This window comes from Melampsora larici-populina (genome assembly GCF_000204055.1).
Source record: "Melampsora larici-populina 98AG31 unplaced genomic scaffold MELLAscaffold_21, whole genome shotgun sequence".
NCBI classification, from domain to species: Eukaryota; Fungi; Basidiomycota; class Pucciniomycetes; order Pucciniales; family Melampsoraceae; genus Melampsora; species Melampsora laricis-populina.
The window spans coordinates 346512-418600 of NW_006768785.1; the positions used below are offsets into that span (position 1 = coordinate 346512).

Here is a 72089-nt window from a genome sequence, read left to right on the forward strand (position 1 = left end):
GAAGCGCCGTGAATCTTTAAAAAGTTAGTCTTTCAATTCCCTTCATTACTAATACTATGGTTGCTCGTGTCAAAACCGTGGTAATCGCGGGTATTTGCCCGGAATCTATGGCCGGCCACAATACTCAACTTTTTGAGATTCTAAATACAATTCCAAAAGACTTTCATACAGTCCCATTCTGAAAATGATTTCTCAGACCTATTGAAAATATTTTCTTTATTTCCACTATCCGATGTTCATTTAACAATGGAAAACTTTGATCAAGGAAGATTTAGACGTTCTGAAGCAATACAACATGATACATACAGAGCCATCATGGGCCCAGGCTTGATACAAGACTTGGGGAGTCAAAAAAAGGCCAAAAAACACTAAAAAGCAACTTAGCGCTAGATTTCATTCTCAGCGTGGCGAGCAACACATTGGTGTGAGGTGTAAGACTGAACAGTTGGATCTGGACCAATACAGCTCTTGAACGCCTCCCTAGTGAGAACCCAATAATTATCGATCAGATTTCAAATGGGTCGGGAGATGCTCAAAAATGTGTAACTTACATGTATTCTGACTGTTTCCAATCAATCTTCCTGAAGAAACGACAGATGGTCACCAGAGGACAGGTTTTTCGCAGCCTTTCAAAAAGGTCCTTTGCTTGTTGAAAGCTATTGCACGCAAAGCTTTCTTTTCCAAAGCCTAAATTGTACAAATTGTGAGATTTTGTGTTCAGAGGTGATTATGATGAAAGGTTTTGAGCCGAGATGAGGTGTTTTCAAGAGCAAGTGTATGATCAGTGAGTGAAGGATGAGGAAAGTGAGTGTATGAAGATAGAGATTAAAACAGCACACGGGTTTTGATGTAACACCAAAAGAGCTTGATTGGGTTGAGCTCGCAATGGAATTTGGGCAGAAACATGCAGCGATGTCCTGCTTCTTCAATTGTCATCTGGATGAGCGGTTTCTCCCCTGAAAAGTTGGATTGAATTGAGAGGATCTTGAAGGTGCAGCAGTCAGAGATCTTTTCTGCTGGAACTGGTTGCTTGATGGTGTTTAAATCTTGTTCAAGAGGCTTTTCAGCTTGCTTGATGAGACGCTCAGCTCGAGCAATAGCATCTTTTGCTAGACCACTTTTCTTGCAATCGGCACACTTGAAGACAAGTGGTTTCAGAACATTTGAGCGGCGGGATTGATCATGGAAATCCCATAAACCACGTTCCATGAGCACTTGCTTTGCTCCTTTCGCCTTCCCAGCTAGTTTTGAGTCGTTATAATCACTCGGATAACTCATGCTTTGAGTTTTTCCTCACAAGTGGACAGGTATGTTGGGATTTTCACTTGGGATTATTGTATCTCAAAGATGAGGTTGTATCCCTCCTGAATTCATATTAATGTTTTGTACTCGGAGCAAATGGGGACCAAAGGACTCGTGGGCTGACGAGCAGTCAAATACAAATAGGGCTTGTGCATCTGGATGGATGGCTTCGAAGATTGGAATTTCTCGAGTCTTGACTTGTTCAATCAACTGGCTACAGTCCCACCAAGCATCACCTCTAGCACCTGGGTAAATCACAGTAGCAGCATCTTTGAATGCTAAGTCTTTGTTGCTATCGAGTGATAGGACAAGGCGGCCAGTTGGTTCAGATATGAAGTCGGATATGTGGATAAGCCTGCCCAAGCTCTTTGACCGAAGAGCACAATCATCCTTGGTCAACCAGCCTGTCCGACTCTCTTCATTTGTGTGGACTGTTGACTCGTCATGATAGACTCTAATAATCTCTTTAGTTGAGTTTTCGAGGATTGGTTCGGTGATATCACAAAGTTCATCACCATGATAATGATTCGAAAACCTGCCTAAATCAAGCATCTTTTGAGATATTGATGTCTATATAATACAACGTCGGCTCGCTCGTGGCCATCATAATAAAGACACTTCTTGTATTCCTGAACTGTAAATCCCATCTTATGCATCCATTTGTTGGTTGTTGAGGCCGTGATTGAGTCTTGGTATTGATCAAAGTGAGGGAGTATCTCGGTATTAACATGGTAAGCAAGCTTTCCAGGAGTGACCTGAAGATTAAAACAAAGAAATTGATTTAGTTGAAGGTTTGAGATATGTATTGAAGATGTACAAAAAGAAGAACTCACCTTTCCGGTCTTCTGGGTTGAGATCCAATCAGTGATGGTTTTTAGCACCTCTGGATCATCCAGAATACACGGATGTTTGGTTGAATATCCACGTCCATTGATTGGTAATCTTCTGTAGGAGATGAGGTGGCTTGCTCGTTTTCTGATCCTTCGTGCATGGCCTTTTCCGCTAGTGAGCGCGGGATGAGGATGTCGTTGTCGAAGTACAGTGTTGCGCATGGTCTCATAGGAGGCTTGGATGCTTGATAGATTGGGATTTGCAATGTTGAGATTCAGTCTTCGACGATTGAATTCACGGAGCTCGCCAAGTTGATCAAAGTTATCATTTGAGAGTGAATTATGAGTATGATGAGTATCATAGAAAACTGCGGCTTCTTCAATTGCATCATCGAGCTCCTTCCACATGTTGTTGATAAATTCAAGTTGAGAGGGTAATTTAGAGTTGATTTGAGTTTGAAAGGCTGGTAAGTTGGAGTCAAGATTGTGTGGTTCATCTGTGTGTTCAGATGATTCAGACATATTTCCAAAGGAGGGATTTGAGACGGATGAATTGGTGAGAGGTAAGTCGGAGAGGGATGAATTGGTGAGAGGTGGAGTTCTCCTCTTGTTGCCGTCAAAAAATTCTCTCTGCTCCATATTCAGCTCTGCTCGTCTGAATGTTGAAGTTCCCCATCGAGCGTGTTGACCTTTTTGAGCTTTACTGAAAGGCATGGATTATTGAAGGTGGCAGATGGTTAATGAGCCACTGTTTGCAAATTGTGATCACAGAAATTTATCATTCCATATGAAATTTGGGTTTTTTTGTCGGGTTTTGTCAGATTTTTGGGGTCATAGGTGTGGAGCTGGTGATCCAATGTTACCACTGTCTTGACACAAGCAACCATACAAAGGTTTTTTGTTACAAATCAATCTTTCAATTCTATGTGTTTGGATTTTGGATTCCCCTTCCTTACCCTAATGAGCTAATTGACATGTTTGTTTCTCTTTTTGGACACCACTATTTCTAGCCCCCTATCCAATATCCGGCGCCCCCCTTGGGTAAACCCGGGGGGCGTCGAAGGATTTGTAGCCCCTATTTCCGAAAAAGGGCTACGACAAGGGCGCTATCTCAAACTTTTTCAACTTCTCACTCTCTGACTATCAGATCAATTTTTCCTTTTTTTTATTTTTTTGTGTGTGACAATTTTGAATGGGCATATTTATGCATTTATTTATTGGTGGCATAAGTGGATAGCATAGCATACACCATACACGAGAGGAGAGATAAAACGACATACTCGTTGAACAAGAAACAAAGCAAAAGACAAAAAACACTACAGCTCTCTGATCTTGTCCCGATTGACCCACATATCCATCTGATTCTGATGATGTGAAATCCATTTAGGTATTTGGCTGGTCACAAGAGTATCTGAGAGTAAATTGATACTATCCGTAAATCGTATTAGTGGGGGGGTGATTACAGGGAGGTTTCAAAGCGGAAGAAGACAAGGCGGAGTGGAGAAATTAAAGTAAGAAACAAAAGGGGATGAGAGCAAAGGGAACGGGAGGCAAAGAGAAAGGAGATAGGTCATGGTGGTTGGGCTAGCCCTTCTTCATGTTCTTTTTCTGCCCGTGCTTGTCCCAAAGGGGCGCTAAAACGATCAAATATGATCCAAAAGAGGGCATCATTGAGTGAGTGAGGGCATCATCGTGGGATGACGCCCATGACAGGAGCCCCCCGAGGTCCGGCTACTGCCATAAGTGCTCGGGTTCTGTCGGGCCCCTCGGGTAATGCCCCAAAAAGTGCGGGCTACGGGTATCTCTTGGGGGGGCGAGAAATAGTGGGATCCCTCTTTTTTAAGGAAGTCAAATCATTCAATCCCTCATCTTACACTTACTCTCTGAACATTTCTTTAAGCTTTTTGAACCATCACACTCGATAAATTTGATTCTCAATTATCTATTCTCTTTGATTCTTGACTCGGATTCTCTCGCATTACTTCAAATTCCACACCTAACATATATAATAAATAAGGATTGTGAATTGCGGATCACAGATTACACATTACAGATTACAAATTACTATATGAGCAGGTGATCTTGAACGATTGACCACACTGTAAAGTCGGTGCCGTATTGCTATGTGAGTTTGATTCTCTGCTGCTCAAAGAGAAGATCTTAAATATAAAACCAAAGTTATCAATTCATTATTACTTGATTTGTAGCTAAGATGTTGTGTGGTCATGTTGTACATTTCAAAGCACAATCAAGACATGTATATGACTCGATGTCAAGCATATGAACCTAAGACCCACTCAGAAGTCTGTTCTAGAGGTTGTAGGCTTGCTCAGGAGTCCGCTACAAGTCAATCGGCATTGAGTTTGGCCGAAGATAAGTTGAAAAAACTTCCTAACCAACTTGAGGTCACTGAGAAGACTTTTTGACGTCCTGAGGAGGAAGTGGATTGTAAACCAAGTCGTAAAATTTGTGAAGCAGATGCATCAAAAGTGGCATTGACCTGCTTGCACTCTCTCAAATGTGAGTAGTTTGGAGTTTGAAGTCGAGGTGTAATTTTTAAACGCTGACCTGTAGTTTCTGCCACTTAGGGTAGTGTACAAGGGTACTTTGGGCGTGATCCAGCGAGAAAAGACATTGTGGTACAGAGATTAGGTAAATGGGTGAGACAGGTATCATAGGATTCATTGACAATGCATTACACATTCAAATCTTACTTTCTGTCTTTAGGAATATGTGCAACAGAGGTGATGCAAGGAACTGATCGGCGCGGCTTGTAGACTCAATGGGAATCTGGACAGAAGTCCTACAATCAGTATGGACAAGAAAAATCAGTGGATTACGAAACAATCATGAGGACTGTGTACTAATGCTGTTCTGATTCTGCCGTGATGCTGTGATCAAGTTTTATGCAGGTCTGGGGATGAATCAACTGCGAGAGGCTCCATAGGCTCAAACTGGAAAAAGTCACATTAATTTGCAAGGTCACTAAATAGTAATTGATCCTGCAGGTAGTGAAGTTTTCACAACTTGGTTTGTATCAAAAACAAATAGTGGTTTATTTTTGACCAGCATAGGCTGACAGAATTAACAGACACAGGAGGATTGGAACGCCAAAGGAAGTGCTTCTGACTTACAGAGAATGGCTGATCTAACTACTCAGAGCCAAGCCACCTTTGTAGAATTGGGACTAATGATCAGCACCGTGATGAATGTTAGGGTCAACAAGCGTGAACCAGGCAGAACACCATAAGACTGATGTATGTTGTTCATCCTTGCTGGGAATGGTCTAAAAGTGCAGAAGTCACAGCTAATGTAACAATCTGCAGAGACTTTGCCTGGCCAACTGTGGCAGTCACAACTGGCCTGCCTGGATCCAGCTTGAAGTGAAATTGATTGCCAAGTTTTGTACATGCAATTGGGCTTGCGTGGTGAAAACAATGGGTATGTGTTACAAAGTGTGTTGCCCTGCCACAATTTTGGATGTTGCATAAGAAGGGCAACCCCTTGAAACCTGTGAGGATGTGGGTGTGCAAACAACGAGATAACAAATGAGTCTGCTCATTGATCTATGTGGATGTAGGGGTTGCCTATCTCAGTGATTAAATGTTTTCATTTGATGACTTGGCTGATAACAGGGTGAACACAGTTTCCAGGGCCTTGTGTCATAGGGTATCCATACCATGATGGATTTTCCTAATGTGTCTGACAAAAATTAGGACTTTGTTCAACTTTTTTCTAGAAAAACCTCAAATTTTAGTCCAATTAGGCCTTTTTTTGACCAAAGTCTCCTAAATTTTTACCAGGCTAAGCTGCTTTTCTTTGAAAGAAATTCAAAACAGGACTTTTTTGCTCAGATACCTTCAAGGCCCTGAGGACTGGTAAAAAGCCCTGAAACCCTATCAATAATCAAAAGCACTGAAACCCGGTCAGAAGCCTTGGGGGTTGGTGAAAAGCCCTGATATGACCAGCAGAAGCCTGAGAAAGAAGCATGATATCTCAAGGATACAGACATCTTTTGGAATAGTCACTCAATCAGGAATGTTTGTTGCCCATCAAGTCATTCCTCTGTTGATACTCACAACCTGCAACTACCTTTTCTCCATATGGAGTTTCTGCAACTTTTATCAATTCAGAAACAAAATTTGTAAACAAAAGAGGCAAATCATTGTTCAAGATTGCAATTCTATGCATTCAAAAGTCAATGAAGGAAGAAATGATAAATATACATATAGGGAATGATGAAAAATTTGCAATTTTTTGCTGTTCTTCAGTATGTGTATAGATATGTAATGAGACTCCTAAATTTTTGTGTTTTTTGTGTGTGAGTCTGCACAATATTGTAATGGTAGCCTAAACTTGCTGTTGGGGCTGGATCAATACCTGAAACTGGTGTCGGGTTATACTTTGACTTCAGACCATCCAGACTTTTTTTCTGGAAGCATCCTCTTGCTCAGGTCTTTTCAGGACTTTGTGGTCAGAAGCATTTTGGTCCAAAAACCAAATTCAGATCTGTTTTGTCAGATACATTTGTGGCTAAAAAGGCCAAAACAGGACTTTTTTCAGACGGCTCAGTAGGAGCTTTTGGAGGCCCATACTGATCCAAAGCTAAATGGAAAGTGTTGAATGTTTGTGTCTGTATAAGCAATAAAATCCGCCATCATAATTGTTGGTGTCACATGTGTGAAATCAATGACACTAGGTGGTTTAAATTGAGATAAAGTGGGAAACTTGATCAAAAATGAATGTGAATTGTCAAAAAACAAGAAGTATTCAAGTGTGAAAACAAGTGGAGATTATTGAGGCGGAACCCGCCACTGAATATGCTAGTCCAGCTTATATTACAACCATATTCAGATTTATCTTGTAATCTACATGAAAAATTTAGTATGGTAATATATGCTGTCTATCGATGGTGGCCTTCTGCAATATATCCTGCCCACATCTGCTCAGCTAAGAGCAACCAATCATGGTTTGTGTTCTCCCTGTCTGCTACAGTAGCTACCTCAAAATGTTCAAAATCACGATTGGCCAGGTTTTGAACACACAGATTTTGATCATGATCAAACTCTTCAAAAAAGTAATCCTCACCTCCTTGCAATATAATATTTTGTAGCACACACAGCGCTACAACAAGATCTGTGTGTCAATCAATTGGATATTTCCTCATGAAGCAAGTCAAGGAGAATCTCATTTTGGTTACCCCAAATGTCCTTCCAATACAGCCTTGAAGCACCAAATGGTGTTTGTTGAAAATTCTTGACAGTTTACAGGCCCTCTGTTGCCTTCTGCCCATTCTTTGATGTGGTATCCAACCCCTTGCAAAGGCACAAGAAATCCTGGCTCATTAGCGTAACCAGAATCAACTAGTAGCATCTTCCTACATCCAAAAGTCAGTATTTCTTTAAATACTTATCAGATTCTAACATTAGCTCACCAGCTGGAACTACAAAAGCGCCATCTTGCCTAGCTACTTCAAGAGCCTGAGCATCACTGCTTCCACCTTCAAATCCCGCCATTATAAAGTTAAATGACATGTTGAATTTGCATCCGGAGAGTAAATTTTGACTCAGGATACCCTTTTGATTTCAATAGGGAGCTTGATCTCTCGCTGGTACACTTTCTGGAATGTGAGTCCCGTCTATTGCACCAATACATCCATTGAACCAAGGACTGAATTGTGTGTTCAAAGTAATTTCAATAGGTATTGTTGTTTCTGGGCCAGGCTGTCTAATGTATCTATCTTTCAAATCTACTACAGATGTGACTATTTTATTATAATATCTAGAAACAGTTTCTCATGAGTGTTGGAAGCGCTCAGCAGCAAGTACAGTCAAACCAGCATTTCCAACAATATAAAGAAACATCATTATCTGTTCTACAAATGTTGTATGCCTCCTATTTTCCAGATAAGGCTGGAGTTCAGTGAGAAGTCAATGGAATGCACCACCAACATATTTACCTCGGATTGGAAAATCCGAGGTATTATCGGATTACCAACCTCCGACAGAAGCTGTCCGAGGTTTTGATCCGAGGCAACTCCCAGTGCAGAAGATTACCTCGGACAAAAACCTTGGACAGACCTTCTCCGAGGTTTTACCTCCGACTAGGGTTTTGCACTGTAGCGCTTTGTTGAGATATTCAATCGTCTTTTCCTTCATCTTTGCAAGCATCGGGTAAAGGGCATCCGTAGTGCTGAGCGGCTCAATCTTATTTTCGAGTGAATTTCGCAACTCCACATATTTCGGGATGACCATACAACACTACACAAAATGTAATCTTTACCAGGCGGTAAAGAAAACTACTGACGTAGAAAACTCCTGAGGCAACAGGAAGAGAGCTAAAAATCTGAAAAAATATGCACCTTGTTCCTAGATGTTGGGGCGTCATGATGAGTATTTTTTTGTATTTTACACACAGATATTGGTTAATGTACTAACAATAAAGGCTGAGAATCATCAAAAACCCACCTGTAACAATACCTGAAATTTGGCCCATGGTTTGAAGACAGGATTTTGAAATCTTCAAACATCAATAACTTTTGCAGTTCTGAATCAAATCACTCGATTTTAAGTTCATAAAAAAGGTGAGTCTTTCCTCTACATTTTTCCTTCAGACATTAAATCTGTAGCCAGTCTGCAAAAGATTCTACAGAGCGTTTTGTTCCAAACTGTTTGAACATATGTAGAGCGTTTAAATTACCAGATAACACCCTACTACCTTTATGACGCGTAAAGAAGAATTGTTAAGCTTTTGAATGAACCAATAATCAAGTTATTTGGAGCAAAATTGCAAAAGTTATTGAAGTTTTTAGACCACAAAATATTTGTCTTCATAATCATGACCCAAATTTCAGGTACTGTTACAGGTGGGTTGTTGATGATTTTCAGCCTTTATTGTTAGTACATTAACCAATATCTGTGTGTAAAATACAGGAAAATACTCATCATGACGCCCCAACACCTAGGAACAAGGTGCATATTCTTTCAGATTTTTAGCTCTCTTCCTGTTGCCTCAGGAGTTTTCTACGTCAGTAGTTTTCTTTACCGCCCGGTAAAGATTACAATTTTTGTAGTGCAACCTGTTGGTCCGTCACCTTCCATAGCAAGGGTCGTCTTCAAGAAAGGCTTGGATAGATAATGTGAGATAAGATGGACAGAAGGGGAAAATGAATGAATCAGGAGAAAGAATAGATAATGTAAATGAATAATAAGTTAAAACAAATGATGACACTTACCTCAAGCTCATCGTTGATCTTGCGAACTTGAGCCCATTTGGTTGTAGTCATCTCTAACTCATGGAAATAGCTGTGAGGCTTCTTGTTCTTACGAGCAGGTAGGTTCTTAGCATGAACTTTGTTCGAGTCATCTCAACATAATTGATCGATCACCTTCGAATCATGTTGATGGTCAGACATTCGTATCATTAAATTGTACAAGTGGATTGGAAAAACTTACATCTCTGGCAAGCCATGCTTTGTGACGGCTGATGTATTTAATGTTCCATCTGATTCCATAGCCTGCTATAAGCGAGCCACTGAACCCCTTCTGCTTACTCACTCTCTAGAATTCTTTGCGCCAGGCCGCAGACCGAGTAATTTGGCGTACGATGAAGTCCACCTTGTGGTAAACAAAAATAAATAAAAATAAATCAGTAACAGTTTAAAAGGAAGACAAGGTGGAGTTATGTTCAACTGACCTTGCGTAAAATAAAATCCACATGATTTGCTTCTCGACGGTGGGTGGGTTGCGCTTCTTTATCTCCAAGTGTAAGCTCTGGACAAGCCTCATCCTCAGCATCAGCCAAGTCCCACTCGCCCTCATCATCAAGTTCAGAAATTACTTCCGGTGGTGTATCCAGCTCTTGTAAGTCGTGTTCAGGAACTTGATCTTCTGTTTCAGTCAGGTTGGATCTCACACAAACTTTTGGATTTGCTTTTGAAGTTGCTTGTGGTTCTTCAGGAAGTTCTTCGTCTTCTTCAGCAATAGACTCGAAGAGAGGGAATTGTCCTTGATCGTTTTGCTTTGCTTTCATAGGTGGAGGTGCTTTCACACCTAAGGCTGCCAAGCCTGTGTTGACAATCAACGCAATCTTGTGACAAAAACAAAAAATGTGCATACTATTTGGATTCCACTGGTAAGAGGTGATATCGTCTTGGCCCAGGAATTGTTTGTGCATTTCCTGTGCCATTGTCTTGTTGTTTGACCCTGAGTCAGTGGTCTGACTAAACATGTAAAACAATAAACAAAAGACATTAGTATAAATTTGATTAGAAAAAAAAAACAATGTACTGATCTTTTGGAACAGCCCATGCTTAACCAAGATGTTGACCACCGGCTTGGCAAGCCAAGGTCCGTGGTGATGCCATACTATCAACTTGAGGGCAAGGTGACGGACTCAGTACTTCCAGTCGTTGTCTATAAAACTCACAGCCGCACCGATGAATGTGTGGCGGTTTGCCTTGGTGGTCTAACCGTCGTGAACTAAGTTGAACTTTGACTTAAGACCCCGGAAGGATTAAAAAACACGAAGTCAGTGATCAGTTGCTGGTTATCTGGTAATGAAGAAATTTTTCACCTTCAATTCCGAGAAGACGTTTTGTTTGAGTGATAAATTGATCTGCTTTGCCTTGTCAGCAGCCCAGCGTCGACCGTACAAGTGAGCTTCTTTTTGTAAGTACTGGACAATTCCTCGTAAGATAGGGTCTTTGATCCGATTCCATGGTTGAGCTTGGCGAATGAGCCAAGTACAAACCATTTGGTTGAGGGAGAGGTTAGAGAATGTGGTGGCTGGGGTGGAGACTACATATCCATCGATGGGGCCTTTGGCTTTTTGGGATTTACGAGTTTCTGCGACTGAGGGGGGAACGAGAGAAGGATCTTGCTGTCGAGCTTTGAGTCGGCCAGGGCATCCAACATCCGATCGACCGTCTTGAGTGGAACCATCTCGATGGACTCGAAGATTTCCAGTGAGGTTGCTTAAGCTCACCCTTACTGGATTGTGCTTGTCTCTTTCACAGAATTTACACGGGTACGAGAGAGGCGCCTTGGTTGGATCCTAGATGCAGACGGATAAGAGATGATGAGATTGGATAACAAAGGAGACATAAAACATAAAGAAAGGTGAGCTTACATCAGGCTGTCCTTTCTTGTCTTTTCCATGGAAGGGCGGGTCATAGTAAGACCTGAGTATAACAACCTCGCTGTAGGCATTGTCAACCTTGCGCCTCTTTGCCGCAATCTTTCGATTTTCTTTGTCAGAATCCGCTCGCATCATCTCCCTCGTGACGTTTCCAGGCGCATGCTTCTGGGTCCAAGATGATGAAGAAGTTAGTTTAGGATGGATTGTAATAGTATCGAGTTTAAGAGGGATGAACTAACCTCGGTTGGTTTTGATCGCTTCTTTGGCTTGCTGAGCACCGATTTCAAGCTGCCTTCTGATTCAACCACTCCAGCCTCAGACTCTTCATCAGAGGTGATGAGGTCGACAGAATCAGTTGATTGATTCTTTCGTTTGTTAGACTTGATCTTGGTTTGGATGATGGTTTCGATCAAAGCTCGACGGCGTAAATCGGGACTCTGTGGGATCATTCCAGGGTGGCTGGTCTGTGTGCGAGACCGCGCTGGCCGTTCGGAGGTGACAGAGGACATCGGAAAAGGATGCTATAGGATTGTGAGGTAAAAGAAAAGTGACAAAGAGTAAAAGCAATAAGTGAAAAAGTTGTAAACTGATACTATTACGAATCAAATAAAGAGTGGGATGTGTGAGAAAAGAGAAGGGTCAAACCTTACCTTGATGACCATTGAATATATCATCACCATCGACTCCCTGGCCTGTGGGTGACGCCGCATGCGTCAATGAGGTGTCCAGATCGAGTTATATAGCATCCTTGCGTGATCATTTAGTGCCGTATAGGTGCCAGATTAGGAAAAGGGAAGTTTCATACACATTGGGAATTTTGACCCCGGCACGGGAGCTAACGGTGCCGGATAACGGTGCTGCCCGTGCCGCAGCGTAGCTTTTTGAAAAAAAACACTTTTTGCCGGGGCCCGTAGCTCTGCGGTGTGGTCATAGAAGGAGCTACGCTCCGAAGGAACACAGCGGGGTATGAAAACCGCTGCGCTTCAGCTCCCGTGGGCTCAGCTTACCCAGTGTTGGCATGGTGGAAGGTCAGCTCTTTTATCTAATTTCTAGTCTTTCATTCACTTATCTGATTTCTTTGCTTGCTTGCAGGAGCATGAAAAGGACTTCCCTGACCTCACATCGATGGCCCGTGATTATCTAGGATTGTCGGGCACTTCTGCTGCGTGCAAGAGGACGTGTTCGTCCGCTGCAGATATTGCAGTACCCGGTCGTGCTTCTTTAACAGCAAAGATGATCCAAAAACTAGTTGGTGTACGTGAGTGGTTGAAGGCCAAGATAACATTATCTGGTAAATTTGCAGAGGCTGTAGCGTTTGTGCAAGCTTATGAAGCTTCTAACATCAAGAAGGCTAAAAAGTAGTTCTTATTTCAATCCCTTTTTACTTTATTTCTTACTCAATCTTCAATCAAAAAATACCTAAAAAATTCAAAAAAAAATGCGGTTCTCCTTTTTTTATCGATCTTTAATAACCTCATTTTGAGACTTGTGTGCGTTTTCTTTTTTTTTTCTATCGATCTTTGATCATCTCTTCACGAGACTTGTGCGCGTTTTTCTCTTTTTTCATCGATATTTGATAACCTCTTCATGAGACTTGTGCGCGTGTTTTATCTTCTTTTCTATCGATCCTTGTCTTTATGACACTTGTGCGCGTTTCTTCACCTTTTTTTCAATCCCCTAACACCCCATCCCCACTCTGCCAGTCAATGATAATGTAATTGAACCGGCGTAAAAACACTTGACCGCGCTCTCAAGCGCTATTTGTCCCAATTATTGAGCTTAGCGGAGCGCACTATCGCTCCGCTCTGGAAATTCATACCTTCGCGATATTCAGAGCGGAGCGATTAGCGTTTTATCATAGCGCTTAATCGCTCCGCTCGTAAAATTTTGAAATATAGCGCAGCGGAGCGAAGCGCGGTGGTTTTGTTGGAAGACAAAGACGGATGATAAAATATGTTTGTAAAGGGATAGGAAGGGGATTAGTTACTATATGTTGTAAGTTTAATTTTCTTTTTTCTCGGGTTTGATTTTCCATTTATCAAGGCTTTGATTTTCCATTTATCAAGGCTTTGATTTTCTTTGATCTCGGCTTTGATTCATCTCGGCTTTGAAGTCTTGTTTAGTTGTATTTAGAAATTCAAATTTCAACTTGAACTTGATTTTGATTTTTTCTCGATATCCTCAAAATCCTCTGTGATCCCAAAAGTTAGTCTAGAAAAATTATTTGATAAACATTTTGATCTTCAACTTTATCATCATCAAATACTCAAACGATTATATCCAGCTCATTATCTATTCAATTTGGACCTAACTCGATCTCTGAATTCACAACTTTTACAACTTCTGTGGCTATCAAACTTTTACATTCATGTCTGCTCCAGTACCAGCCTCTACAGGGGAATCGAAAGAAATCAAACTACTACCACCTTCTATCTCAGTACACTTCAAATGCTTACCGCTTCGGGCTGATGCAGATGATTTGAAGAAACTTTTGGCATCACTTGGTTTTCAAGTACAATCCACCAGAATTATATATGATCACATGACTGGCTTAAGCAAATGCTATGGTTTTGCTCTCTTCCATAGTCTAGAGCATGCTCAGAGTTTTATCGATCGGTTTTCCCCTAGTATTCCTTGGAAGTATCCTGATGGTTCAGCTCCTGAAGGATCCGATTTCATTATCAAAGTGAATTATAGCCTTAATAGAAATATCGTCAAAAAAAATGAGCGAAACTCAATGGAGACTCTCAATAATCAACTCACCAAAAACTTGCACACTGTCAAAACTGTCGATACAGCTAATGGAAATATTCTCAAAAACAATCAGCGAAAATCAATGGAGACTCCCAATAATCAACTCACCAAAAACTTGCACATTGTCAAAACTGTCGATACAGCTAATGGAAACATCCTCAAAAACAATGAGCCAAAATCAATGGAGACTCTCAATGATCAACTCACCAAAAACTTGCACACTGTCAAAACTGTCGATACAGCTAATGGAAATATCCTCAAAAACAATCAGCGAAAATCAATGGAGACTCCCAATAATCAACTCACCAAAAACTTGCACATTGTCAAAACTGTCGATACAGCTAATGGAAACATCCTCAAAAACAATGAGCCAAAATCAATGGAGACTCTCAATAATCAACTCACCAAAAACTTGCACACTGTCAAAAGTGTTGATACAGCTAATCCAAGTATTTTCTGTTTCTTCTTCTGTGGTTGTCATCCTGATATGAAGTGATCACTGACATGATTTATACGTCCAATTGTCATCAATCCAGGTAAAGTGACAACCTCATCCAGCAGCTCACCTACCTTAATTCGACTACAACTATCATCTGCAAAGATTCGAGAAGTGAATACTCAAGAAGTCAATACTGCTGAAATGACAACCTCCGTTTCTGGAAATGACGAATTTCTTGATTTAGAACCAACAAAATTCATATTTGGTTGTACTTGTTTCCTATGTCAATCAAAGATGAAGCTGCTTGAAACGCCAGAAGAACACATGCAAAGCGAGGCACACAAGGTAATGCTGTTCTGACCCTTTTCAACTGAAGACCTATGTTTCCCCCATGACTTGTTCACGCCTGGAACTGACCTGAACTTTGAATCGTTTTTCTGTGGATTTATAAATGCCACAGATGAAGTCACAATGTGAATTCTATCGATCGCAATTCCAGATTTTCAATGATCAACTCAAGTCCAACCCTGTTCCTATTCATGATATAATTGGTGAGGCAAGCAAAGCTCAATCAGGCCAGAAGTGTGGGCATGGTGGGCCGAGGACTACACAAGCCATACATGATGTAAATTCGTAGCCTTTCTTGATTTTTATTCTTTCTCTTGATCTGAATTGGTTTTTTTTGATTCATAAATGCAAAAGGTGCAAAAAGATGAAGACAGCAGCTCTCCACCACTCATGAAGCGCGGGCGAGGCCGGCCAAAGACAATAACCCAAGACGGGAACACTGTAAAGAAGCGCCGGCCAAAGGAATCAGCCAAAGGCGGGAACGCGGTAAAGAAGCCCCGGCCAAGTGAATCAGCCGGAACAATATCAAGAAGCGCCGGCGAGGTCGGCCAAGGAACGAGCTGAAGACGCAAGACAATATTACAAAGCGTAAGGCAAGCCGGCCAAGGAAATTACCTGAAGCCGACAACAATTGAAATGATAGCCTTCCTGTAACAAGCTAATTGCATAGGCAAATATTGTTCTTTTGAGTATCTTCATAAGTATCAATGATCTTTTCTATATCATAATGTTTCTCGCGTTTTGTGCTCAATTTCCCTGTTGAGATTGAATTTTCTCGTTATTTTCTCTGTCTCATGACCTCAAGTGAGATTGTTTCTGCAAACGTGAAAGATATCTGAGGATCCATTCTCGCGTAGGGTAGAGTCAAGGGGTGTGTCTGTGAGGCTTAGGTGAAACCTAAGGATCTTCTTTTGTAAAGCTCTCTCTTCTCGAGAGAGCTTTATGTTGTCATTACTCAACAGGTCTAATCTACCACAGTAGAACATAATTCTATAGGCAACTAACATCCTACTCTGTGTGGTGTGGGGGGGGGGCCTGGAGGTGATAAATGAGGGGAGCAATGGACATCGCAACCAGATTTATCACCCCTGGGGACGAGAGTAGGCCTGAGGAGGGCTGACTCCTCAACCCCATGACTCACGGGGGGGCGAGCCGTGAGCCGGAGGAGTCAAACCGCCCTAACCTCGACTCTCGTGAGTCCCAAAACCCTCTCCCAATCTAATGACCTTACTTCCTCCCACATAGGGGTCCACCACTCGTTGACAACTACCCGGGCTATCAGCCGTAGACTTACAGTCAAGCCTTGTCTCGAGGGCTCAACTCCTGATTGTATTAACCGGGGTGATTCAATCAAACTCTAATCTGGTTTCAAACTTAAATTCCATGCCGCTTCAAGGATTCCTTGTAGATCATAAACCTTGTAGACACTCGCGGTGGTCCCCAAATGGAGTTTACACTCGATCTCATGAGGAAACTACTTCATTTGCCCACCTAGACACTCAGCCAACTGTCTACTAGCCCTTGTAGTCTTCTGTTGCGTGAACCGTCAGCTCTTGGAGTGTCCCAAAACGGAACCACCTCCTCTTCCCTTTCGATCTGAGTTCAGTTTATGACGTTTTGGATCATCATCAGTGTTTCCCTTCGAAGAAACCTCAATAATCAAATACTCACAACCTAGTCCTCCACCCTCAATTCTTTCAACAATCTGACCGTCTCTTTCAGTTCCTTTGGGTCATATTTTCTCAAGTAGATCTTTTAGGCATCTGATTTGCACCTTCCTACTTCTTTAATCTCCTCTCTTGTCGCTCCTAAGTTCCACCTTAGTGAGGCTCCACCGATACGAAATGAGTGACCGTATAGTAGCTGCTTATTCATCGGTCTGTTCACATTCCAGATACCCCTCAAAGTCGATATCACGGTACTCTTCTTATACTCCCAGACACGGTCGTCTTGTTCACCTCTCCAAGAGAAGATAGGTTCATCTCCAAACCGCGGTCTAAATAAATCCAACAGGCGTAGTACTCGGAAGGCATCCAACTTTGACTTTTGCTTCTTAATCTGAATGTATTGGACCTTGCCCGGTTCCGCCGTCTTGGCTCCGTGTATGGCTATCGTCGCATAGGACCAGTCTACCGACCACGCGAGGTCTCTCCAGCGCGGCACTCGTCTCCCATCTCCATCAGATACTAACTCGCCAAGTCGGCATGTTCCCCAGAACGCTACTAAAGCAATGGCTAGTAGTACCAATTCGTGTTTGATATTGACTGACAAGTTATCGACTAGGACCTTCAGGTCAGAGACCATAACCGGTGGCCTAAGTTTCTCGACTTCTTTGGCCCGTATTTCCACCATTTGCGATGCTTTCAGGAGGCCTTTCACCGCAGCATCCGAGTCCGACGGGAATCCTTTTTGGTGGAAAAGATGCCACGCTCTAACGCCTGCGAGGTATGCTTTCATCGTTGAGGACTTGACCGATTCGTCTTCTTTTGCTAGATTATCACCCTTCTTGGATCCCCATACAATGAAGTGTAGTAGTGTATCTGTCGAGATTGGTAAGAGGTTGCTTCTCGGTACGTTTTTGACTTCAGCAAACCACATCAGTTTCACGATCCCTGAATTGTAATGCTTAAGTGTTCCGTCATTCCATGCCCCTCTTAGGAAGTGTTTCTGCACTTCGTTTGTCTCCGAGATATCCACTCCCAAGGCATTCTTTTTGAAGGCTCCAAAGGGTTTGGTCATTTTTCTTAACTCTTTATCGGACTTTGATTCAATTAGGGGAGTCTTTGACTTCGTTTTTGATTTTCTCTTTGTCATTTGCTAAGAATTATGAGGGATTGATTTAAAAGAATCGAACAAGGCACACGGCTATGTACAATCGCATGGATAGTGGAAAAACGACGATCTAACAAAAGACGATCTTGGAATTATTAAACGTTCATCTCCGTTGGCGGAGTAACTTGTGAAAGGAAGGGTTTCAAGTCTCTCGGCACCTCAACTAGCACTTCTTTCCACCATTGTAGGCCCGCCGCCTTGCCACGGGATAAGCCATCCGCATCATTGTTCTTAGAGGTAACTTGTTTCTCCTTGATGTTACACCCTAAAACCGAAAGTAGACGCTGAATTTCCTTCCACTCATTATTCACTCTTTTGTCTTTACACTTCCTCTTGCGGATAGTGTGTTCTGTGGTAGTATTGTCAGTCTCAACCCAGAACGATCTTCCCCTCACGCTTGTGACCTTACTCAGGACTAATAGACCAAGCCTTACCGCTATGGTCTCCGCCCAGGCAATCGAGCGCTTTTCCTTTTGCAGGCCTAGGACCTTCCAGCAACACCACCGGCGCTCCGCCTGGGATAGCGTGAGCGCGGCGGTAGCGGAGCGCGCGCTCCGCCCGCGCTAGCCCTTTTCAGATATAGCGGGTTTCACGCACTGCTATAGCTATGGTGAAACCCAAATAAGTATAGCGGTTTGGATATCCGCTCTGTATAGCGATCTCCCGCTGTGCTATGAGCCGCCACAGCGGCTGCGAGCGCTTAGCGACAGAGCACAGCAGAGCGCCCTATAGCGCCTCATATGTAGCTACCAGCAACCTTCATTTCAATTGACAGTGAAGCCTTGTAAAGGGGAAACTTGATACGCACGCAGGGATGATCACACTGAAGCGAGCCCAAGAGACAGTAATGTTCCGGTTGGCCTTCAGACATACGGACTTGATCTCAGAACCGATGTGCTCGCCTTCTCTATCACAATCTGTCTATATCATCGATCGATCGGATCCTTGAGCTTCGGCCTGCAGATTATGTTCAATACCTTTATTCTCTTGAATTCGAGATGGTCAGTACTGATCATGAGGACCACGGAAGGCGCGTGATCCATTTCACGCACAGGGGTGACAAAACGCTTGATTGGCATGTCGAACGAGGCAAACGGGTCACAATTTGACCATTTTTTGTGATGTGCATCGAAGTAAGACTGAGTTAAATGGCCCAAGAGCGAAGTGGCGGTAAAGCTGATTTGCTGAGTCGAAGGAAGAAGACAATAAGTGAAGTCAAAGTTTTTGACATATCTATTTGGTGATTGTCGCTTTTGATGACCCACACAAAAGAAGAATGTGTTGCAGTTTCTCAAATGTCAGTTCAAGTGCTTCCCTTGGGCATCTTCCTGACAAGTTCGGACGGGTGAGGTGTTGACCAGATTGTTCTCACGATTTGAAATCGATTATCTCTGTGATTGCTTGAGCTATCGAGGGTTTCTCCGCCACACACAATACCTGAGCAAAAGTTTGAAAGGTGTGGTTCCAAATATCGGATGCGATGATCTCGGAGCAAATATACGAGAACCGAACCTTGCGCCGCTCATTTTTAGCCCGGTCTTCAAGTTCTGGTGTGCGACCTTCTGAATCTAGAGCTTCTAGCAATATTGCACTGAACTTATCACCCACAGCACGGTTCCGAAAGGAATGGAATATAGCACCAGGCATGTAACTCAAATCCAAGGGAGAAGAGGGCTGGAAGGTGAGATTGCTGATTGCTGATCGGCTTTCTTCTTCAAGTCTGTCTGCGTCTTCATCGTCAAAGATGAGACCGGATATGTGGTTAAAATACACTCATATGTTTTATAAAACAATTCTTTTTACTATCTTTCAAATTTGCACCCAATTTGGTCTCAACATATACAAGACAATGTTTGTATTCTTCTCTGCGATTAGATTATTGATACATCTGTTAGCTTGTATAATCAAAACTGGGTAAAAAAACCCTTGGACCGCGCTATTAGGCGATATTCAGTGTGAGATTTGTCTATAGCGGAGCGGAAGAGCCGCCCCGCTCTGAATGGCCATAGCGACCATAAAATTATAGCGTAGTGATTGCGCTTTTATATTAGCGCTAAATCGCTCCGCTCGTAAAAACTGTGGTTATAGCGGAGCGGAGCGGGGCGGTGGTGGTGTTGCTTCCAGTTCTCCGAAAACTTGAAACAAGCCCAAAATTGGCCTACCAGGATACCTACCCTAAACGCCCGAAGAGGAGTTCCCAATCAGTCAATCAGGAAACCAAAACAATCAGGTCAATGGTCGACTAAAATGACTAGGGCCTTCCACTCACCCAAATGAGGATGAGGCATCTCCTACCCATTCGACACATTCTGTCGGGGGGTCTTTGACCAGATGGAGGCATTTGAATTCTTTTAGGCAGAACTTCCATTCTTTGAGATCCTCTATCACGTCCTCTGGAGTCTTTCTCATCGCTCTTTTTCTCTTCCAGCTCTTTAGCCAGCGGTAAAAAGATCGGAGGTATGCCGCCATGTGCGGGACCACATTGATCGTGTGGCACAATCTACCAACCAGTACGTCGACCTGTTCGTACTTCCATTTGGCTCCTGGTTGGAGAAATTCCTCCACTTGCTCCCTCCTTTGCTTCAGTTTGTCATCTGGTAGTCGTACCGTGTGTTTCACTCCATCCCAAATGAAACCTAGATAACGCTGACTCTCTGCAAATTCTTTGTTCTTTTCTGGGTTGGTTTTCACCCCCATTCTATTACTCATGTCTACGATATCTTTCAAGATAATCTTTGAGTCCGGTCTCTTAAACAGGAGGTTATCATCTACCCACCTGAAGATCGTTGGTAAGTTCAATAATTTCTTTACCACCTCTTTCCACACCTCCGCCGGTCCTCCAAACACTCCACAACTGGCTACCCCTCCGAATCCGACTGCTAAATCGATCCAAATCCTTCCATAGAAATCCATAATACATAAAAAGCGTCTCTGACTTGGGTGTACCCAGAGCTGGCGATAAGCCTTTGCCCAGTCGACTAAAGCCATGTACCATGTTCCTGGGTTTCCTCTGAAGAACTCTGCCACCGTTTTAAAATCATCCCACTGTGTCACATAATTATGTTTATCAACGAAGGAGTTTACTGAAGCGATATCTGGGTCATCTTGTGGGTGAGAAAGGTTGTTGATGAGGCGAACCAAGCCGTCCCCGTTAATTGCGCTGCCCATAGGGTTAGATCTAAAGAAGCCAAGTTTGTCGAAAACCTCCTGGTGCGTGAATGGACCTAGTATCCTGCCTTCCTTTCGCTCTTTTGCTAATGTCTTCTCTATCTGATCTTTCACTAATAGCGCTGAGGAGTGGTTCTCGGGGGTGTACCATTTCTTCTCTCCTAGTGAGTGTTGAGGAATGCCAAGGCAGAAACCCTCCGTGAAACCGTCGACGATATATGGTATCTCGTCTTCTAGGCCTACCACCTTCATCAGCCTGGTCCACTCAACTAGGTTCATGTCGCATCTCACTCTCCCCGGCCAATGAGTTGTCACTTCCGTCTTATAGATCTTCCTCTTATGTAGGGGGAGAATCTTTTTCTCTTCCGTCCCTTCCTCCTCTGACAGCGAATCCGGTGAGTCTTCTTCCGAGGCCTTGTCCAATATGTCCTCTGAATCGTGCTCTGTGTCTAGTTCGATTGGCACTGGTAAAGGCTTAAAGGCGGCTCTCTCAGTCGAGGGTTCAGCCTCTACTTTGTTGAGCTCACTCAATGGTCTCGTGGTAACTCGGTTCAATGCAATTGGGACCTCACGACGACTGTTCTCCTAGATCATGAATAATAGAGGGGGGGGGCACAATTTCCAAAAAGGTAATTCATTTCAAGGTTCAAATATTATTCACTCGGAGACTAAAGTGGGCATAAGACCTCTAGACAATCTAATCCACATGGTACCCACCATTCAATCCAATACAGAATAAATTGATCCCATCCAGAATAAACCGATCCCAGAGAAAACGTACATGAGGAGCAGCATACGCGTGGTACCCACGGACGCCGGTTGGCCAAGTCAGGAAGAAGGTCAACCAAAGGGGCATTTCCCGGAGTGGGAAAGAATGGGATAGAGGAAAATATTCGATGCAGGTTGGGGGGGGGGGGAAGTCAATCGTAAGTAAAATCCTCCATAGCCTCCCACTTCCCCAGTCGAACCATGCTTACCAATTGTTTTCCTTCCCATTTTTGTTGCCTTTACCCTGGTTCCTACCACCCCTGTACGAAGCTCCTGCTTGTCTATTCACGTGCTGTTGTCCTTGGGCTAGCCAGCCTTGGGTCGATGAGCCAGCCAAATTAGATTGCGCTACGTGATTTGGGGGACCGGTATAATTGGAATGGCCTGAAAAATTTGAAGGACTCGCTTGGGTTGAAGGGCCCGTAGAATAGCTGGAGGCAAAGGGCTGTGGGACATAAGGTACGTTCGGGATTTCAGCTAGATTTGGACCTCTGCCCCGATTCCCACCCCTCTGTCTCTTCTGACCCCATCCACCGCTATTCTCTCCTCCGTAACCCTTTCCCTTCCAGGACCAGTCGCCCTTCGACTTAGGTGGTTCCACTGGTTGGCCTGTCCTAAAGTCGTGTCCAAACTTAGGTTGCCCAGGGGCGTACGGATTCTCTTCGTACATAAGATCTCCTGCCGAATCCGCCTCCCATCTTGCCACCATAGCCGCTTCCTCTTGTAAACCTTCCGGTAAGACCACGTTCTCTACCTTCTTCCCTCTCTTCCCTTTCTTCTTCTTATGATAGATCACTCCTGATCGGTTTCTGAAGATCACACTCCTAATCGCTAAGTGATATCTGAGTCCTACCATCCAGCATTTGTGTTTAATCATAAGGTTACTGACTATTGCTTTGTGCTCTGAGATGTAAGCCGCATAGGCCTTGTGGCGGTACAGTTCGTTTGCGTATCTTGCTTCTAGGTCACACGCAAGAATGAATTCGCCGTAACCCATCCTACATTCCAGTTCGACCTCTGAAGTCTCTGGCCATGGACCGTTCCTCTTCTTCGAGTTGAAAGCTCCCGCTGCATGATGAGCTTTGATGTATGAGCGTTTGAATACAGACAGAGGTACATAGCAATTCATCTTCTTGAAGACCTTCTGCCATTTCTCTGGCAAGTTCGGAAGATCAAACGTTGATGCCTTCATTCTCTTGAACTTCAGACCTGAGTCAGAGTCTGAGCTATCGCTGCTAGAAGAGCTAGAGGAACTATCTGAGGAGTCACCTGATGACGAGGAGGATGACAATGAGGAGGAGTTACTCAAAGAGGACGATGAGGAGTCGCGTTTGGTTCCATCTGCTCCGGAACTCGAGCTAGAGGAATCCGATGAGGGGGAATTTGTGCTGCTCGGTGAGGAAGAATGTGAATTTCTTTTATCCAGTCGCCTTTTCTTTCTGGACTTTTCAGAGGATTTATGTCTCATTTTCCCTTTCCCTTTGGATCTCTTCGATTTCTCTCCATTCTTTCTCCTCTTCTCCTTCGACTTCCCCTCTTTTACTCTATCCTCCTTCGCCAAAACCTCTACCAGTTTATCCCTCAACAACTTAACAGAGTTGATATCTTCTGCCTTGATAGCGTTCGCCAGTCTCTCCAAGATTGCTTTGCTCCCTTCATCGGCGGTTTGCAGGGCAGGTGTCTGGGTTTGGAAGGTTTTGCCTTCGGGTTTAGGGACTGGGTAAAGGATGTACAAAATGAAGGGGAGTAATCAGTACGTCTGTTTCAGTCTGATCCCCGTGAAACGGTATAAAAGTGTTGAATAGACAGGCATAAACCCGATTCAGGTTTCTGTATCACTTCTCGTGTCCAACGAGGGATAACCGTAAGGTAGGATTTTCCGATCTTTAATCTTTTTAGAGCTTTGACAATCATGCATTGGAGCTGATACCAGACATTGGTCTTGAGTTCCTGTAGAGGTCGACTGGGGTAAACCCGCTGGAGTATATCATGGACCCCCCAAGGCTGTCTCTGCTACAACAGTAAAGCACTGGAGCTGTGGATTACTCTTGATCTATTGATCCCAGAGAGTATGAAAATAGGGTGGAGAAAGGAGAGCGAGATGGATGGGGGAAAGTTGGGTGTCCACCACCTAGAGGGTTGAGAAATGTATGTATTTACCAAAATTCTTTTCAATCAAACCCGTTAACTCCTCCTCCTCTAATTCACTATTCCCATCCACCGAAGATGATACTGAGATTGATGTCTTCTTCTCCTTGCCTTTCCTCGCCTTCTTTGATCCTTTCTTCTTTTTCTTCCTCCTAGCCTTCTCCTTGGACTTATCTCTTTCCTTGGTCTCTGACGACTCGCTGTCACCTTCTGACCCATCCGAGTTGGATTTGGGATCCACTAAATCCTCCATTCTGACTGCCTTCGTTTGGCTCGAACTAGTCAAAGGTTGGGTGTTCGTATTTATGGTGAACCTTGGAACTTGTTGAGAAGAGTTGTCTCCGTCTTGCGTCTGGTGTCCTACTTGAGGTGATCGGGACTCCGCTCTCTTCGATCTCTCTTCCGCTTGTGCTTTCTCCTTCAGGAACTTGGCTAATTTCGCCTCTTCTGCCAACTTTGCTGCTTGAATCATCGGATGATTGTGGTATTTTTGTAAGAATGATTTTGTAGCTAATTGCTTCCACATTCAACAGTCTATGTGATGAGTATGATGAAAGTGTAAAAAGAAACTAAATATGAGCTAAAAGAGAATGAGAGAGAGCGAAAAGAAAAGCTTGACGAATTCTCGAGTGCAGTCTGAAAGGGCACAGGGAAGTGAGTGGGAGAAGTGGTGAAAAACTTTCCACTTCTTCTGAGGCGTCTCTCCTCAGTTGACATGTGGCTACCACTCTCTACCTGTCATGCCTGTGAAATTTCAGTCTGCACCTGTGAATATTCTTCCCTACTGAATGGACTACCCTATACCTCCGCGAGCTCTGGGAACATGTACAATACATCTTTTTGGCTATCAATTTGCATGGCATCATGTGAGATCAACAAGATACCATCTTGCGGTAAAACGTATCAGCATTTTTATGATTATCATTTCCTGAACGCATTCAGGCTAGATCCAAAAGATTTGGGTTTCTGATTTTACAGAAATCAAATTTATCACTTTATCCTGCTTCAATTCGGTGCGGGTTTTCCATGTATTTCAAAAACAAATAATATGATGGCAAATAAATCCTGAACACTAGTACACTTAATAAATACTGGTAAATATAATCCTTACAATCAAATGAATTAAAGTGCAAGTCAGAGTCAAGCAAAGAGAAACAAATTATGTATCAGGTCACTGACAACCACACATATCTCCTCAGCTGACTGTATCATCTGTTCGGTGTAGTGACGTGGCAAGGAGGGATTGAAGAGTGTCAAGAAGCACCAGTTGTGCCTGAGTGGCCGTTAAAGTCGTTTGGGTCAGATTCAAAGAGGGCGGTTTGAAATTATCTATGAAGCAGGGATCGAGGCTTTGACACAATAGTCCTAGTGTTGAGCATAGGGGTGTGTCTGAGCGTTTTGCTTGGTCATTGATCCAATTTGAGGCAGTGAGCTTTTTGAGTATAGGTCGCGGACTGGATGGCGGTTTTTGGCGTCGTAGCGTGGCGAGCAGAGATGAGTAAGGTAAGAAGGCGGCAGTTGCTCCTTGATGGTCTTGGTAGTGGTGGTTTTTTTTGTCAGGGAAGCCAGTTAAAACCAACTATGTAGAGTACAAAACGGGTCATTGGCGTGGTAGCGGTCTCCGGAGCCACGGGAAGCGGGAATGAATGGAGTTGGGCAACAGAGATAGTATGATGAATTGGAAATGGTTGCTTGAAGTTGCGATTTTATTATATAGATGATGCCTCGGATTCCGCAACCCAAGGCATCTATGTTGGCAGTGATGTGGTGTGATCCATGCAACACATGTCACAAAATCTCACTGGACTCCTGGCTAGAACCTCTTGCCCATACATATAACCACGTAAAGCGGATGTGCAACAAGTTACGTTTGGTCACTGTGCTAGTTCAGCACGCTCTTGAGCAGCTGCCAATAACAAATCAATTACTTCTTGATCGTAGTCTACATGATTACTTTCCTCAGAGGATGAGGATTTGAGAAGAAGATCCAACTCCCTCAAAGATGCGGAGGAGTTAGACATCTAATGGATGTGCTGATGTGAAGGTGAGACAGTTGTGATCAAAGAGGTTGATACACAAAGTTGAAGTGCTTGATTTGGAAAGGTCAACAAGCTTTTTTGATTTTGGCTGCCAAACAAAATTCAGCTTTTGTTTACTTTTAAGTTGACTTGTGGATAAAAGTCAACTTAAGCTGAATTTTGACTTTCCAGGGTCAGAAAGTTTGTATGTTTTATAAGGTATGAACTTTTGCAAGCTGTACCAAACGTGCCCTTATAATTTTACAACATTTTTGGTTAACTTGAACTGCCCTAATAAAGTCATTACAATACGTCATCAGAGGGGTTTTAGGGGTTTTTGGTCAAAATTGATTGGTTTTTGAGGCTGTTGACCCCTGTAAGAGTTGTAACACATCAATATATATACTCACAGATGATTTTGGGATTGCTGTTCCCTTTTTGCCTCATCTTACACCTTTGTTATAGTGTTTTTAATCATCATTAAATTACTATATTTGTACTAAAGTCACTCAAATCCGCCCCTTCAAGTAAGGAGAAATTTGTTTACATGTGTTATAGACTACATGTCTCTTTGGGAATAATACTTACAACAGTCACTGTGTCCTTGTGGCAGTCCCCCAACAACAAGCGCACACATAATGCTTTTGAGGCACAAAGGCGACCCGTGTGCACTCATTGAGAAGCAAACACCAAATGGCCAACATGGTGAGTATTGCTAGTAATTGATATTATTTGTGGACTTTTTGTGCTTAAAAACTGGAAATATTTATTAGAAGTATTGAGAACTTTTCTTTGGTGCCTTGATCTCTTTCCCTGTTATCACAAAGTGATCAGCAAGTGCCCTTGTGCTGGTTTCTTTGAAGAAGGCAGTCTTTAGGCAACTTCTACTATTCATACATTAGTAGATTATCCCTTCTGATCAAGTTTTGTAAAGCTCTTGTTGAGCTTTAAATACTACAACAAGTGACTTGAAATATTAAAAGAGTGAATGGAATAAACTAAAATAAATCAGACTAAAACATGGTACAAAGAAACAACAAGTGAATCAAAAAGAAAGATTGAGTAAAATATGAAAAGTAGGTTCATTTACGCCCATGTTTCTTAAAGGAAGAAAGATGAGCCAGGGCTTCACCATATCTCAACCACTCACAAAAGCCAACAACACAAGTGATTGTGTTGTTGGGCTTCAAAGAACCCCGACCAGGAACAGCAATATTGGCTGCAAATGAAAATCCACACTCTTCAGCGCAAGAAGTAGCTGAAATACTGAGATAGTCTTGTGCAATTGATGCAAGAACTAGGTAGTGACAAGTGCTATCCTGTTACAGAGGATATCAGGTCAGTTTTCAACCATTGTACTTAGGTCATGAGTAAGATACAAAACTTACCATCCACCAACCTAGCTCAGATTGGCCATGGAGAATTGGGTGATTACCTTGAAGGTACAAGTCCAACTCAGCTGCTTGGATTGATTTGGGTGTTTGGAAAGTTGCAGAAGAAATGAACACATTGAACTGGTCATAAACTCCACCCAAAGGCAAAGGAGTTGGATCAGGGGTAGAGGGTGAGTTAGCAGGCCAAGTATCCAAGGTCTTTCCAAATATGTCCTCAATGCATTCTTTAGCTCATGAAACCTCTTCTGGGTAATGTAAATCAAAAAACTTCAGTTGCTATCTAGGATTAAGTATGGTGACCAGGATGATGACCTTGGCAGTCACAGCTTCTGTTTGAAATTTTTCAAGCTGTTGGATCATGGTATCTACCATATATAATTCCAAGGCCTGGAAAGGCAGTAGAGCTGCTGATATCCAAGAGTAAGTTGTGTACTCTGAGATATTCAGCCAGGACAATAGCACCTGTTGCGGTATTGCCCTCCATATGCTTGGTTGAGTGACAAAAGACCGGACAAACAATCAATATTCAGAACCTTGGACGTAGATAAAGAAAAGTTCAACTGAAAAAGACTTACTTCTAATATTTTGCATAGTGTATCAACAGCATCCCATTCATCCATGGTCATCATGATGCCTTGATAATATTTAGTCTTCCTATCCAAAATAAGAATTGAATCCACAACCTGAAAGAGTTCATAAACAATGTCAGCAACTCTGCTGTCACTGTATCAATCAGAATGAATTACTTATGTCTCGTCCAGCTACCAGGCGGGAATACCTCTCTAGATCAATGTTCCAACAAATACCCCATCCTGTAGTTGGACCCGGTCTCTTGTAGCCCATCAGGGAAGCTCAAGCTTGGAACTCACCTCCCCTGGCATTGCTTTGAGTGAGAAGGGCATTAAATTCCTGAACTAAGTGCCATTGATTTCAGTTAAGAGATGAAAGTGAAGGGAAGTAGATGATAACAAGAACAAGTGACATACCATTAAAGCACCTTTGAAAAAAATGCAGGCATCTGTGGGAAGATTGTTGTAGGTAGGATCATCCTCCTTCTCATCCCCGGCTGTCTTGGGTCTTGTATGAAATTCAGCATTGAGGATATCATCTTCATCATTGGATTCATCATTATTGATGGTAGTTTTGGTCAGATCTTCATTCAGAAAAATGGCTGGGACAGGTACTGAGATGTTGTCTGTAAAGCTCTTGTTGATCTATAAGTTCTACACCGGCCCTAGAATTTCAGGGCCAGGTCACAGTCCAACTTACAGTACACACATCATTTCAAGCATAATGATACAACCAAAAATCACCTGTACCATAATAGCATTCCCAGTGGTGCCCCAATTGTGCAAGGTCTGAAACAGACCCCCAAGCTTGATTTTGGGATGTAGGGGGTCAAAAAAACACCTTGCACAACACTGTACCTAAATTTGGGGGTCAATACTTGATTGAGTGATATGAGAATGCTTATACAGCTGTTCATGAAATTTTTTGAGTGAGGCTTGAGTCCACGTGTTCTGTATTGGTCACATGGAAGAAGCTGCATGTGATGTTGAGAGCCCGCCTAGACCTCGCAGATGTGGAGGGCCCCTCTCAAAATCTGGAGATTTTCAACATCTCACCGCGGATCATGTCAGGGCCGCTGGGGTGGTTCTTTGCAATTTGACCCCCCCACATTGTCAAGAGCCCGCACATTTGGGGGATCACTGGGGATGCTCTAAAAACTTGTGTTGGTCTTTATTATTCACTTAAAACTGGCTCCTTAGCCAATTTGAGACTGATCTTGTTTTTATATCTCTTTGGAGCCGGATCTAGAAATATACCACATATACCTTGGCTCTAGCAGTTAGAACTCCAATGTCCACTTCTGTGGCAAATTGATCATCTGGTTCCCTCTGTGAGATTCCTTTCTTATGTGCCTTTAAGTGAGGATTAACTTAACAAAGTCCCTCTCACAGCGTCCCTCAGAGCCTGCGGAGAGGGACTTACAACTAATTGTTGTTTTTTGGCTTGAGCACTCCACGGCTTAAGTCCTCTTAAGTTGTTTTTCCCACTTTCCCACTTTCCTCCCTTATAAATCTCCCTGTTCTTCATTATCAATGTTGTTCAGACTTAGTTTCTACGCGTCCTTGTAGCCTCACAACCTGAGGAATGTGGATGGTGTGGTCTACAAAGTAATTGGTAGAACTCCAAACACTGGCCTGTATTGTGGTTATTTTGTGGATACAGGCTGTAATCTCACTTACCAGTGGGACATAAGCCTTGGAAAATGAGCTCACGGAAAGACTTTTGGTGCCTTTTTCCTGGGATCATGAAGGGCTTGACACATGTAGAAAGTGAGTCTGAACAACATTTATAATGGCAAACAGGTGGATTTATAAGGGAGGGAAGTGGAAGAATGGGAAAAACAACTTAAGAGGACTTAAGCCATGGAGACTAGTGCTCAAGCCAAAAAACCGTGATTAGTCCTAAGTCCCTCTCCGCAGGCTCCAAGGGACTCTGTTAAGTTAAAAGTGAGGATGACTTGTCCTTTCCAGTGCATTGAAGTAATTTTTCAACACATAAAGTTTCAACAATTTTTGTAAGGTTGACTAGCATATGAAGAGTGGCAGCAGAAGTGTGAGGCCAATGGGCAAAATGAATCACAAAAAGGTTATGAGACTGAGGAAGCTCTAGTTAGTCATTAACTAGAAGTGACAAAGTCACTATGACCAATAGGAGCAGACAAATCTGCTCGTTGTGAAAAATAGAAATCAGTAAAGAAGAAAGGTAAAAGGGTACAATGGGTAAACCCCTTTAGCCTTATATACCTATGAATCACTACAACTGATCACAGCAAAATAAACCTAATTACTAATGAATAAGAGATTAGTCATAGATGGAAAAGAATCACTACTAGATTAGATAACCCAAGTATTACATCATAATCTCAATTGAATGATACTTACCTTGAAACTAAAACTCAAGGTAAAATTCAATGAAAAAACAACCAAAGGTTGCAGTAGTGGTCTTTCAATTGCTCTGATGTTTTGTATGAACAAAGAAACAAACAACCTAAGAATGTGGATGTGGTTTTGTTCTTGTGCTCAAACTGATCCTTTGGTGAATATCATCAAAGGAAAATAGTCACCAAGATCTAGAGCAGCACTTCTTGGCTGTTTGCTTGTACATATCTTTGACAAATTCACCAGCTAGTCTTAGTTGGTCACTTGGCCTAGATCACATTCCTTCCAGTTCTGTCATTCCCAATAAATTGAAATCTCTCAACTTGGTCTTGGGACACATTCCAAAAGAGCTATAAAATTACTGTATTATTTGTCAGATGAACAGATAGATCTGCTGTCAAGACCTATTAGCTTAGGGTTGTATTGTTATAATACCATATTATTGAGTCTATGGAAACAAGTAAAATTAAATAAGAAGGAAGGTCAGGTTAGAGGAGAAGAAATGTAAGGTCAGATAAGAAGGAATGTAAAGATGATGAACTGGTATCAATGCTTTTTTTGAGTTGGTTGAGTAATTGAGAATATTTGGTTGCACTTGAAGCCGGAGATTGAAGCTCCCAAAGGTCGTGATGAAAGGTATACATATCTGCTAGCTTTGACAACGGGATCCGTTAAAAACTGCGGTCTTGTCGGGAACTATGCAGTGGTCAGGAACACAGCAGCACATGTGCATACACTATAATATCCACGATGCTGATGAACTTCCATTTCGATCAATTCTTGGCAATCGATTCCTCTGCACTCATCTCAGACTTTTGGTCGTTCGGACAATTGTTGAATGTTTCTTTGAAATTCACACTTGACTTTTGGCTAATCGATTTCGAGGTCGAACTCAGTGTTTGATTGATGTGGGTCGGAAGGACTGAAAGCGCCACATTTTCTCGTCCGCGGAGAATAGCAGTGTATTTGGGCAATGAAGTTTCCTTGTTCCTACTGCCGCTGTAGCTTGGGTTCATGGTTGACGAAGGTGGGCTCTGATTCCGTATTTCTATCAACTGATTGCGCGCGTGGAGATTGAGTATAAAAGCGATTCTGAGAAAAGTCGACATGTGATCAGCTTCTTGAATCTATACAGACGTGAAAAGCATTTACTGACACGTTTCCACCAATAGAGAACGGTAGACTGAGGCCCTGTTTCGCATTCATAGACGATGAGAAAAGAGTGAACATATTGATTGGGGAGATCTCTCACGTACCACGCGGGTGAGTGTCAACCACGTCTTATCTAGTAGAAACCCATCACCTTTGTAAGAAAGCTACGATAACCCGCCCGATACGTTAGAATGTATCTCAAAAGTATTACTCGAATCCCGGAGTGCGTAGATCAAAGACTTGCCTGCGCGATGATGATAGGAACATGCAGAAAAGTTGTCACATATGACATTATAGCATGCGTCACTAGCCTTGTACGCTGCTCGCGGATCTTGCGACCCATACTCGAAATTTTTTCACTCCCTTCACCGCCTGACGCGGCTTGAGACAGCTGTTTTTGAGACACTGATCTTGCATACAAACGACTTAGCGAGAACGCTAGGAGAGGCACATATAACTGGTGGAGTTGGGATGAGTTAAGCAGTTTTATGGCACATCCGCTCCTTGACTGGGATACACTTACGACACTGAGGATGGTCAATTCCACTAGGTAAACTGTGATGCCCATCCGGGTGAATCTGGCCATATTTTTCTGTGAAGTGACCAACAAGTAAGAGTCAGATAACAATGAAAATGATACCCTACAAAATATTTCCCACTCACAGCATGCGGCTGCATACCTCGGGCTGGTGTCAGCATTGCTAATAGTGCCATGCGACTATAATTCTGCGGGGTGACAGTGGCCGCTTTGGTACTGAGTCCCTTAAGTACATCATGCAATATCATTTTTGCCATACCATACTCCTGATCGAGCCTCGTATAGTAATGCACTACTAAAGCTACGAGGTTGGAAAGCAGTACCAAGTAGGACCTATAGGTATCAGCTACGCTAACAGCGAGTCTGCCTCAGAAATCAGGTATGATATATCAGGTTACTGACGGATTGGAAGGACGAGTGCCATCAACAATGATGTATTCATAGCAGCCCTGATTGCTGGATGGAGTCTCCTTCCCGTGCCAGACGTCTCCCCTAATCCTGATTCGCAAATTAAAGTTGCACACTGGCAAGCACACACCCATAGAAAAACTGATCAAAGATAAAGGTTGTGTCAGACACAGCACGTGATCAGATTAGCAGCCGTAGAACATACACCTTTTGCCAAAAAAACGAAACCGGTTCATGATCAGCCTATCAGAATACCACCAGTCTAGACTCTGTCTGATGCTCACCAAGCATTCCCAACGATAATTATATATTTGCAGCCAAATAAAACGAGCTCTCCAGACAGATCACGTTTGCCAGCGTTGCAAAAATCTAGGATGACCAAATCTACTATCGCCACTGTATGGAGTTGTGATGTATCAGTACGTCGGTATGGAAAACACACCTATACTAGAGTGATACTGACAGATACTATACACCATATATGTCAAGCCGGCCGTGCTAGCGATATCGACATGATAGAGGCCGACTGTGATGCAAAGACGTGTCATGATTTTGGCAGACGAATGACCGAGATGACGCGGCTACTAATCAAACACTCACGGCGCGTAAAAATCCATAGTTTGAACGCACCCGCACTGATACGAGCGTAGATCAAGTGCACGGCTTGTAGAAACATTCTGGTATCAAAATATGGGTCGCAAAGCAGGTCAAGGTCAATGGGAGTTTCTTTCGTCTGCGTGGTAGCTGGCTGATGCTATGGACAGCAAACAATAAGCTTACAGAACGAGCAAGATCACGGCGCAACGCTGTGCCACAGTCGCCCAAGTAGCCATTCGCGGCGGCTGGATAGATTGAAAAAGTTGATGAGTTTTGCGAAACCGTTGATTTCTGATTTATAAGCATCTTACTGTCATCAATTCCTTCATGTGTTGGGCTACCGCGCCATATGGATTTACGTCAGGGGGGAGACGGACAACGAACTCGATTATCTTCTTCTCCTCCGAAGACATCGCGAAAAAATTGGGAAGGTAAGTAACGCGGGTAGGATGAAAATGACTCGTTTCACGTTGAGGCTAGAAATCTCCAATCTTGGATGTCTTCCTTCACAAACAAACTCCTGACATACATACTGATACTACCCTTCCATGGACTGGATATATACAGATACATACTCACAAATTCACAAGACATCGAGAAACACAGCTAGAAAAAAGGATGACGCGCGACAGGCCGCTTCGGCTTGATGAACCTGCTTGAACAGGCTTGAACACACCTCTGGAGCCAAGGTTACAATGGCTGACATGTATATGAAGACGGATCCTATTTTGATGAACCCAGTACCTAAATAGCACATATACCATGAGAGATTGCCGCGCTTCGAGGTCATTTCATCCATTTCATCCATTTCATCCCCCGCCAATTCACTCGTCATACTCATGTACATACCTCGAACTTAACAAAGTCCCTGTCATAGTCATACCTCCACGCTCACGAAACTCGTGTGGGAATAAGCCTAATGATCATTGATGTCGCGAGGACAGTCGCAACCTTGAGCCTTTGGGCGAGCTGCACAGCGGTGTTTGGAAATTCAAAAAATCAACCCAGTGACTTTTACTTCAACGAAACCTAACCAAATGAATCTCAAGCAGTCCTGAGCAGACTCGTTCTGAGCTGGTTGTACAGTAGCGTCAGTTTTATTTCGACGCACCTATTGTATTGAAGGTAAAAGAGAGAGATACATATATGTAGAGAAATGGCCTGAAATGGCGCAATGGATTAAACTTATCCAAGTCCCACGCCGACGGCTCGGGTCAGCGTGGGACTTTTGGATACACTACATAGTGAACAGGTTGAGGTGGGCGTGGCAATGGAGGACCCAGGAATGCACCTGCTAATGTACGTGACCTGGAAATACCCATTTTTCTGGAAACTTTTCGAAAAGTTCCTAAATAATCCCCTCTTAGGTCACGTACATAACCTGGTTTTTGGTATTCTGTCCCCAAAAAATCCCCTTTTAGGTCACGTACCTCAAAAAAAAACCCCCCGATAATACTTAAAAAAACACATAAGTTGCAAACATTCGTGTATAACATTTCATTTTATTGCAACATGATCAAACTTTATGAGGATTTACAACCATTGTATTTATATAATCATTCTTTATCATGAATATCTCGTGTATAACATTTAAATGCCTCATGTATAACATTTTGTTTTATTGCAATATGATCAAACTTTATGAGGATTTACTAGGATACTTCCATTTTATTTATATAATCATTCTTCATCAGAAATATCTCCATTTTTAGCCTGAGATTTCATTTTGGCCAACTCATTGTAATAACGGTCAATAAGCTTGTCGAGATGAACAGAGCCAAGCATATTGCGTATGACCGGCGGAATAATATAGCAACCTTCTCCAACGGATGTGAATGTTGAACCCGCCGATGGCCCAAAGACATATACTACATCAGTAGCATCTAAGAGGGAATAAGTCAATGTCTTGGAACCTTCAGTCGGCGTTATGACCGGGAAGGCTGGATTGTAGAAAAGGATCTGTACGGCTATGTGTGATAACCCTTTCCGCGCATGTGCACTTGTCACAAACGCGTGTTTCTTGTTGAGAAGCTTGTAGACCACAAGTGTTCGTGCCAAGTACAGATTCTAAAGAGTAAAAATCCATCAGGATCAGGAAATGTGATTGAGTTATTATGACTAAAGTTGTGAAATAGACATGCATGATTCTTGATCGCAATGATGAAGCTTCCGGGTTTGATAGGGTTTGAAGGCTTGATTTCCCCGCCTTCAAGAAGGCCTTGTAATTCGATCTGACCCAAAGTCGCAGTGTTTTTCACGATGCCAGATAGATTAATCTTGATATTGATATTCCATCGGTGCCGACGCGCTTCCCCAGTTGGAATTTCTTCTAAGTTTTTGAAGCAGACAGCGATGATCTTTGAACACGCACTGGCTTTCGCACCACCACTCTTAGTTGTGCTTGTAAATTCTGATTGTAGTTCGTCTGGATGAGTAAGGCTTCGCTCATTTCCCTTGTGCTTCACAACCTGGCTGTCATGACGTTTTCTGATAGCTACTAGACTAGCCTCAATGAGCTTACTCTCAATAACTAGAGGACCAATTGCTATGTCGCTTGCCAGTCATTCGATTTTTGGTTATGCTGCTCGGCTACAGCTACAAAAGTTAAGTTATATGTCAGTATATATTAGATATTGTATGGGAACAGGACTTACGGGCTGGATTGAGAAGGTTGGCAATGTCTATCGCCGCATTTTGTAATGATTTAGTATGGGCATCTTCGGGCAAGGCATCAAGAAGGTCGACAGAGTTTTGCTCCTTGGTTAAGTGTGCAGCAGCTTCAAGAGCTTGCTTTTCACGAAGAACGTTTCCTTCGTATTCATACAAGATATCATATTGTTGAGTCGTGCATACCGATATATCTGAAGTTTCAAATTTACATATCAATACAAGTAAAAGGGTAAACAATTGGGAAAGGAGCCTAAAGGAGCATACCTGAGAAGTTTTCAGGTGACTCTACATGCAAATCGTCAAGATCGGGTGCCGGAACTTCCTGGTCTAATGATTTGAGAGAGCCCATTCCAGAGGCCTGGGCCAGTTGATCAGCCCGCTCATAGGCAACAGCCAGATCCTCTGATATCTCGCTATCAGTGGGAAACTGGGCAAGAAGGTCGAGATTCTCGTCTTTAGGTTCGTCAGAGAATGCATACTGGTATCCAGCATGCATGTGCTCTGATGATGGTAACTTTATTCGGCCTGACATGACATTCTTGACAATGGCATGTATCTTAGGCATCATCATTTGAGCATCAAGTACAGTAAACCGTGGGGATATGACACGCATCCAGCCAAATATATGTTCAACGGGTTAGCTACCATGTTTCCAAGGGAGCAATGGATAGTTCGGGTAGTATTCTCGGTGAGCTAATATGAGTTGAAGCAGAGAAGTTGCTAGAGTCGAGAAGATCTTGAAGCTTTGAGGCGATACACAGTTTTGAGAAAAGCTCATTAGCTTGTGAGATTCGGCTTGTCGGTTGAGAAGCCACTTCTTCCAATGTCTTAAGAAGAACTCGGCGGTCCATGCTGATCGAATCCTCTCGCGATGTCCAATCCTTCGGTTCAACCATGCATCACACATTTCCCCAATTAAAAACAGGTAGATTGATAAACCAAGTGTGTCGTCGTTGGATAGCGAAACCGCAAGTGTTCCCGAGTTCAAAGTTCGGAATGCTCGCCCGTCGTCTTGCTTATCACAATCAAATACGTCTTTATGAAGAAGAGGACTACGTCCAGACTGAAGAATGGCAGCCACTTGTTGTATAGACACATGGTAGTTACCCATGACAATCAGACGGGCTCCGGAGCCCAACTGGTTTGCACCAGTTTTACGGGCATGCTTAGGATCTTGAACCATTACAACTGGTCGAGGAGGATTACCCATAAGAGGAACTTTGACGTGAACATCGTAATCTGAGTTTTCGTACGTAATGAATTGAGTTGCTGACTCCGCAAGCGCAATTTGAGCACATAGCTCGGTTGGTGCACCATCGGCTCCAATTGATAAGATGTTGATACCCGCGTCTTGAGACAATTTCAAGAAGGTGTGATGATTTTCGAGTATATCATTTGAAGTTTCTTTATCACAACTAGCAATAAGTGCCACCACAAAAGTTGGTACATTAGGCAAGGGAACTTGTAATGTATACGCTCGTATCTGAGAGATGGGTTGAAGTTGATTTAATCATTAAATAATCAATCGAAAAGTCGAAGAGAATAATACTTACTTTAGAGCAAAGCTCTTTTTTTTAACAACCGATCTAACAAGATCAGGAAGTTCAGAAGGATCATCGAAAGATATATCGCCGCCTTGAGCGCCAACCAAAAAGCCGTTGTGATGGCGAAGGCGCTTTACACAAACTGTTTGATCAGAAGCCGTTGCAATTGGACCGGAGTAGCCAAGTTCTTTCAGAACCTGAGAAATTCGATTGAAATTGGTGATGTGAAGACCATCAAGTAGATGCATGTCGTCTCTTGCTCGTATCATTCGGAGACTGTGTTGGCTACGACCGGCAAAGTTGTCGTTGAAGAGGCTTAGAGCACGTGGACTGATGGCACCAAGTGTCATGACAAACTCGTCCAGACATGAGTCTATCTTCATACCTCGAGTGGTTTTCCCAGAATTGACACGTTCAGCCTTCACTGCAACCGCTTTGATCATGGCACGTGCTGCATCACAATTATCAAACAAACCGTTCCTAGCCGAGGCAGCCATGACCGTTAAGAAATCAGAAAAATCCCCTTTGGAGGCGGCTTCAATGGATGTTTGGAGTAGTCGAAAGTCAGCGAGTTTCAGCAAAGTTGGCGAGAATATGGTTTGGTGATCTTCCATTAAGTTGTTGGGAGTGTACTTGAGAGTTTCTTCTTCAGCGTAATCCGAATTAAGGGCTCGGATTAAGCTACGCATTCCTTTGACCTGTTTGCAAGGAGTACATATGGCGTTTTTGATGGTCCTATTACAAAGGAATGTCTTTTCACAGTTGCTAGAGTAGATTGCATTACGATCTCCGTGTTGTTTGACTTGCCATTTGGATTGAGCGTCGAGAGTTGTCATTAATTTCGATTTCTGTTCTTTCGTCAATTTGCTCTCTTGTGCATGAGCTCCAAAAAGGTCCTGGCAGATTTTATGTCGGAAGTTTCCGCAATAGACGCTAAAGGTTTTTGAAAGGAAGTGTGCAATAGTGTGTCGAGCTTTTGGTCGTTCCCACGTGCCATTGTGTAGTCCTGGACAAGGTACCTCAATCATTTTCGAATTGGAAGTTGTCGAGTTTGTAAAATATGAAGTCAACTGAGTATTGCTTCTAAGTTGCTCGGTTTTGTCCTTACAAATCTCTGCAACATGTCTTGAGTTAGTCAACCATCAAAAGATCAAAAGGGAAATATGTATTGAGATATGGCTTACCGGTGGCCCAGTGAGTTTCCGCTGGTCTTACACGTCCACCACTAAGCCAAATCGATTTTGCTCCACAGTGGCAGGAGAAGTGTTTACCGCCAAGGCGGGTCTCCACCTTGCATTGGTTACAGTTCTTATTGGGAGTTGATAAGGGGCATAAGTTCACCACTTTGACGTTTCTGAGCTTGCGTTTCGCAGAATTTTTCTTGGAAAAGCCTCTGCGTTCCTCTTCGTCAGAGGAAAGCACAAGGATGACTTCTGATGAATTGATGACACCATCCAATATTTTGGCGGGAGCAGCTGTGCGGAATTGCTTGGTTGGACGCTTTGGATCATCCATGGACTTTGAGGAGTTCGAGGAGTTCGAGGTCGTGGGGTTGGACTCGATTCGACTGATTCGACTGATTCGACGTTTGTTACCAACAACTGAATTCGTTTCATGTGGCTCATCCACTTCATGATCTTCAGCTCCCGCATCTGGGTCAAATCATGATTTCAAGCAAGATCATGATTCACTTAAATCATCCCTTCTACAGTTAAAAGGGCTCAAGACGACAAAGACTCACCTTGGAGCGCAGATATGATATTATCCAACTTGATCTTGATAAGCTTGTCGGAATCGCCGTCCCAAGTGTGGTGCTTTCGCGCTTGCTGAACCCATTCCACCACCAATGGAAGTCCAAAAGGTCCTTTTGAGATTTCGAGTTTGATACAGTCTACACCAAATATGGCATCAAGAGTGGTATTAACTGGGTACCACATCCCTTCGTCGTCATCAGCAGTGGGTGGATTAGAGAATCTCATGTAGGTTTTATCTTGACGAGTCCCTTCTCAAAGAGCGGGGCAGTTGTCGCAAAGGCGGATTATTTTGTTGAGGGTTTGATCAAAACTTAACATATTTCACGTGATATCTAACAGAGATATGCAAGGTTATAGAAGGTTATGCAAGGGTATGCGGCTGTATGTGGAGAATTGCGTTGTTGAGGTTGATGTTTATGCGGTGGCTTGCGGTTTATATGGAAGATTTGCCGGGAAGATCAAGCTTTGATCGAGGCTTGGAAGAGTTTGGATGATCAAGCTTTGATCATACACAAGCGAAGAAACCCAACTGTGACATGTCTAAAATCCCCTTTCACGTCACGTACATCAAACTCCAACTCCCAGAAAGTCCCCTTTCACGTCACGTACATCTAGGCAGAAAGTGGCCAAAAAAACCCCTTTTGGTCACGTGCATATCAAAATTTGCTCTCCGAAAGAGTCCAAAACCCCCCCTTTTAAGTCACGTACATTAGCAGGTGCATTCCTGGGTCCTGGCAATGGGCTAAACTTAACAAGGGACTTACATATGTACAAGTCTATTTGGAAAAGATACGACACATTTACTGCGCCGGCCCCGACTAATGTGTCGTATCTTTTCCGAATAGACTAGTACACCAATCTTGCACGCTCCATAGTGCTCCATAACCTTGTGGTGGAAGCTTTTGCAAGAAGCCTCCGTCATTGGCTTTCACTGCCAGCATTACATAAATAGGTTCCCGGGTGGGAAAGTGACCTAGGCTGGGAAGATGATTGAGAGTAGAATGTGTCATGAAATCATCTTGCACTGCACAACTGGGCCATGAAGCATACTTATGCTACGTATGTGCAAACATCTGAGTAAATCCTTAGCTATCAGCGCTCACTTATCTGTTCATCTGGATAAGAAAATCACATGTACAGCCATTAAAGGATTAAACGGCAGAATTCTTTGTCTGTGTGATGCACCTGAGGTAAAATCTGAGAGCCCAAAACTAGATTAAACCACACAATTCAACAATGTCCTGCGGGAGACCTGTCTAGCACCTATCTTGTACATACAGATCTGCTCAGTTGTCTGCTCATCTGAATAAATAAATCACATGTGATACATCATGTAGCTTTTTTGACTTTGACAAAATTGTCTCAAAACCCACTACATATATCTCCATAGCAACTCAGGCAATATTCGCAAAGCCACTTGTCAGTAATGGAAAGGCTGTTACATGAAGTTTAGTTGATTAGATTATGCCAAAGCTTTGAGTAAGTGTATGTAGTCAATTTTTGTAATGCTTTTGCCAAGCTGAAAAAATTTACAGTATGCATTACATATGATTCATGTATCCAGATGAGCAGCTAACTGAGCAGAACTGTATGTACATGATAGCCACCTATTCACTCAGCCTGCTGCACATATGTAGTGTGGGTTTTATGGCTCAGGTTTGCAGGGATAGATCCTTTCATGATAAATTATAATCCTGATCATTTTGGCCTTCCCACTTGGGGAAGTTGAATGATGTTTGCAGAGTATACCACAACTTTGGCATATGAGCCACAAAAGTTTGGCTGGGGGCTTTTTCAATGCTCCATATCTGTGTATCCTGCAAACAGATATCCTTGGGACCAAAAAACAGTGCTGTGTGCCCATGTAATCTACACATATCTGTGTAGCCTACCTACAGTTTGATTCAAAACTCACAGAGCAATGCAATTGTAAAGTTTGAAAAAAACACTAAAACCAGGCAAAGGCCAGAACATTCAAAGGGTTGTGCAATCCAGGAGCCGCTTCACTTGCACAAGTGACAGGTGCACATTTGATTCAACACTGCCAGCAAAGATACCTCAGATTAGAAAATCCAAGGTATTGTCGGATCTACCTTCCCTTGGACTGTGTGTCTGAGGAATCAATCCAAGGCATACTTTGGCCACAGAGATTGCCTCAGATCAATCACTTGGACACCACATCTGAGTCCACTGCCATCCAAGGATACCTCAGATTTTCCGATCCAAGGCATCTTTGTTGGCAGTGCAAATGCAATTAGAAAAGTATCACACATCTCAATCAAGACTTGACATGTGCATCTGTCTGAGCATTTGACAACCTCTTAAGTCACACTGACTGACACTTACCTAGGCTGATCTGTGTATCTTTCCATTCCTCATTTCTCAAAATATTGTATATATCAGAGGTACTACCGGTTTTGCACCAGCATGTTGCTCTCAATCAAGTGTGTTCAAATGATGCTTGTACTGTCTGTAACTTGTCCTACACAAAGTTGATTCTGGAACTTTTCCACAAATTTTCCAGAACTGCCCCAGAACACAGATTTGACTGTGTTCTGGACTCCTGGACTTGTGAAAAACAGTACATGTTTGAATGCCCTTTTGCCCAGGGTGCAGAAGCATTCTGGCTGTCTGAAAAATGTTCTGGAAATTTTGTGGAAAAGTTCCAGAATCAACTTTGTGTAGTATAACTCTTAGGGCCCGTTTTGCAAACTTTGTAAAACTCTATAAAACAATGGAATATGCTATACTACCACAGAGGACTCTAGGGATGAGTACCTTTTTAATTAATTCTTTGATGTCTTTTGTTTCTAAGCGCGAGTAGCATCCATTTATTTAAATAAACTGTTGTAATGTGTAAACACATTTCTTCTTGATGTGTTGAATGTGACTGTTGAAGTTGAGTTTGTGATCTAACCGCAACCCTAGCCATTTCACGTTTTGTTTTGTTTGAAGGGTAATGTTGCCAAACTGGAAGTTTGGGTTTTCTGATTTACAGCCCTTCATGTAATTGATGACTTTGGAGAAAAAAACCTTGAGTTTCTTCAAAAAGCGACTGAGTTTTTTCAAAAACTGGGCAGGAATTTTGTTCAATTGATTGATATAACAATCACAAACAAACTTGAGTCCTCTTGCTTTGAGCTCAAGTCTTATTTGTAGCTCATTCTGATGACTATCAACCCCAAGTTTGCCAACATTGATTTCACAGGGTGTGTGGACATTTGTCAAGTTGTTGTTTCTCAATTGGACACCGATGTCACCCCCTGATCTACCGTTATCTTCAATACCGGCGCAACTCACGATGTGTTTAACAATTGGAAATACTTTACATCTTTACGCTCCATTTCCCCTTTACCACTAGTTAGGATGGCCAAAAATTCTGCATCTTCTTTTATAACTGGTGTTGGTAGCGTTAGGATTTGAACTATAACAAACTTGTCAAAGTTTTTGGATGTTGAACATGTTTATTTCTGTGAGAATTTGTGCCATTGTCTACTATCAGGTATCCAATTGGAGGAAGATGGAATTAGTTTTTATAATTCAAAAGATGGTATTGAGCTCTGGAGGAATAAATCTAGGGTGTTGATAGCAGCGCATAAGTCAGGTAGGAAGTGGATTTTACATGACATTTCAAATTCTGTTGAAGCTGCTGTTGTTCTGGGTGATGTTATGTTATGGCACCGCAGACTTGGTCATGTTGATGAAAAAACCATTTTAAAACTTGTTTGAGATGGCTCATGTATTAGTTTGCCAGAAAAGTTAACAAAATTGCCCATAGATTACCGTCACAAGCTTGGGGTAATCTATCATTCTTTTTTCCAACCAAGGACTAATTCCATGTGATTTGCTGGTCAACAAAGGTCGTGCGATCCTGAAAAGCGCCCCGGATGCGCGCTCCTTATTTGTAAACGCGCATGTCTCTGAGCTGCACTGCGGCGCGCCACAAGGGCCATGAGGTTCCGGACCTACATCGGGTCTCCATCGGAATCCGGATCACGCATGAAATTTTGCATGACCTCAACAACTTGACTCTGAAAAATCCCGACAACCTGCCATCAAATTATTTTTGATACGCTCCGGAACCTGAACGCGTCTTCGTGATAACCAGTCAACCAAGGATATTTAATTCCTTCATCGCAGTCTGAAGCTATCATACCAGAATGTGCAAACCAAAATATATACTCATCTTTGCTCAAGGTGAATCTTATTATATTTTCTTGAATGCTCTCTGCTTCCGAGTAATTAAATGATTGTCATAGCGCCTTGACCTCCATCATCGGAGCGATTTCTGCTCTTATGGCTCACTGGATACACGTGCATATTAATGTGGTTAAAGACGATAAATTCCGTCCCATGACGATGATCATAAAATCTCATCTTCGAATCTGTTTCTGAACTAGCCTGATTACTTATCATCAATCAAAATTTTCTCCACGCACGTGTTAAACGACGACGATGATAAAAAACATGACGATAGCTCATGAGGAATTTCGAATGCCTGAATTGGACTCTTTGAATCAATTATTGGATCTTGGATTAGAATATGAGGAATCGGAGTGTGACATATTTGTACGGAAGCTCATAATAATATATGTGATTTTATCTTTTCCAGAATGGAGGGTTATGTCACTTACCTCAACCTGCTTCGTCTTCTTCTTTCATCAAATGACTTCAATGCAAAATCGACTCAAAACATCTGGCGATGTACCACATATCCCGGCATATACCTCGATCATCCTTACAGAGGCCATATATGGTCGTAACGATGACTAACGATCAAAAAGCTCGTGATTTGGGATCGAGGGCAATTTTGGTAAAACACGTCCTTAAACATTGGGCTGATGGTATGCCCACCCTCTCCTTCACCAACATGGGGATAAGATCCATTGAAAAGCTTTTATGAATGATATCAGCCGCCTCGTACGATGACCTGCATAATATGAACAAGGCCAATCATTCGTTCTGGGTGAGCATACTATAGCTTTCTCTGTACGCGGAGTTCTACACTACTTCCGGCCCCATGTGGCTTAGTGGGTCTTGGTGTAGCTTAGGACAAGTTTTGACAAGATAACTGACTACTTTCGAGTTACGAAATGACAGGATGGCTATGTAGAAAGTGCCTCATTCAAAATCACTGTCACAAGCTTCAAGTCTACGCTTACACAGGCCCGAAAGAGCGAGATCATCGAGTCATTATCGTACATGGACTTTAAAGGACCCATTCAACTCAATCAACCTGACGTCGAAATCATGATCAGTGAAGAACATCATAGTGCAGACCAAGTAGAAGGAGATGAAAAGTGTACACCAGCAGATCGGTTAGGACGAATGACTAACATTCAACTTCGAAGGGTATGGCTTGGAGAAAAGTTGTGTGATGGTCAAAGAAGTTTAGTAGATCGATTTGATCTTAAAAAACGAGCGTGAGTATGATGGCTAAATGTTGAGATTTTTCTAAACTCTTTTAAAACTAACTGAATTCTTGTTTGCTTTTTGGTAGATATATCGGTAATACATCCATGGAAGCAGGTTTATCATTATTGGTACCATTCTCATCCTCTTTGTCTCATCTTGCTTAAACCAAATCTGACAGATTTCATCAATTTACCTACTTTTCTAGATGGCCAATCAAGGACTTGTGCGTGACTCCAGTTTTGTGACTGACCCCTTCACTGGTACGGGATCAATGTTATACGCCGCAGCGTGGTTTGGAGCATTCGTCTTTGGAAGCGATATTGATGGGAGACCTATCAGAGGAAAAGGTAATGAATGATGAGAAATATTCGATACAATATAAACCATGTGGATCATGTCTAGGATTACAAGTGGATATAAGCTTTGACTTGACGATTTTTTTTTGCGTTTTTTTACTGTTATCTGGTTTGTTCGTATCTATAGAGCGGTGTATCCGTGATAGTGCAGCCCAATACGGTGTTACTGATAAACTCTTAGACTTTGTGAGCTCATTCCACTAAAATAGCATCTTCATCAACGCGCTCAAAACCCAAATAGCTCTATGTGGTCTACTAACCATGTGGCAGCCGCAATTGACTGACTTTTGAATTTGGGTTCGGGTTAATTTATATGCCTCAAAGGCGATCTTTGATATGACGGTGAGTCATATAATCTCACTCGGTATACGTTGTTTTTTATAGCAAAGCAAAGCAAAGCAAAGCTGAGGTTTGAATTCTCTTTCACTGTAAACATTCGCAATACCAAAGCAACATCCATGGCGCACAGATGGCTTTTTCGATGCAATTCTTTGCGATCGTGAGCATTTTGTTTTAGAATATCATCTGCTGGGTTTCATCATTTGGTGAAAGTGTTTGAGATTCTGACCAAAGTCCACAATCAACTTGATATGTATTCTACTATGAATCGTCATGACCGTCTAACAGCGCCGTGAGTAATGCATCGATTTGTCATGTGATGATGTATATTTTGTTGATCACCCGTCTTCATTTTCCAACGCTAGATATGGCGTGAGAGCAGGTGCCAAACGACTTGGAAGAAAAGATAACTCAAAGCTAAGGGATGAGCCATATATGCTTCCAGATGGAACATGGTCACACGAGTTGAGTTCATTCCATTTCTCGTCTCCGATAGATCATACCCAAAGTTTTTTTGTTGTGGGTGAAATCGATGATAGGAAATCAGATTATATTCCACCTTCACGACCTTGGGAGATGAGTGAAGTCTTGGAAGGTTTACTTGAATTCTCATTACGAATGCTAAAACCAAATGGAAGATTAGTATGTAACCATCCACTCTGATCAAACCTCTCTGCTATAGTCTGATAATCCTCAATCTGTATGGTACTATTGAATGCTTTGTTGTTGATGTTTTAAAGGTATATTGGCTACCAACTGTCACTGAGGATTATAAAGCATGTGACGTACCACAAATCCATGGAATGGAATTAGTGGCAAACTCGTGTCAAGATTTTGGAAAATGGCAAAGACGAGTGAGTGAATTGATTAATTTTAGGATTTAAGACAGACGAAGCGTAGTTCTAGCCAGACAGAACTACGTTTCTTTGAATTTCAATCATCACGATCAAAGGTTTCTTTGGTTCATGACTGATGTTTATCTTTCATTTTTACTTTTTCTTTATTGATAGTTGATCACTATGCAGAAGGTATCCGATCCTTTATCTGTCAAACCACAGAGTCAAACTTTCAAGGGAATGCTCGGTCATACAAACTTTCGAGATCGATATATGACAGGTTTCGAGTGATCAAATGACAAGAGTAAAACTTTCATTGGTGATATTTAGCTATTCAAACTTTTCTATCGATTTCAAACTAGCACATCACAGGAATTTTCTAATGATTCAACAGGAATTAAAGACGGTCCATGTAAACAACAAGATCACTGAGCAATTTCAAAATGACAAAAGCTCAACACATTCATCACCACTCTCAGTGACTTTCTACTGCATATATAAGTTAGATTGACCGATACAATATATACATTATATTTGAGCTTAGATTAGATAAGATCTTACATATTTATTTCTTGTTGACAATGGATTGGTAAGAAGATGATTTTCAAGAACAATAAGTCAAGTTTTCCACTACCAATATGGAATTCTTAACAAACCAAATTGGATTCCTAAATCTCATCAAGACCAATGATGATGAATTTGACTTCTTTCAAAATAAGAAAGAGAATGTACATACATATCCTAAAGAGTATCTCCAGAGAAGTGTGTACAAACGACAGTCTGACACATTTTTTATGATTCAGCGGTACGTCCCAGCACCGCGAAAAACTGGAATTTGCATTCGATCCCTATGAACTCTACAAAATCCAGTTGTTGGTAAAACCCAATGCACACCCGTGCTTAACTGAGTGACCTTTTGCACGCGCAGGTGAGTGTTTTTCCGAATTGTTTTGGAAAAAGAGGGTATAGAGTGTTCCTTTGATCATTGAGGAGGGAATATGATATTGAAAGAGTGTTGATGCCTGCTGTGGGTGGATGGTTGTGAGAAGTATGAGTTCATCTGGATTACATTTGAGCAGAAGTGGAGTTGCGCAGATTAAACCTTCGTATGTGACTTTGAGCAGAAATTCAAGACTTGAGGTTTAATCTACGGTGGCCCTGAGGCAAAATCGCCGCCACCCCTTTCTGTAACTTGACGTTTCGTGTTTCGTGTTTCGTGGTTTGTGGTTTGTACAATTTGTAACGGTTCACCTCATACATCGACGCGTATGCATCGGTTATCGCATATGATCAACTCATATCGACGACCATGATCGATACCAATCGCGCTTGCTTTAGATCGTAGCACGTTTGAACAGTGTCATTTACACTGAAAACGTTTGGAAACATGAGCTATCCAAGCCGTTTGTTTCAAAACCTCAGGAGATCCAGATAGAACACTCTAATCTAGCGATAAATCAACATCATGTTTATGTTTACCATTGGGGTGCATGCAACCCGCTTTCTGTTCTCGCTCACAATATTTGGATCATTAAAAATATCCAAGCCATTGAATTCAAAACGGTGGATCAATCCAAATTAGAGTGCAGTTCATAGTCTAGTCAGGAGTCTGTGGTGTTAGTTAGAGGTACACAGAGCAAACCCACACTTGTACTATCAGAACAGAAACTCGAGCGCGCGAGGGCTAGCTAGCTGTCAAACAGGCAGCATTAAGCTGCTAGTGGCTGTCTTATAAATAAAGAGCTCTGGATCATAAAAAACTCATTCTCCCAGTCTGAAGTCAAGAGCAACTACAACACAGAATTGACTATTTACATTGAAATTAACAACTTATCTACAACACTTCCAATAAAAAACTCGTGTTTCTCAATGCTGCAGTAGACAATTTAATTAATAAAGAACTCACTTAATCAACCACATATCTATCTATTTTACTTTAACACCTTCAAATATTTTGAAGGAATTACTATCCCAAAGTTATCTATATCTACCTGGCTTGCAATACTCTCAATATCATGGATCAATATGAAGATGAAATTAGAAGGCCTCACATTCTCACCCCGCACCAAAAACATCTCCTTGAACATCTTCTTCCTGAATATTGCCACCAGAGAATGTCACAAGATAGCATGGTAGATGCCCTTCACAATATTGGTATCCCAATGTCAAAGAGAAGTCTCCAGCGGTACCTAGCCCAGCACAACTTAACAAACTCACCATCAATGACCCCAGCTCAAAAGGATGTTGCTTATGGCATCTTAAGACGTCATTATACTCTTGGTGACACCAAAATCATTGCCCTGTGTGCAATCAATGACACATATGACATTCCCATCAACATGCACAATATCAATCAAATGTCAAAAGAAATGGGTCTCAACTGGCGCAGAGATGACATCCAAGAAGGTCGAGTGACACCAGCACACCTAGTTAATATTCTTCTTGAGCACATAGAAGGAGAAGATCGGAATGCAGGTTACCAAACTATGCAACAGCATCTTGCTGTAGACGACAGCCTTCGGATTCATCAAGAGACAGTCCGGCGACTAGTTAAGATCATTGATCCAAATGGAGTAGCCTTACGAACTGCAGGGAAGCTCAAAAGACGCCTTTTCTATGTACCAGGGCCCAATCATCTGTGGGCAAGTGACGGACACGATAAACTTAAGCCTTTTGGTATTACAATCTATGGTTTCATTGACGCTTGGTCTCGCAAAGTTCTCAGCTTGTATGTTGCAACAAGCAACAACGATCCCCGTAGAATTGGATTGCAGTACTTAGAGCTTGTTCGAGACATAGGAGGATTCCCAGATAGGACATCGACTGACCATGGTAGTGAGACAGTTGAGATGGCTACTTTCCAAACCCTCATGCATCACTATTTCTGTGGCAAGCCACTCGAAAAAGCACATAAGCATCATCTATTCACGACCTCACAGCATAATCAGAAGATAGAGTCATTGTGGTCTCAGTTGATGCGTGCTAAAAACACAGTGCTCAGGGATGAGATCAATGCAAAGATCCGTGAAGGGGTATACAATCCTTCCAATCCAGTTCAAAAGTATGTTGTTTTTGGGTAATATTTTTTGTTTTGCATTGACCGTAACTGACAAGATGTAATCCTAGGGCCCTATTTCTTCATTTATGGGTGCCTCTGGTTCAACATGCAATGGATTCTTTTGTGAAGCGTAAAAACACATACCGAACACGAAAGAATCATGAGTCCCGACTTCCCACCGGTGTTTCGCCTGACACATGCTACTATTCTCCCACCAACTACGGTGGTAGCCAGGGTTTGAATCCTGTTTCAAGAGATATTATTGACAACCTTATTGCCACCAAATACCCTGATTCAGAGGAGCTAAAGCGGGTGTCAGCTCCCATTTTTGGATGGCAGGTGTCAAACTTTATATCAAGATTGGGTTATCATGAAGATTCCATCAATTTAGAAAATGTGTGGGTTGTATTCACCCGTGTTCTGGGATTGCTCTCTCATCTTCAATTCAATCCATATGAGTAGTGATTTATCATCAGCTATGTTGCTTATATGTAGATGAGAAAGCAAATTGTTGTTTGTGCTTGTTGGCTCATGTTATCAAATAGAACCATTCCTAGTCCTAGATTTTCAACATATTTGTCCAAATATATAGAGATGAATATATATGTATTCAGTAATTTTATCAAATAGAACCATTCCTAGATTTTCAACATATTTGTCCAAATATATAGAGATGAATATATATGTATTTAGTAAAAGATTGCTGCATACAAGGGTTAGGAAGCTTTGCAATACTGAATTTCCTTGCACCCTTGAATATCATTGATCCTCAAAAACACAACTCACAAAGAAATGACTGTCAAAAGTGATAAATATTTTCAAAATGAATCCAATTACTAATTTATCTACCGGACGGGAATTGAACAACATAAATTATGATATTAGATCAGGTGAATTCAAATACTGTATCTCTAAGATTTGGTTTTGAACCATCATTTCCTGTTCAAAAATCTCCAGTTTAATTGTATCTATCAATCATAGAAGTATAGTTCCAATCACAAGCAATTATATCAAGTTGTTTGAGATTCCTTCTAATTAATTGCAACCCATATCAAATGATTCTGAATCTAATGATACAAGCAATTTTAGTAACTGCTGCTCAACATTCTGGTACGTTCTGATATATAGGACTGTTTGAGATCCAAAGGTGACTGCAGCTTGACTTTGTAAAGCAGGGTAAACAATAGGAGATTTTCCATTTGAGATTGAATTTGAAGATTGAGGTGTAGGAAGTAGGAACAACGACTGAAGAGTTTTGTTATTGTAATCAGGATCGAAGCTGAGTCGATCAGACATTCTCAAAAGTGAGAATGTCTGATCGCGACTAATAGGTTTAGGTTGGGATCTGATTCGGTCGATTTCGGATAACTCTGATAGACTCGGGGTGAATTTCGATTTTCTTATTTTGGCGAGGTTCCTAGAGAAGGGAGGTGAACCACAAGGATGAGTATGCTGAGGTGGTGATGTTGAGGTCAGGTTGAGCAAATCAAGCTCGGATCAGGATGATAATATTAGTGGAATCGATGATTAGATTGTGATGATGAAGTAGTGTAATTTATATTCCGATCTGATTGGTCGATGATGATGACTCGATCTGATCGATAATAGTTGAAGAAAGAAAGACCGAGAGAACATGAAAAATGTAAAGGTGAACGAGATCGTTTTTTGATGTATTTGATAGACCCCGACTTAATTGAAAAGGACCCTGAGCTCCTCACAATATTTTGAGCTGGGGTTTAAACTTGTCCATTTCGTCAAGTCCCAAATTTCTACACCATCGATTGTCTCGATGCTGATCTATCATCAAGCGGAGGCCTTCATAATGCAAGTTGCCGCTGCTAAAGCTTTTACTGTGGATAGAAATAAATCGGGTGTCAAAATTACATTCAAAGTGAGATAGAGAGGTATGCTCACTCGAGATCAGTTACTGCGGGGTCAGTAAGAGTCGCACCAACGCCTTGCAGGTCACATATGAAAGATCTGCCGCGGTTTTCTTGAAGGTCAAAATGCGCGAGAGCGTGGAGCATTTGGTATATTGGAGTGCGAGGGTGCTTGTTGTTAAAGTTGTCATTGCTCATATACTTCACAAATTTGCCATCCAGTTTTTCTTCAAATAGCCAGAATTCAGACTCGGTGGTATCTTCCAATTGGGCTTTGCTTCCCACTCTCTGAACAACCCAGCACTTGGCGATCTGTGTGGTCAAAGTTGCATATTTGCATTTATCAAAAGGCATCAATCAGAAGTGAGTACCACATGAATTGATTCAGATGAATGATTAGAGAGGAGACGTACTCTTAACTGTTTGACCAACTCCTTGTCAAGAGCTGTAAAATTTGGGTAAGACAAAACCTTGGCCTTGAAGGACTCGATTGCAGCCTCGGCATGTACATATGACTGCGCATGACGCTGATAGTCCATCAAAGAACTTTCTTTGGCAATAGCGTGTTTTGCTACAACATGATGTACTTGATTGTCAAGGAGTAACTCGGCCTTGAAGCACTTCATGTTGCGGCCAACTCCAATCAAAGCCGATAGATCTACTCGGTAGGAAATGGGTACCGGGCTGTACACTGCCTCCTTGTCCTGTGTAATGAGTGAGAGAAGCCATCCTTCGTTCCAACTCAAGGTTTGGCGAGGAGGATATGGGAGAATGTCCATTGCTCGGCGAGCGAGGTTATGTGTATTTCCGAACTGGGTTGCTGTAGATTGATATTGACTGTGGATTAGTACGGTGTGGTGATCTATTTATGATATTAAGCAAAAAAAATTAATCATCTTTACTTTACCAGTTTATTAGCAAACTTCAATATAGCAGAGAATTCGAAATTCAGGTTTTCAGATCAATTGAAGCTCTTAGAGGCTTATGTATACTTATTAGCTCATTATTATGTCATCTTATTTCAAAATTATTATTAAGATCAACATAGTTTACTTACAAAGTTATTACAAAAAGACAGAAAAAGAAAAGATAAGAAAAATTCAAAAATATGGGTGTAAAAGTTGGAAAATGGTTTTTAGCTTATTTATAATTAAGTTATGGGTTTTATAAGGTTAGAATATGAAAGAACAACAGTTTAATATACAGGAACAATTTTAATATTCAAGGTTGATAAGGGGAAACAGAGGTTATTAGCAGAAAGGTACTTTTTCGAAGTTGGTAAACAAGGGTTAGGCGTGTAGTTTACATATGTAATGGTGGTAGTGATGGAATTTAAGGTTGCCAAGAGGATTTTCCGGGATTTTTAAGGTTATAGAAGATGATTTCATATTACATGAGCAAGGAAAAGGGAGTAGCAGCTGTGAAAAGTGAAGAAAATAGGTGAAAATCGTCGAAAATGGAGGTTTTCAGCTAATTACATATGTCAAATGACGTCAGAATAAGTTGGTAGATGGCTCATTCAACGCAGAAGAGTGGATTACATAATGTACAACCTTTGAATCATTAGTAACGGAGGTGTATGTAAAAAGTTATAAGGGAAATAAGAAATTGGTGTGAATCTTGAATTTACAGTCACAAGACACATGTAACACCAAAAACCTTAACTTCACAACTCAATATCTTACTCATCACTCATCAGAAGTAGGTCTTATAGGTGTCAGAAATGATCAGTAACACGTGGGCTACAAGATGCACTTTAGTAATCAAAAATTGGAGCACATCTGAAAAAATTCGTAATCTCAAAAATTGGGTTTCAGCTAGTCTACAAGGAAAAAATCACCTGTATTCATCTTAAGAAGTGCTGTACATTACATCATTGCGTCATTGATCACTTTTGGCTGTGAAAATTACATCATACATTAGTAACAAGATCATTACATTGCGTCATTACATGGTTTTTAGGGTTATTTAGGCGGATTTGATTGGTTTTTGAGGCTGTTGACTGTTGTAAAGATTGTTACATGTGGATATAAGTACTCCTTGATGATTTTGGGATTGTAGCGCCCTTTTCTGCATCTTATACCTTTGTTGTAGTGTTATAAATCATCATTTATTTACTATATTTGTACTAAGATCACTTAAATCCGCCCCTTCAAAAGCAAGGAGAAATTTATTTACGTGTGTTAAAGACTACAAGTCTAATTGGGAATAATACTTACAACAGTATTGCTAGTAATAAACATAGTGTGTGACTTTTTTGCGCTTAAAATCTGGGAATAATACTTAACAACAGTATTGCTTTATTTCTCTGGTGCCTTTTATCCTTTTCTCTGTTATCACAAAGTGGTCAGCAAGTGCCCTTGTGCTGGTTTCTTTGAAGAAGGCAGTCTTTAGGCAACTTCTACTATATTACACGTAGTAGATTATCCCTTCTTAGGTGTTGTAAAGCTCTTGTTGAGCTTTAAATACTACAACGGTCAAATCAATACTGAGATTGCCCGATTGAAATCATAGCCTCACATTGGTTTAATTCTAACCGAGTGGCGAGGTTGGCCGTGATATCAAGGTCTAAAAGCCTAGCATCTCCACTGGGTGAACGTTCTTGGGAGCTTAGAGGGTCTTCAGGTTCGGTTTGCGTGTACTGCTCGATACCTGAATATGAGCACAACGACCATTCAATATGGTGTCAAAATGACTCGAGTTACTCTAGGGATACACTTACCCTTCAACTTGAATTGAGATTGGGGTGGTTCTAACCGGTGATTGGTCTCGTTTTCATTGTGATCAGTCTTGTCATCGTTCTCGTCAGTTTTGGTTTGATTGTGATCACGCTTGTTTTTATCATGATCAAGCTCGGTTTCTTTGTGAAAGGTTTGGTTTTGATGATGGGCCTCATTTGTGGCGTCATAGATCTTGTATTCAGTCGGGTTGGAGTTGAGTTCAGAAAGGTTCACAATAATCAATTCAGTTGGGTATATGAGAACTCACATTGGATTTGAGCTCATCGGTTTCAATGTCCTCGATTTCCTCCTTGGTAAAACCAGAAGCGGTAATAGATTTTTCATCGGGGTGAGGTTTTGGGGGAGGCCCAAGCTTCACTTTAATCCTTTGTGTTGGAATTTTGATAGCAGGTTCGAGTTGCTTGATTTGATGAAAGTTCGCATCGACCTTCTGTTTCTTCTTTTGTTTGACTACTACTACCTCTTTTTCTGAAGCATCAGATTCTTCGATGGAAGATTCATCATCTGATGAATCCAATCTTGATCTTTTGGTACTGTTCCTGGTGGTGGGTCGTTCAGTGATATCTTGTTTGTCTTCATCGGACTCGGGAAGGGGGGACTGAGGGATAGTGAGTTGGTACTTATCCCAACTGAATGAGATCCCCATGGATTTCAATGATGCAAGACCGCTTGGTTTCTTCAGAGCATCTATGATCTGAATTTCGAGATCATCCTTTTCAATGAGGCAGCCATTATTGACAATCTGGCAGTAGCGGTCGTCCCAACAAGGTAAAGGGACTAACTTATCCTTGCCAAATTGCTTGTCGTGCGGAGGCCAGTTGAGCTTTTCGGCCGTGTCACGAAACCATAGCCAAGCTTCAAGGTAAAGATTTATATACCAATGGGGATCATCTAGATTGACCTTACACATCTTTGGCTCGAGGGGATGTCGTGTTTTTCTCATACTCTTCAGGTAACAAAGCATCATCTTAATTTTCCCTTCACGTTTCGGCTTTTGCTTTTCTGAAGCCTGAGAAGGTTTTGGTGGTTGAAGGACAGCTTTGGTAATGGGAGGCTTTGGCCAGTTGGTTCTATTCTTCGAGGTTAAGAGACGTGCGAGTTCTTCAGCTTGATTATTTGTTGAAAAGCTGGATGATTGGTGGACTGGTGCAGATAAAGATGTGGCCAAAGGGTTTGGGGAGAACAGGTGAGATGGAAGGTCATTGGGGTTTGCTGTAGTAGGAATGACAGTATGAATCAATGGCTGTCCATGATTTTGCTGATGCGGTATTGAAGATGCCGTGTTCTGAGAGTTTTGTGAAGCCAGCGCAAGAGGGTTGCTTGCACAGCTGCCACAATGATTTCCCTCGAGATATTTGAAAACTATGCCACATAATTGGCAGAAAGGTTGGTCACAGACAGATCCATTCTGTTCTCGCCATTGACAACGGCGACAGTTTGGTTCGGTTGAGGGTCTTAGCGGGAAGGTACGTCCGCAGTCAGGACAAGGTGGTTGAGAAGCCATTGAGAAGATCGATAGCGGATAGTTCGCGAGAAGGATTTTGAGAGAATGGCGAGATTGAAGTTCAAATGCTACCTTGACCACAACCACGCGATTCAGGGATACAATGGGCTCACAAAAGGCGTATCATTGCATAAAAGGCCAGGGGGTTCTAAAGAACGCATCCCTGGCGTGAATCGAGGTGCGAACTACGTTTCTCTCAAATTACAAGCAATCGATAATGTACAACAGCATCCAAAGAGTCCACCGGGTGGGTCATGAGGTGGTGTGAAGAGCTACGTGTTGGTGATGCATGATGAGTTTGACGGAATCACACATCACAAATCACAAATCACGAAACACCAAACTACAGAAAGGGGTGGCGGTGATTTTGCCTCGAGGCCACCATATTAATCCAATTGAATTTGGTAATCTGGAATTTCGACCAGTTTGACCATTTCATTTCATTTTACCACTCACCACTCAACCATATACAATCCGATCTGCTCTCCTTCTACTTCATCATCATTTTACACAATCACACTCACTATGGCTCTCCTTCGTGGTCGTGTTATACAAGCACATCAATCGATCTTATCACGTAGTCTTCGATGTCGTAGTATACCACCAGCCAGTCTGAAGCATTCAACCAGTTCTTTCAGTACAAGCGTCTTCTTAACCACTCGAGCGTTTTCCTCAACCACCATCAACCAATCAAAACCTACACCTATCAATTCGAAAGATGAATCGAAATTTGATTTAAACACCATCGAAAGAGTTTCAGATGAAGTAGATGTATGTATCGTAGGAGGAGGACCAGCTGGATTATCAGCAGCAATTAAATTAAAACAGATAGCTAATTCTCAAAACAAACCTGATTTTAGAGTGATCGTCTTAGAAAAAGGATCTGAGATCGGATCTCATATCTTATCAGGTGCAGTGATCGAAACCAAAGCCTTAGATGAACTTTTACCAAATTGGAAAGAAACAGGTGCACCTTTAAACCAATTAGCAAGTTCAGATTCCATGAAATTCTTAACCAAATCTATGGCTTTCCCAATTCCTCATCCACCTCAAATGAACAATCATGGAAATTATATCATTTCACTTTCTAAACTTTGTCGTTGGTTATCTGAACAAGCCGAAGAATTAGGTGTAGAAATTTATTCTGGATTTGCTGGATCTGAATTAATTTATGATGATGATCATCAATCGATCAAAGGTGTGATTACCAATGAAATCGGATTAGATCGACATCGTCAACCTAAAGAATCATTTGAAGCTGGAATGAAATTTTATTCTAAAATCACTCTTTTAGCCGAAGGATGTCATGGATCATTAACTAAAAAAGTCATTCAACAATTCGATTTAAGAAAAGATAAAGATCCTCAAACTTATGGACTTGGGATTAAAGAAGTTTGGAAGATTCAAGATGATGTTTATGAACCTGGTAAAGTGGTTCATACCTTAGGTTGGCCTTTAAAGAAAGATACCTATGGTGGTTCTTGGCTTTATCATATGGAAGATAATATGATTTCTATTGGAATGGTGGTCGGACTTGATTATCCAAATCCAACTTTATCACCATACCAAGAATTTCAAGTAAGTTTCACCACACCTTTCTTTTTCAAAAATTCAATTCGCTTAAAGTTTTTCTCATCTCAACCAAAATTAATTCTTGTATGGGTTTTTTTCTCTAGCGTCTTAAACATCATCCATTCTTTTCAAGAATTTTAAAAGGAGCCGAATGTATAGCATATGGAGCAAGAGCTTTAAACGAAGGAGGATATCAATCGATTCCAAAACTGAATTTTCCAGGTGGAGCCTTGATCGGATGTAGCGCAGGATTCTTAAACGTACCTAAGATCAAAGGAACTCATACAGCCATGAAATCTGGCATGTTAGCCGCTCAAGCTACCTTTGATGCCATTCAAACCCAATCTGCTTCAGAATCAAACCAACCGATCGATTTAATTGAATATCCTAAACTCCTAGAAGAGTCTTGGGTGATGAAAGAATTAAAACAAGTTCGAAACTTACGTCCTTCTTTTCATACTAGTTTAGGTTTGTATGGTGGGATCTTGTATTCTGGTCTAGATAGTTTCTTACTTAAAGGTAGAGTACCTTGGACATTTCATCATCCAAAAGAAGATTATGCATCTACCAAGAAAATCAGGTGAATTGAAACTTGTGCTTTGACTCTAAGATTCTTTAATTGATCAATCTTTTCGTACTTTTTTGTTTGGTTTATAAAGTGAAGTGGTCCCAATCGAATATCCATCACCAGATCATCAAATCTCATTTGATATCCTAACCTCTGTTTCAAGAACCGGTACGAACCATGCCGAAAATCAACCGGTTCATCTAGTTGTCAAAGATGGAAAGTTTAAAGAACATACTCAAGTGAATGTTCAAGACTACGATGGGTTACTTAACAAAGCTTGTCCGGCTGGAGTTTATGAGTATGTGGATGTAGATGTAGATGGTCAGATTTCGGGGGGTGACGATCAACAAGTCGATGGGAAACGATTGGTGATTAATTCTCAGAATTGTATTCATGTAAGTTGACTTTTTTTCGTTAAGTGATTCAGGGGAAAGGTTTAAGTGAAAGTTGAAATTGATGTTGATGGGTGAATCGAATGTAGTGTAAGACTTGTGATATTAAAGTCCCGACTCAAGATATTAATTGGACTGTACCTGAAGGAGGTGGTGGTCCTGCTTATTGTAAGAGAGATTTTTTTCTTCGGTTGATCATCATCATCATCATCTCTGTGAAAAAAGAAATATACTTATTCTAGAAATCGTTTCTTTCTTTTTTATATTCGTTTTTGAACTTGTGTGAACCATTGATTTGAATTTCAATTTGTTTTGTTTTTATGAATTCCTTTGGGATAGCTCTTACTTGATTTGTTTCTTTCTACTCATTTGGGTAGGTATAGAAAGTTTATCCTTTTTGCTTAGAGAGTTAAGAGATCAGAAACTATGACTTTTTGTTTTTCTAAAAGTCTTTTTTTATATTTCATCATTTTTTTCTTAAAGTCTACTTTTTTATATAAAAAGGTTTTCGATTTGCATTGTATTTTAAATCTTTTTTTTAGAAGTTTGGTTTACATAATCTCATTGTTGGTGTATCCTGTGTCTCGCAATTATAAGTTATAAGCATTACATCCTCATTGTCTGGAAGTCTGGAAGTTTGTGTTAGTATTGAGATCGTATGATGAAGAAATTCACCGATTATTAGATCGAATTCAAGTTTGGAGATTTTAGTTTATGGAATTTGTCAGTGTCAGTGTCAGTGTCAGCTGGAGTGAATTCTTTTTTGCTGTTTGTTTTTGATGAGGAAGGTTTGAGTTTTTGACTTGGAGAGAGAGAGAGAAAGAGAGAATGAGGAGAATTCAATTGAGTTTGATGGTGAGTTTGTTTGGATTGTATTTTGAATTTGAGTTTGCCCTTTGCTGTTTGATGGATTAAAAGAGTCAGTGGACAGACTGTGTACATATGATTCATTCTGTCAGTTTCCGATTATCTTTTTTTCTTTTTTCGTTTCTTTTCTTGTGTTTGAGTTTTAGTATTTATTTGATACCCTCACCCTTTTCTCTATCTCTATCCTCATGATCTGATTTCTTTATCAAACTAAAATTCCTCAAGATCAAGATCAACTCAATCCATCAAACCAATCATTCATCCATTTCCACCAAGACCCATCATGAGTTCCAATTCCAATACTCCGATTTCAACTCCGATCTTACCTTTTGTTCATTTAACGACATCCATCAACACCCCCGATAATTTAAGAACAGCTGTACCACGATATGTAGCCAAGATCTTGAGTAGTTTAAGATCAGGTGAGATTGTACTTTCAAAAGATTCAGGATGGGGAGAATTAGAAAAAGGTGAATCATTATCAGTTCAAGATTTAATGGATCCAAGAGCCAGAGCAGCAGTAGCTAAGATGGCATTAGAATTAGCTAAGAAAGAAATTAAGAAATCGAGTGGTGGGACTACTGGTACTACAACTTTGCTTGGTGGTAATTTAAAGTCAACCACCAATCACTTGAACTTGAATGTGAGTGGTGTCTAGCTGGTTTTGATTTTATGGTTTTTTTAAATTACGAATTCTAATTTGAGTTTGATCGAACAGAATAGTAAACCAATCATCTTGAAGAAATCAGCTTTACTTCAGAAACCAACTAACAAATCAAATCAACATCATCATGACCATCCAACCAGACCCATTCTCACTAGAAATCATTCAGGTCCAACTCTCACTTCTCCTAAATCACTTTCCATCAGTCCTGATCCATCTAAACCATCTTCAGCTCCTTCACTCGATTCGACTTCATCGGATTCTCGTCAACCAACTACTTTCAATCTCAAGGATACTTCTGAACGAACTCTGATCAGTTCTGGAAAACAGTCGAAAACAGATTCACAAATCACTCCTACTTCCACTCGACCTCCAACTCCCAATCCAAATCAAAAATCAACTCCAAGTACTCCTACGACCACTCATCATCCTTCTAGCGATCATGGTCGTGATCGGATTCGTACTCAAACTTCAAATTTACCAGTTTCTAAACCAGCTTCTCCGATTGTGGAACTCTTACCTGATTATCCAATCCAACCTCCTACTCAAACTCGGCCAAGTCGTCATCATCAAGCATCTTCCACTCGAACTCCTTCACGTCGTCCTAGTCCATCTACTGTTCCAAGTACTCGACCTAATGATCCTCTTTCTTCGACTCGTTCCACTTCAAAAACTCGTTCTAGTACTCGTCAATCTGATACCCCTTCACGTCATCCTACTACTCTTTCATCTGAATCGGCTCCTTTGGCCTCGACGCTTCCTGTCCCACCTCCCAAACCACCTACGCCACCACCACCTCCGCCTTTACCTGCAAAGTTGATGCGATCGAGTACTACTCAAAAAACAGTAAGTGTTCTTCTCTTCATCAAAAGCCCCATGAATGTGATCCAGACTAATCTAATCTGGTGATGGTATCTTCCTATAGGCTTCTAGACCCCCAAGTCCTGCGATTGCTCGACCTGGATCAAGATCCACTGGTAACCCCACAACCAGACGCAACAGTACCAACACCCTAACTCCCACAATCGTCTCCTTACCTTATATCACCCTGAACATTGATTCGAAACCAGTAAAGTTCTTATGTGATACGGGTAGTATGTTAAACTTGATGTCAACTGTCGTACGAGATCGACTTGGGTTAGTCATGCGTTCTGCACCTGGTACAGTCATGGGTGTTACAGGTGCTAGTCTTTGTGAAGGGGTTTGTGAAGGTACAGATGGATTGGGTGTCGTCATGGTCACTCCTGATGGTCGATCGTTTTGTAGAGCTAGGTTTGTCGTCGGTCCAACTGGACAGAGTGATGTGAGTGTTTTCACAAGAGTTATCATTGAGACGATTTACTTACTTCTTCTCGTCTTCTCATAGTGTATTCTTGGGATGCCTTTTTTTGTTGAGAATCGAGCAGAAGTACGATATGTGCCGGGTAAAGGTACACTTGTTAGTTTTGAAACACGAAGAAGATCAGAGGAAGAAGAAAAGGATGGAAGTTTGGTTTATCAAAAGTTATCTCAACTTGGACGTCGAAGGATCACCACGGTGGCGACTGAAGAAGCAGATGTACTTCGAGGATACGATTGGCCAGGACAAGCTTCTCAGGCTCATATTAGTACACATCATGTCTCTTTATCTCGTTCGGATTCTCCTTCGATAAGAGAGACCTCAGGACCGACATCGATCAACTCTAAGCTTTCTGTACCGTCTCGTCCGGTTCTTCCTTTACATGTGGTGATGAAAGAGAAGGCTCAATCCGATCCACGTGGTACCCCCACCTCTTATGATAAAGCACCTCTTGTAGACCGGAGCTCGAGAACCGAATGCAAAACTCCAACAGGTTATAACTATCATCATCATCATCATGAAAGTTATTTACATCATTCTCCAATGTCATCTATGGATTTAAGGGATTCGATTCCACCGTTCTTAGATCTTAGATCTAGATCTAGATCTCGATCTGGATCATTTCAATCATTTGTGACACCACCCTTGATTCCTACACATTACTTTGGATCTCATCAATCTAGTCTTCATTCTCATTCTCATCCTTCACCTTGGCTTAAACCACGTACTTCACTTGATCAACATTTAAGAGGACTTGAAGTTGAGAAAACTAGAAAGGAAAGAAATGGAAATGGAAATGGAATGGATGAAATGATTTATAAGTATTTGGGAAGATCAACTGGTTTGATTAATCATGAGATAGATCAAAGAAATGAAAAGATGAAGAAACCGATACCTAGGATCCCAACTCCTTTTAGTAGTAGCAACAGTAGGAAACCTCATGGTCTGGTAGATGATCAAGTTGGAAGATATGCAAGGTATTCTTATTTGGATGGGAAAGGGAATGAAGTTTATTTACCACTCAATGGATCTCTTATCACTTCTACTACTTCTAATAATAATAATAGTCATTTGAATTTTTCGTCAATTAATACTCTTAGAACTTGAGTAAATGGAAAAAACGGATTGGGAAACAAATGAAAAATGGATTCGAAAGGGGGAATCTTGAGAGGGGAGAAAAAGTATAAAGTGAAATGAAAGATTTTTGTTTATATTTGTTTTTTTTTTCTTGCGGGGTTTACTTTTGAAAAGGGTTTTCTTTTTTTCTTCTTGAGAAGAGATGGTTAATAAATGATTATTAGGTTTGGTGTAAACAAATACCAAATAAACCTCAAGTTTTTTTTACATATATTTTCTTTATATATTTCTTGATTTTGATTTTTGATTTTGTTTATGATTTTGTTTATGATTTTGATTTTTGATTTTGATTTTTGATTTTGATTTTGTTTATGAACTCTTGTGCGTGTGTGTGTGGGTGCGTGTGTGGGTTTTGGGTTGAAATAATTAATTTAATTTTAATTTTGATACTTTTTTTTCTTTCATCAAAGGGTTGAATTCTTGGGTTGAATTGGTTTTTTTTGTTGTTCTCAAAAGATGTGGGGTTTTGATGGTTCTTTTTTGGGGGGAGGGGGGGTGAGAATGAAAATACAAAAAGAAGGGAAAAGAAAAGAAGCAAAAAGAAGGTGAATATTTTGATTTTTTAAAAAAAGAAAACAAAATCAAAAAACAGAAATTTGTTGAAATGTTTTACTTTTTGATCAATTTTAAGATTTAAACTAAAGATGATTATAATTTGTTTGGGTTTTACTTTTTTTCTAGCACTGGTGCAACAATGTAGGGCTACCAAACACCCAACTTTATTTTGTGATGATTTTCCTGTGATTGTGCAAATATCAATAAATAATAATCGCTACTAAATGGGGGCCTTAACTTCATGTCAATCAAGAAGGCGAGGGCCAAGTCCCAGTTCAAAATTCAGAGCACGGCCTATGTTGTATATGCTATGTAAGTTTGAAAGCTTGTGCGCTAATATTTTCACTTTTTTGTACACCACAAGGCTGCTTGTTTACAAAACCCAACCCGGATCATGTCAAAGAAAGTAATGTTCAGTGTGCTCACATCTATTGCATTATCTACTCAGTAGCACAGAAATTGATGTTCCATTGCAAGAAACAAAAAAGCAAATCGGGAGAATCAAAACATGCTTAAGAAACAGAGAAACAAACACTTGGCTCCTTTAACCAATTATACAAGTGATCCAGTACATCACCGACCACCATACATTGTAAATTCAAACGATAGCTGTTGAATAATGAAGTTGAAAGATCCGGATAAACATTTCCTAATTATAGCCAAAAAGACCATCCTATTCCATGTAGATGATACGCAAACCTCGGGCCAAAAAGAAAATCGCCTTGACAGAAAAAACTAATCACATGGGTCCGATTGAATTTAACATCAACGGACTGAATAAGCACTCTTGAGGTCCTCTTGATTTTGGTCCTTGGTGCCTAACGGATGAGCACGCCCAAAGGGGGCATTGGGCGACACTTTGACCTTCTTATTTTCGAATACTCTCCACTAGAATCGTAACAGCAGTGAAGAAACAGAATGCTTTGATTAAAACTTGCACTCCTAGACACTATGAATAGAACCCACTCACAAATTTCAAGTTTTCATCGCTGCTAGCTGTCACCACGATACATCCATCAGGACTCAAAGCAGAATGAAGGATACGAGTGTCGTGTGCCTTTGGTACATCAGCCACAACACCAAAGTTAGGGAAAGTATGAATGGCAAAATGCATATCGGGAAGGCCATGAGTTGTCAAGAACTCTCTTGCGTAAGGGTTGAAGACAATCGAAGTGACTTGAGATCGAGTTTCCAAACTCTGAAGACGCGAAGATGTGTTGACGTTCCAGAAATGTACCATCTGTTTCCCACAAGGTCAAGATGTTATAAGCAAGTCAGCAGCTGACAGAATCTGAGGGGCAACTTTGAAGTGTTAGTAATCATACCTTATCAGACGTTCCACCTCCTGTTGCGAGCATGTTACTCTGCCAAGGACACCACGCGATAGCCTTTACGGCCGCGCGATGGTTGTTCTTGGTCATCTTCGGCTCACTTAAATTCCTCGCGTCCCAAACATTCACAATATTATCATTTGCCCCACTAGCCAACAATCCAGGTGATCCAGTTGTAAATCCATCTACCGCATCCGGTTTCCATGCTAGCCCACATACCTCAGCCCGATGGCCAATCATTTCGGATACTTTGTGTTGAGCGGCTTGAACATCGTGATTCCAAATGCTACCATCCAGCCCACCGGCTGACAAGGTAGTACCACTCCAGGACAAGGTTGCCACCCGGCTTTCACGCCCACTCATCTTCCGTAGAAGTCGAGCTTCATCGATATCATAGATTTGTACAGCACCGTCTGAAGTACCCAAAGCAAGGTAATGTCCATCTTCTGAAAACTTGACACTTGCGTAATATGATGTCTCATCCAGCGAACATAACATATTCACGCTCCCAGTCTGAGCATTCCAAAGGTAGAGACACTCTCCAAGAGCGATGGCGAGGATGTTATCAACAGACCAGTCACAAAGATTCAGATAATAATCATCGATTAAACCAGGTGCATCTAATACTCGCTCTGGCATTGTTGATACCTGTCGCCGGGGTGCCGATGCCTTGGTACGGTCTTTGCTACTAAGATCTTCCCTCGATCTGGGCGCTCGAGAACTCGCTGGGACTTCGGCACTGAAGGTAAGGATACGTGCGTTAAGATCGATCCCAAGAGCTGAGGATATCTTGTTGTTGTAGGTGGAATCCGTGCCGGAGGACGATCCATAGTCGCGTGAATTAACATCTAACGCACCGCCGTCGACATCACGCGCGATATAACGATCTCCGTTGGCCGCCTGTCGAATGCGGTGAAAGCCAGCGCGATTGGGGTTCGGATGGGACGACATAACAAGGAAAGTTAGTGAGATACAGATAAAGTACGAAACAAAGATCAGAAAGAAATCTTGATTGTGCAAGAGCAAGAGACTAACCTTCCGATTGGCTGTGGAAGAAGAAGACGATTTTTTGGTAGGAGACGTACTCCAATCCCTCTTGACCACGTCTCGGCCTATAAGGTCATCCCGACTCATGGGGCGAGCCAAACGCGGATGTGCTGATCCCGTTGCTTGAGTCTTGCTTGCCCCACGAAGATGACTATGACTTCTAGAGGGCTTGATTGGGCTGGCTTTACTACCCATCGGAGGTAGTCTGGATGGATTAGACGAGCTACCGACACATTGTTGCTCGAGCGACATCATCGAAAGATTTGAGATTAGTGAATTAGTGGAGTTCATATGCGAGATCGTATGCCGTTTGGTAGGACTAGGTGCCATGATTGATTAATGATAGTGAGCGGAAGTCTGTTGAGGAATGATATAGGAGGAGTGAGGAAGGTGCGGAACAGTGGAAATTGTTTAAACAAAATATAAAAACGCGTAAAGTATCCAACATACCGACTCTACCGGATATTGGCGGCTCGGACCACGATGCATCCTTAACTTCAACCTGGTCCGCCGCCGGAGCCATCGAGCAAACGGATCTCTGCTCTGTTCTTTTGTTTTTGTGGACATAAAAACTGGCTCTTCGACATCTATCAGTTTGTACGGTAGCACACTTGAAAGCCCAAAGGCTTTATAAGTTGTGTTGGTCTTCAAACAGTTATATACCAGCATGACAAACACTGCAGAATCGAGATTAGAAAAATTGGGCAATAATTATATTCACAAGTGATTCTAAAACCTTAATTTCCTTCCCCAGAACAACCAAGGCCAACCAAAGTAAATACAAATGACTGATTGTTCTTATATATAAATTCGTTTCTGCCATTTAAGTTGATTCCCAAAAGCCATCTAAAAAAAGGGACTGAAAAAAAGAATGATCTGAGGAAAACAGCTTGAAAGTGATGCAATATGAGGAAAAAACAAAACACAATCTCTCAAAACGTGGCAAAAAGTTTGGATGAAGATACTTAAAACGCAAAAAAAATCATGTATGTATATCGGTAGTAATGGAAGACGATATCAAAACGAAATTAACCTAGCCCATGATCCTGGACCACAAAGCCAACAAGAGGAGATATTGAAGAATTACAAGAGCAGAAGCGAACGAAAGAAAAAGAAACCATCTCAAGTCATCTATTTGCGGGCGAACCAGGATGTTCGCTGACCGGGATCTAGGTTTCGAAAATAACGAAGGCGCAATAAAAACAATGCGGTCAGTGTCAGTTCACTTTGTGGATGCCTATGATAAATCATAAATATTGATGATGATTTAAATTTACCAGTTGATTCATTGGTCATCCCACCACCACCTCTGAGTGGCTTGGCGATCCTTCCAAATACCAAACCACCCCCGGCAGGGATCTTCTCTTGCTGAGCACGAGCTTGATTCAATCTTTCTCTTACAGCATGAAGTTGGGCTTCAAACTTAGCATTCTGAGCATTCAACTTCTCTTGAGCCTCTCCTAACATGCTCTCTAAACTTGTGATCCGATCATTCCTGGCCAATAATTTCCTTTCTGCAATCGCCACATCTTTCTTCAACATACTGTTCTGTTCTACTAGTTGTTTTTGTACATTGGTGAGTTGGTCGAGGTTTCGGGTTAGGAACTCCATCTTCCGCTGCTGGGCTTTCGAGTTGGAATTTCGGAGTACGTTATTGTACTGTTCTCGAGTCTCATCTAATGAGATCTCTAGCTCAATGACCTATTCATCAAAAGATAAAGATGTTAATTTTCAGAAAATTGCTAGTGATACCCTGATTCGCGCACCTTTTCACATCTGTTCTGAAGATCGCGCATCAGACTCTTCTTCATGGTGTCAAATTCAGACAATTGCGAGGCCATAGTCTTTCGGATACGTTCCATATCTTTCGCGCTCTCGGCCAAATCTTTGCCACCTTCAATTCCAGCTGCAGTGACAGCAAAGGCTCTCTATTGAAAGGTAACAACCATTTTACAGATCAGTACAAGTCTTCAAACATCATGTTTCGAGTAGACTTACCTTTAATTCCTCGTTAGCACCTTTGAGATTATCGATTGTCACCAACAGACTGCGGTTCTCATGGACCTTGATGTCGAGCTGTTGCTTGAGGTCGGTGATCTCAAGTAATGTAGCTTCCCTCTTGGCTGCCGTCTGAGCTTCTAACTTGACCTTGATACTCTCCAGTTCGTTGATGTCATCATTCCCATTAATCCCACCAGCACCAACAGCAGCAGAAGCTCGTTCCAGAAGATCTTCATAATCCTGTTCGAGCAATCCCAACCGGTTCTCTAATTCTTCCTTGCGTCTGCTCAACAAATCGATCTCCTCTTGAGCCTTCTTAGCCCTCTCATTTGATTCATTGGCCAATATCTGCGAGTCAGTCAATTGTCGTTTCAGAAGTAGTAGGTCTTCAGTAGACAAAGGTCTATCAACATTGGCCGCTTCATCTAGCTTCTGTAGGATTTCTCGAATAGCATCTTCTTTCTGCGAGATTGCAGTCTGCGTGTCAAAAAAAACATTCAGAAACAGAATAAGTATTTTGAAAAATCGCATCAACATCTGCGAGGTTGGCCTTACCGATTCGAAACCCGCCATCAACTGCGCCATTTTTTCCGCTTTCTTTCTCTGTTTACTTTCGTCGGTAATAGATTTCTGAGCCGATTTGAGTTCAACGATCGTCTTCTTGAGCTCTTCTAGCTCAGTAGTTAAATCATTATTCTGTTCCCTGATGGCATCTCCAAGAATCGTAGCCTCTTTGTTTTCATACGATAGCTTTTCCACTTGAAGTCGTAACTCGTTCAAGTCGCTAGCCATCGTTTTGTTTTCCTGATCAATCGAATTTCATCGTTTCAAAAGATACATTTCACTCAACTGTAACCAAGAGAGAGAGAGAAAAGTAAAATCGAGTAGAGAAAACCGACGAACCGCTGACATACTTGACTCCTGCTCTTTAAAGAAACTTAACTCTTCTTGAATTTCTTGCATCGTACGTTCTTGTTTGGCTAGAGCCTCCTCCTTCTCTGCCAATTGATCACTCAATTCGTTCTCTCGTCTCAAAAACTCTTCACGCTCATCTTTTTCCAAAGTCACCGAAGGTGTCCCAGGTCGAGCCAATTCACGAAGAGCCTCGAGTGCTGGGTGACTGGCAATAGCAGATGCCCGATTTGACATTGTACCTGTAGGGGTGCTAGGGGTTTCTCGTCCACTGGGCTTCGGGGAGATGGACGAGCCTCCGACAGAGACCTGGCCACTATCATTGACATGCAATTTGACACCTAGAGCCTTTTCCATAGTAGCCCATTCGGCTTCGTCCACATGTCCCCCACTCCTCCAGATGGTCAATTCGCCTTCGAGAAGAGTGATATAAGAAAGCTGTCTGCCAGTATCGCCCTGAGCTTTCTTTAACAATGCTTTCAGTTCGGCTGACGAAAGCTCTGCATTCACGCGGGCCTTGTTCTTGATGGATTTGGCTCGCATTCCAAAACGCAAGGTTGAAAGAGTCTCGGCCTCATTGTAGGAAGAAGGTGAACAATTGATAACCAGTGTGGTACGCGAGTTACCACCGAGAGATTCTTGCAGAATTCTTGTAAGTTTTGAATCTCGGTAGGGGATATGAGCAGACTAAAATGAGATAGTAGGCCAAGAACGTGTCAGAAGATGGATTCTTGTGTGACGAGCGATCGCTGAAGATGGCATGTTCGTAGGTCAAGAGATAAGCGCACTTTACCGTCGGTGAGAGCATTGATGACCATACCCAAAGCTGAAAGAGACTTGTTGATCTTCTTGGCTTCTTCCAATGTTTGTCCGCTAGCTCCTGTTTTTCCGACCTTTTCAGAACCAGCCAAATCGACCAAGAAAAGATTACCACTCTTCTGAGTACCAGTCTCCACATGACGTTGGTTGATGGTGATGACAAAAATCGAATGTGATCGGGATGATTCCGCGTTCATGACTTGGTTGATAAGTGGGAACAACAGGCAAAAAGATGTTTAGATTTTCTCCCCGGACCAGTGAGTGAAGGATTGAACGTATTACGCACTAGTTGAGGAGACTTTTCTAGCTTCACCACCCTGTTTCATAATCTGATAGACTTCGGGTGCACTACCGACATAGAAGTCTGAAAGGTTTTTCACGTAAACTCCACGACTCTTATCTTCGTGAATGGGGAGATTGTCGTTGTGGGCTATATCGAATCATAAGCGATTCACATTAGAAAATCCATTTGACTGAGTCACGTTCGAAGAAGTTGATACTCACGAGCCAATAAATCTCGGATTTTTTCCATGTAAATCTCCATATAACTGACTTTGACTACATATTCAATATTTCCAGGACTGGCGAGAATAGAATCAAAGATATGTTCAGTGATACGAGGTATGATACCTTTCAGTTCACCGTTGTCTATATCGGCTCCCTATCGATTAGACAAACCGAAGAGATATCATTACAATTGTGTAGAAGAGCAGAACATGATCATGCAACTGACCATCATTGTGAAGGTCTTTCCAGAACCTGTTTGACCATAGGCAAATACCGTACCATTATAGCCACCGAGTACATCTGGATGCATAGAACGAGGAGTAAACTAAGTAAGCATCGAGATGATCGGTTACAGGGCAATTGTGAAAAACAGCTAACCTTCCACGATTCCTTTGACACCATATTCAAACACTTCCACTTGTCTTGTATCCATTGGAAAAACACGATCGAAAGTGAATCCAGCCGCGTCTGGTCCTTTCATACCCTCTTGAGATTTGAGTTTAACACTATTACCTTCATCGTTGATGATGACGATAGGCTCATTTCCTGCTTCCTTCAGCTCAAGAGCATTTGGTGGACGAAAACGACAGACTACCTTGACATTCGACATGGTGGTCGAAAGAATGAAATTAGAGTCGGCAAGTGATCAATTCGTTGATGAAGTAGTTTGAAGTGAGATGGTCGACAATATATAGAAGGATTGTGAGAAAACGTGTTTTGATGAAACCACCTTTCTTCTCATTCGCCCTCTGGCTTCTCTGCGGGACCGTTGAACAGTTTCGCATGTCTGCGGCGGGGGGATGACTCGGTACACTCGGGACTGTCCAGTTTTGTCCGGTACCTTCCCAACTCTCCTGGTAACAAGTGATACTGACACCACACAGACAACCCCTTGATCTTGGTCCTGTTCACTATTCTTGAGGTCCTTGTACTTGATACTGGGCGGGACTTATCAGAATGAAAATGTGAATTTGATGTGTTGTAAAAAACCGTACTACAGCTTTTGAGATAATTCAGAGTAACTTCCTTTGTCCAATATATTAGTGGCTCTCAAACCTGCCCCGGTTTTCAAAAAACCCAGTTGACCCAGTTGTTTTTTGGCAGTAACTTTGTGTATCAAGTTGACATTTGTTGACAGATCCCAGCCAAAAATTCCACTAGGGCAACCGGGTTTTTTGAAACTGGGTCAGGTTTGAGAGCCACTATTTTTTCAAGCTAAAAAAGGGGTATACATCCTGTTTACAATGGCAACGTACTTTGAAGCTGCGGTCAAAATACCACAAATAATGGAAACTTTTGTGGTGGAAAGAAATTATACTTCTTACCTCAATATTCCTCACAGATTGCCAACATGAATCATCTATAAATGTTTCCTGGTACATGAATTATACCTTTGAGTCAATCTGTATGAGCATGTACTACTACCAAGTGCTATAGTGCGTGGAGGTGAGTAGTTGTCAATTTGGAATTGCATAGATACCCAATAAATTGCCCATTTTGCCCCACTGAGTCAAATTTGAAACCCCTATGATCAGATTGGAGTCTAATCTTCACATCACAGTCTTTTGCATTTGTTTGCTGCCCTATCAACTCAAGGTTGATTCACTGTCCCAAATAAAGGATCTTGTGTTCCTGATGTTGCACTTCTCCACAACTAGATTTGTCCCACACCCACATAGGTAGAATTGGCCTTGTAAATTAAAACCAATACTTGAAAAAGACCCTAAAAATCATTGTTTTTCTCCAAGAAGATATGCAGGGATTGCTCTTGATGAGAGCATTCCCAAGCTTTAAAAGAAATCACAAAAATTGACGTCTTGGTATGGATTCATTGTTTTGAAAATAACAACAAAAAATATATGCATGGAATGCTTGCAATGAAAGAATTCCATAACTTTGATTGGCTGGTTAATATGACAAGTTTTGAGGTCTAGCAATCATTTTGGGCCTTAATTCAAATTTGACAAAACTTTTCCTCCACGCACTATACACCCAATTCAAATTACATATTCTGTTTGAATTCTGTTTGAGTTCCACCTTTGGGTTGACCCAATGCCAATCATTTGAGAAGTAAATGTGGATAACTCTGCAGAGAACATTGGTACAGGATTGTACAGCATATTGCCAGACTTTGCCAGGGCTTGTGAATAAATCAACAGGGATAGACCAGGTTTGCAGGAAATTTTTTGCTCAACCTTTTTTTATTATTAGACTTGAAACAGTGAACACAGAAGAATAAACAAATTTTTACATCAAAATCTCTGTCAAGACCAAAGTTGTTAGAATTGCTCCACATTTATTTTTGAACTTCAATTTTCAAGGTTGAGGGCAGCTTCACAGCACCTGTAGTTTCACTGCTCTCACAAGTGGTGATTCTTCCCCTCTCTGGCTCAGCCTACGCTACTCTGTGTAGGATTTCTACACCAGATCATTCTAAAGAAATTCAAAGTCAATACTTAACATCAGGAAAAAATATCTAAACAAATCAAGAAATAATACTCACCATAAGAATCAATTAACCAATACAAATGATCATCATCATTTTCCCCACAACTATAATTAAGTGAGCAACATCATCTGGAATTAGTTAGTCACATGAATCCACATACTCATCATACAACACACCAGGTGGAAATCTTGAGCTTCATCAAACATTACCAAAGTTAAACTGTGAAGCAACACAGTGATGTTTCATTTTCTCTCTATCATATAGTGATTTTCAACTTCTCTTCAATGGTTTTGACTCATCTAATACCATTCTTGTTTGAAATTTAGGTATTAACCCTTCTAAATGATGTGGGTGGTCTTAATTTACTTTCAATATTTTGAATAGGTCATCAATTCATCAATTCCACTTAATTAGATGACTTAGCTTTAAATACACCAGATCATCATTATGATCACAAGTACTTCATTGATATGGATTCTGCCACATATATGACCCTGCTTATCACCAATTCAAGGAGTACTTTCATCTCATTATATCAATTTATTGTAACTTTTGCATTGACATGGATGATGCCATGAGTTCAACCCCAACTATCAATTCAAAATCTACATTAATTGTCAGCCCTGAGCCCTTTGTACAGGACCACATGGCACAGACTAACCAACACACATGTAAATACATATAATACATACGTAAATATAACTAACTTGTCTAAAACCATGATAAATACACCTCATAGCAAGAGTCATTTAAGAAATAAGATTTAACCATAACCTAAATATTGAAGTTTAAACCTAACCCAAGGAACATCAAACCTAAGTGCCAACCACAAGTTGACACCTAGGTCGTGGAGTATATAAACCCTTCCTCTTCCCACTTTGGAAGAGGAACCAACTTGTTACCATTACAAAACTCTTCATCAAATCTTACTTGATTCTTCCCAAAGAATAATAATATTGAGTACAGTGATTCTGTTGTTTTCTTGATTATCAAAGTTCTGCTTTTCAACTAGGTAAGTGTAAAACCTCAAGTGGTGTTCTTAGCTTGTGG

General features: G+C 41.6%; 8 protein-coding genes across 8 annotated transcripts; 4 read left to right on the forward strand and 4 right to left on the reverse strand.

Annotated features, from left to right (window-relative positions):
• Positions 1–13812: 13812 nt before the first annotated feature.
• MELLADRAFT_87472 (uncharacterized protein) lies at positions 13813–14520 on the forward strand (the record flags this gene model as incomplete). Its single annotated transcript, XM_007410566.1, has 1 exon — positions 13813–14520. One exon carries the CDS (start codon positions 13813–13815, stop codon positions 14518–14520), a length of 708 nt encoding a protein of 235 aa, XP_007410628.1.
• A 16340-nt stretch (positions 14521–30860) lies between these two features.
• MELLADRAFT_63639 (uncharacterized protein) lies at positions 30861–33195 on the reverse strand (the record flags this gene model as incomplete). Its single annotated transcript, XM_007410696.1, has 11 exons — positions 30861–31214; positions 31344–31403; positions 31523–31696; positions 31763–31831; positions 31903–32110; positions 32180–32326; positions 32470–32581; positions 32628–32711; positions 32786–32939; positions 32966–33073; positions 33094–33195. The coding sequence occupies 11 exons, from the start codon at positions 33193–33195 to the stop codon at positions 30861–30863; spliced, it is 1572 nt and encodes a 523-aa protein (XP_007410758.1).
• Positions 33196–35327: 2132 nt separating this feature from the next.
• MELLADRAFT_87473 (uncharacterized protein) lies at positions 35328–38975 on the reverse strand (the record flags this gene model as incomplete). The annotated part of the gene is made up of 8 exons (XM_007410695.1): positions 35328–35377; positions 35437–35643; positions 35717–36008; positions 36098–36145; positions 36210–36867; positions 37006–38110; positions 38181–38648; positions 38738–38975. 8 exons carry the CDS (start codon positions 38973–38975, stop codon positions 35328–35330), a joined length of 3066 nt encoding a protein of 1021 aa, XP_007410757.1.
• Positions 38976–43217: 4242 nt separating this feature from the next.
• On the forward strand, positions 43218–45744 carry MELLADRAFT_36361 (uncharacterized protein; the record flags this gene model as incomplete). Its single annotated transcript, XM_007410567.1, has 10 exons — positions 43218–43306; positions 43497–43594; positions 43664–43716; positions 43851–44022; positions 44065–44173; positions 44251–44293; positions 44371–44512; positions 44568–44654; positions 45243–45502; positions 45601–45744. 10 exons carry the CDS (start codon positions 43218–43220, stop codon positions 45742–45744), a joined length of 1197 nt encoding a protein of 398 aa, XP_007410629.1.
• Positions 45745–55288: 9544 nt separating this feature from the next.
• MELLADRAFT_48554 (uncharacterized protein) lies at positions 55289–58112 on the forward strand (the record flags this gene model as incomplete). The annotated part of the gene is made up of 5 exons (XM_007410568.1): positions 55289–56457; positions 56556–57031; positions 57111–57414; positions 57501–57579; positions 57751–58112. 5 exons carry the CDS (start codon positions 55405–55407, stop codon positions 57759–57761), a joined length of 1923 nt encoding a protein of 640 aa, XP_007410630.1.
• A 2937-nt stretch (positions 58113–61049) lies between these two features.
• Positions 61050–61804, forward strand: MELLADRAFT_71998 (uncharacterized protein; the record flags this gene model as incomplete). The annotated part of the gene is given in 2 exon segments (XM_007410569.1): positions 61050–61709; positions 61723–61804. The coding sequence occupies 1 exon segment, from the start codon at positions 61083–61085 to the stop codon at positions 61386–61388; it is 306 nt and encodes a 101-aa protein (XP_007410631.1).
• Positions 61805–62423: 619 nt separating this feature from the next.
• Positions 62424–64255, reverse strand: MELLADRAFT_48555 (uncharacterized protein; the record flags this gene model as incomplete). Its single annotated transcript, XM_007410694.1, has 3 exons — positions 62424–62861; positions 62944–63213; positions 63299–64255. 3 exons carry the CDS (start codon positions 64253–64255, stop codon positions 62739–62741), a joined length of 1350 nt encoding a protein of 449 aa, XP_007410756.1.
• Positions 64256–65038: 783 nt separating this feature from the next.
• MELLADRAFT_116637 (uncharacterized protein) lies at positions 65039–69200 on the reverse strand (the record flags this gene model as incomplete). Its single annotated transcript, XM_007410693.1, has 11 exons — positions 65039–65520; positions 65629–66052; positions 66118–66279; positions 66350–66829; positions 66908–67156; positions 67256–67951; positions 68053–68282; positions 68370–68513; positions 68588–68744; positions 68817–68890; positions 68969–69200. The coding sequence occupies 11 exons, from the start codon at positions 69198–69200 to the stop codon at positions 65483–65485; spliced, it is 2886 nt and encodes a 961-aa protein (XP_007410755.1).
• Between the last annotated feature and the right edge of the window lie 2889 nt (positions 69201–72089).